General features: G+C 37.5%; 2 protein-coding genes and 1 non-coding gene across 5 annotated transcripts; 1 reads left to right on the forward strand and 2 right to left on the reverse strand.

Moving 5' to 3' along the window:
* Window positions 1-31,375: 31,375 nt before the first annotated feature.
* Window positions 31,376-36,550, reverse strand: LOC140184187 (uncharacterized). The gene is made up of 2 exons (XM_072234490.1): window positions 34,198-36,550; window positions 31,376-33,903 (listed from the first exon to the last, which is right to left on the reverse strand). The coding sequence occupies exons 1-2, from the start codon at window positions 36,548-36,550 to the stop codon at window positions 31,376-31,378; spliced, it is 4,881 nt and encodes a 1,626-aa protein (XP_072090591.1).
* Window positions 36,551-39,491: 2,941 nt separating this feature from the next.
* Window positions 39,492-44,006, forward strand: LOC112797056 (uncharacterized). Of its 3 annotated transcripts, none has more exons than XM_072235758.1 (6): window positions 39,492-39,958; window positions 41,177-42,182; window positions 42,347-42,443; window positions 43,394-43,455; window positions 43,536-43,597; window positions 43,674-44,006. In XM_072235758.1, exons 3-6 carry the CDS (start codon window positions 42,367-42,369, stop codon window positions 43,689-43,691), a joined length of 219 nt encoding a protein of 72 aa, XP_072091859.1. In that variant the 5' UTR covers window positions 39,492-39,958; window positions 41,177-42,182; window positions 42,347-42,366; the 3' UTR covers window positions 43,692-44,006. The 3 variants fall into 3 exon arrangements, with proteins under 3 accessions (XP_072091859.1, XP_072091860.1, XP_025695594.1); XM_072235759.1 differs by having other exon boundaries at window positions 41,187-42,182; XM_025839809.3 differs by lacking the exon at window positions 41,177-42,182 and having other exon boundaries at window positions 39,501-39,958.
* A 21,779-nt stretch (window positions 44,007-65,785) lies between these two features.
* LOC112798555 (small nucleolar RNA R71) lies at window positions 65,786-65,893 on the reverse strand. Its single transcript, XR_003200163.1, has one exon. It is a non-coding gene; the product is annotated as a small nucleolar RNA R71 (small nucleolar RNA).
* Between the last annotated feature and the right edge of the window lie 6,196 nt (window positions 65,894-72,089).

The raw sequence follows: 72,089 nt of genomic DNA on the forward strand, positions 1-72,089 counted from the left end.
GGTGACGCCCATTATCACAGGTTGTCGAGTCCTCCCGGACCTCATGTCCTCACGATCTCGTGCCATGCGGCGCGTCTCTCTGCCACGAGAGTAGATAATGGTATCATTTCGTCTTCTCGGGATTGGGGACTCTTCACGGGTGCTCTCCGCTTCCGTTCGGGATGCGGAGGTGCGTCGCTGGCGGCTTTGGTGGGAGTCTCTCTCCTGGCTCTCAGGGGACGGGGTGTAGCTGGGGTCGGTGCTTCGTCCATCGCGCTCTTGGTCGGCTAACTGTCGCTCCAAATTTTGGACCCTGTGACGTAACTCCTGCATTATTATGGCGCTGTCGCCGCCCGTTCCCCCGAAGGGTCGCGTCCTCGTGCGTTGCTCAGTGTGTTGTCGGGGAGACCTTCGCCGACCCCTCAACGAGGCGACATAGGCTGCCCCTTCCGCTCCGGCTCCTCGGCCTGGTCCCCAGGACCCTGCACAACGTCCATTAAGGGTGTCCCCACAGACGGCGCCAATGTTCGGTGGTCGGTTTCCGAACAGGTCGGGTGATGATTGATGGGAGCGAGGATTCCTCAATTGCTGTTGTGTCGGGTTCCGGTTTGCCGTGAAGTCGAGCACTTGTCGTGAGAGAAAAAGGGGGGGTGCCACCTGCAAAGACACTCCGACGATCTAGTCAGTCAGTGTGCAGGCGGAGAAATGTTAGGTGAAAAGGTGACGTACCTCGAGGGGAGGGCAGGTCCTTCCCTATTTATATCGTGTCAGAGGTGGGTCCTACGAGGACAGGTCCACCTTCCTCGAAGCTTCCTCACAGCTGTAGTGGGAAGCTGTCAGGGACGCGTGTCCGGGTCGCACAGTAAACCGCTTGCATCCGACCGTTCGGGTCGGGTCATCACCGGGTCGGGTTGACCCGCGAGTCACTTGGGCTGGCCATAACAGATTCGATTTAGGAACATCCTATGTGTATTATGACGGAGGAAGAAAAAAGTATATCTATGTTGAAGAGATTAAATTAAACTTATATAGTTTTATATAAGAGATAAGAATGAAAAGAAAAATAAACCGATGGCTTAGCGTCTTATATGCGCCACCAATGGATGGAATGTATGTTTATCTCTGTAGTACTATTTAGTTTAACTACTAAAATTTTTAAAAATAAGATTTTATCGCTAAAGATTTTAGATTTTTATTAAAATAAAAAAATATGAAAAAAGGTTAATGTAATTTATTTTTTAAAAAAAAGAAAAGTAAAAACAATTCAAAGAAGTTTATGTAATTTCTCATTTATATGATTGTCTGGATCACTCTTATTGATTGGGAAAAATTGAGAACTTCCAGCATAATTTGAGAGATAATAAAATTGTTGGTAGTAAAAATTAGTGTTAGATTCAAAAAAAAAATCTAAAATGACTCAGTCTAATTTAAATAATAACCTATTCTATTGTCATTTGAGATATCTCTCCTCTTTAGACAATACTTATTTTTCTTAGTTCGTATTTTGTGCATTTTATTTTTGCTCTATAAACTTTCATTCATAATTTTAAAATCGAATTAGATCAGTCGATTCAACCAAATTAATTAACAATCAATCCTTCGAGCGATTCGCTTAACTTGAAAAATTGTCTAGTAAAAAATCAATAAAAAATCGATCAAATTGATAGTTAACTGACAATTCGTGTGAATTGGTCCTTTTTTTGGAGTTTGTCCACCCCCACTAGTATATGCTAAAATAAAATTATTTTATTAATGAAAAAATTAGAAATCCACAGTCTCACACTGCTCAATCTCTCAGCCATTCTCACTTCTCAGTCTCTCACACATCTCCCACACCATATAAGAGAAGAGAGACCTAAACCCTAGTAGCCACTCAACCCCACACCATGCCTTCTTCATCGTCAAGCTACTCTCCGTCAGCTGGAGGGTGTTGTCGCCATCAGCCTAGCCTCAACCGAGCCTCGTACTTCTCCTGTCAGTGTCGCTCACGTGCATAGAACCCATGGGTCCTTTGTTTTCTCCCATCTCTCATATCGCTCCAGTCATTTGTTTTCTAGTTGGCACTCTTCATTTATCCATCACAATCTTCTTCTCAGCGTAGCGGTGGCTCTCTGTGTGTGTGTGTGTCTAAGCCTCCACTACTTCTTAGTTAATGTTAATTTTGTTCTGACTTCTAATTTAATTATTGTTGGATTTTTATTAATTTTTCTGAGTTTAGCGTGTTTTTTGAGTTTATAGGAATTTAAATCCTTCTTTGAAATTGTTCTCAGGGATGGCTTAGAATTATGCGCATCATAATTCATGGGAAGTGATGATTCACTAAGTCTTTGTTTATATTACATATATTTTCGAAATTTAAAATTTGACAATGGATTTAAGTTTATGCGAAGTTATAGGAACAGAATTTTCAAACACAATGAAAATCAGGATGACTTTTCAATGTTTACTTTCCAAACACAAAAGGATTATATGTGTTCATACCTTGGCCTAAAAACATAAAGTCATGCCCAAAAAGAAGAAAGTCCACCCAAAAGGGTGGCCTTCTCTACCCTTACCCGACTTCATAGAGGTCGGGCACAACAAAGATAACTCAGCCTTCTTCTGAATAAATAACTAACTCCTAAGATATCTCACACCTTTCTAGAAAGGAGATATCATCGGATTTCCTAGAAAAGAGAAACAGTTATCCACCAATAAAGGTGAACTACTTCAAAGGGTGTGTTCCGAGGGATATCTGAAACGGTGATTTGGGTCTGAACGTGAGATCCAGACTTCTTCTGAGGCAGCGTCTGACTTGTGCTGGTGTCGAGGTGCCGCCGTCCGAGTTCCTCGTGAGAAGGTGGGGGGTGGTACCTGCAAGAGACTCTGATGCTTAAGTTAGCAAGGATTTTAAGCAGGTTTTTAGTAGTTTTGGTTCTGAATATACATGAGGTTCTGTCAGTGTATTTATAGTAAAATGATAACCACTTTTAAAGTAGTTCCACCTTTGATGGTGGATGACCGTTCCCTTTATCTTAGAAATTTATTGAGATCTTCTTTCTAGATAAAGTAGAGAGATAATAAGAGATATTTCAGGAGGTAGTTACTTACTCAGATAAGTAGGGTTGAACCACCTTTGTCGTGCCCGATCTCTTAGGTTATGTTTAAGTCGAGAGAATGAGAGGAACTATGAGATTGTTGTTGCTGACCTTGAGGAGAGGATCTGCTTCCCCCGACTTGATAGGTTGGAACGGCATTTCATATATGTCGATGACTGTTTTTTTACGAAGTTAGGGGTTACCTTTTCTTTTTCTGAGTTTGAGTCCAAAGTCCTTAAATTCTACAATATTTTCCTTACTCAATTGTATCCCAATTCTTGGGGCATCATAAAATATACTAAGTTTTTTGTCAGAAACAAGATGTCCGACCTTCTCTTAAAGTCTTCTTTTACCTCTTCGTGCTCACTAAACACTTTAGTTCTAAAAAACAAGGTTGGCTCTCTTTCCATGCTATTCAGGGTAGAAAGATTTTCCTTATTTTTGATGAGTCCTTCTACGACTTAAAAAAAATTTTTTTTAAGGTCCGAGTTGTAAAAGGTGTCCGACCTTCTTTCTTGAATGATGGGATGAGGCTATTTTCCCTTTGTATTGGAAAGAAAATCATGTGATAGTCAAGTTTGGATGACTTAAACGAGGTAGAAGAGAGTGTGGTCAAGGTATTTCAAGAATTTTGGGGCTGCGCTCCTTATCTGGATATAAAAAGGTATTTAGGGATCCCGAGCCAGCTTCAGTCTAAACTAGGCAGTTTTCTCTTCCTTTTATAGATTTTGCTTGTAAAATTGTGTTGATGACTAAAGTACCCTCATCTGGGTATTGCAGAAAGGATGGCTCCCAAATCAGCTGCCATGAAAACTCTCCGAGCTACTAGAAAGAACGTTGTTGTACGGAGTATATAGTTGAAGGAAGGTGGTTAAACTGTCGACCTATCCTCACCCTCGAAGTCAGACTAGGGTGCGTCATCTACTTTAAAAATTATCCTGGATCCAACCTCCCAATCAACTCTTCCTCTCGGCTCGGCCAAACAAACAGCTCGTCCTCCACCCCTTTACAACCGAACTGAATCCTAAAAGGCGCAAGACCTCGAAGTCGGGAAGTATATACGAGCAGGGCTTTAACGGCTTTACTTGGAGTGAAAACTACATCCTTCCATATAGTTATATCAGCTTTGCCGATATGGTTTGAGGTCATGTGTCACAAGGAGTCATCCGCAGTTGTTCATTTTGAAACAATGCCTGCGTATCAGGGGGATGACTTGGTTCCTAATATTCGTGTACTACACCGAGTCTTCTGGAGTTATTACCCTTATATTAGAGCATTCAGACATTGCAAGCCAATAGTGCAGGTAGACGGAACTCATTTGTATGGAAAATATAAGGGTTTTGTTGGTTGCAGTTTCACAGGATGGCAATAACAACATCGTGCCTATTGCATTTGCGATAGTTGAGGGAGAGACATCTGATGCTTGGCACTTTTTTCTTAGTAACTTGTGACAACATGTTGTGACACCTGATGGTGTGGGCCTTATCTCCGATCGGCATGATTCCATCAGGTCATCTATTGCTCGTAGTAACGGAGTTTGCTCTCCTCCCAGAACATTTCACATGTTTTGTATTACACACATAGAGTCCAACTTTTTGAGGAAGTTCAAGGCTCCATATCTGCAGAAGCTTATCATCAATATCGGTATGATAGTTAGGATTACAGTTATTCTTAAACCCAGTTATTATGATGAACGCTGTTTATAGTGGGTCTTTTTTATTGACAGGATACTCGCGAACAGTTCGCGAGTACGAGTCGCGTTATCAGCGTCTACACGAGCGGGGTAAGGCTTATACCAACTGATTGGATCAGATTTCACGTGAGCAGAATGCTTTAGCATTTGATGGGGGATATCGATGGGGTCATATAACCACCAATCTAGTGGAATGCATCAACTCGGTACTGAAAGGGGCTCGCAATCTTCTAGTCACTGCACCTGTTAAGGCAACGTTTTACAAGCTTAATGAATTGTTCACCCAAAAAAGAGCCGAGGTTGAGGCTCGAATTAATACAGGACATGTGTTCTCTGAGCTTGTAACCTCCAAATTGCATGCGAATCAGCGGGTAACATCCAAGTTAGTTGCTTTGACCGAAGAATGAGGTATTTGAAGTGTGTGAGTGTCCCAGTGGTGTGGAGTATGCAATGGACCTCCGTCGACAACAGTGTGACTGTGGTGAATTTCAGGTAGAACTTTGTCGTGTACTTCACCTAGATCCCACTCTTGATGAGGAACGTCCTGAATAAAGCCAAATTGCCTCCTCAGTCTATCAGATACATGCTACTCAATGCATTCAAAAGATATAAGCGGAACTGTGGCACTCCAAATAGCCGAATGTTGACGAATGTCAGGAGAAAGCATGTCTGGATCGATCCGACCAATTGCATAAGTCTCCCAAACAAACTGCACACATTATGCAAGTAAAAGAGGATTACACACTGAATAATAATATGGCTAAATGAAACAAACTACTTATTTATTACAACAAACATGTCCTTCTTGCAGATCATCCGACGCTTTCTTAAAGTGAGCAAGGCTACGAAATCTGTAAGGTCGATTCTCACGATCCCAATTACGCCACCTGACATCAGACAATTCGTTAATTAATATTTATCAATCAAATTTAAAATACACTTTTTCAAAGAATTTAGTAATTAAATTTACCTATTTGCAAATGAAAAGAGTCGAGAATTGGCAGGAATCGGTGCAATAAGTGGTAGACGGATCCAAGCCCAGGTAAGTAAAAGTGTTAGCGGACCATCAATCTCCTTACAGTCGACACGAGTTGCCCTACACAACGCTCTATACAGGTGTGCCAGGCATGCCAATCCTCAACTGAACTGTATGATCCCGGCAAAGTTACGGAGTAACAGTAAAAACTTCTAGTGCACCCCTATCCCAGATTTATCTCTAAACACAACGGTCCCAAACAATAACATTATGTGGCACCTCACGTACCTCTGAATCTAGATATCATCAACTAACATTAAACGATCTTTCAATCCTCGAAACCACGTCAACTTGATTAAATTTTTCCTATAGTCTGCCTTCCTAGGTGCAACACCAAACTGATCCAAGCATTCACCCTCTAATGCCTCATAAATACTGAGTGTCGGTCCTGTAACTGGCAGACCATTCTTCAGAAAATCAAGAATTAACGCCACGTCCTCCAGCATCACGGCACACTCACCAACCGGAAAATGGAATGTGTGTGCCTCAGGGCGCCATCTCTCAATCAGAGTATTAACCAATGCCGACTGACATTGGACAACTCCGATCTGTGAAACATGATAAAAGCCGGTGTCCCGTAAATGCCCCTCCATTATTGAATTGTATCGATCCGGTAGCATGTAGTGGTCATATTGCAATATCCATAAACCCTACAAAACGTAGCCATAGACCACATTAAACAAATGTAACCTTCTTTACTTAAAAATTAAATTTGTATAATAATAATAATAATAATAATAATAATAATACATTAATTATGTCATTTTCAACAATTATTATATTAAAAACAATTTTAATATTTATAACATTATCACTGTTATCTTAATTAAATCAAAATATTTAAATATTAGTAAATCTCTAACATTGTCACTATATTTTATTGCATATGGATGCATGAGTAGTGTTGGACTCTCATATGGGGGAGAGAGGTGCTTCACAATTTTGTGGTGTCAGTGAAACCACAATTCGGACACGGACCGTCCGAGTTGCATTTCACTAAACGCACAGTCCGATTTGATGCAGTCTGGACACGCATGGTGCAATAGCTTCTCCCCAAACTGTGCCCTGAAACCAAACAAAAACCTATGCAACCCACTCTCATTATCCAATTACAATCACTTTCAGATTTCACTTTCAACTTCACTCCACCTTCTACTTCTTCCTTTCTCCGTTTAATTTTTTTTATTTTTTTTATATTTTGGAATTATAATTATTATTGTTAAGTGGCTAATTATTATTATTATTGTGGTTAGAAATTGAATTTAGGAATTATTATCATTTTTAACAGATATAGGTTTTTTTGAATTTTTTAATAATTTATAATTAAAATTATTATTGTTAAGAAGTGTTACGGTGGGTAACCGGAGATTAATAGAATAGATGGCGCTAGTTGGCCCAATCGTCCGCGGATGGTAGTCTCCGAGCTAGTTTGCACGCTGGAGCCTCCTTCCGACTTGTATTCGTGAGTGAATGGGGGGGTACCTGCAAAGACACTCCGATGCCTAAGTTAGCAAGGGTGTTAGCAGGTCTAGAGAGTATTGGGCTTAGAGATACCTGAGGAGTGTCAGGATATTTATAGTGGTGATCCAATAACCACCGTTGGAGTAGTGCCACCTTTTTAGGTGGATAACCGTCCCTTTATCTAGGGATTGTTGAGATATGCCTTCTAGAAGTGGGTTGAGAGATTTCAGGGGCAGTTACTTATTTGAATAAGTGTTACCTGCCAGCTATCTCTTGAGCCCGACTTCTTTGGAAAGAAGTCTGTGTTGAGTCCGACCTCTTTTGAAGAGGTCGGTGAGTAACGAAGGCCAATCTTTGGATTGGGCCTTTTGGCGTATTTGGACCTGGACCATAGCGTTGGGTCAGGGTAGGAACAGTGCCCCTACTCGAGTCCAATCTCTTTTGCTTATGAGTTGGATTCGAGTATCGAACTTGGGTCTGTAGCCGACGTGATTTTAAATTTCTTAATCGCCAAGTCTAATCAAACGTCGCGTCCGTTGGGGTTTTCGCATTTACACGTGGGAGCAGTTACATTGGTAACAGGGCATTTCTTTAATAATCGCGTCAATTTACCCTTATGCCCCTAGCGTGCTATAAATACTTTTCCCTCTTTAAACGACTTGTTTTTGGCCAGGTCTTTTTTCTAAGACTGATTGGTACAACTCGTTCTTTCCGAGTTATTTAAGGCTTGTAGGCTTTGTATGACTGGTTTTAGCACATCGTGCTTAACCAAAGAATATCTCTTGTCCTGGTTTCGTACAACTCGTTCAATTCGAGTTGTTTTGAGGATACATGACTTGTTTTAATACAAATCACCTTTCTGAAACTTATTCTGATTTCTTACGACTTGTTTTGATACAAATCATTTATTTCAAAACTCGTAATTATTTTTTAGTATAACCTCATCTAGCTCGTTCGATGCGAGTAGTTTTAAGGTCTTACGATTTGTTTCATTTCAAATCGTTTAATTAAAACGTGGCTATTTCTTGATCTAATTTCATACAACTCATTTAAATTCGAGCTGTTTTTTTTTTTACTTCACAACTTGTTTTAAGTACAAATTATTTATTTTGAGTCCTTTTAAACTATCAGATCATCTTTATAACCATCGGACTTCGTTGCTTTATCCATTATGCACCTGCTCGTGGTCGAGCTTTATGAAGTCGGACTCGAGCAATCAAGCAGAAAGGATTTTCGAATGAAGCCTTTTTTTGTTGAACTCATTCATTCTGAGTTTTCTAGATGACTTGTTTTTTATACAAGTCACTTTTTTGAAGCACAACTCGTTATATATCAAGTTGTTTTGCGCAATTTATTTTAATACAAATTACTTAGATCATATGGTTATTTTTTACTCGATTTTGTTCAACTCATGGGTTTGAGTTGTTTTAAATCATCAAGCCGTATTATAACCATTGGACACCAATTTATACCTCGTCGCTTTATCCGAGCGACCATTGAAAAGGCCAGCTCGTGATTTTTGCGCTTTGTCGAGCATAAATTGGCGCCTTAGGTGAAGGGATTATATGCTTATTCCCTCCCCTTTCTAGTTTTTACAAGGTTGTCGTCCTTGTGTATGATACAACTTGTTTTATCCAAGTTGTTTTGGAGGATAGTTTTTACGTTCACTTTTGTTCAAAAACGTTTACAATCCTTCCTTTTTAACTCGTTTCTATACGAGTCGTTTGGTTGGAGTGATTCATTTTGATACAACTCACTTTTAAAGCTTTGCTTTTAGATAGACACGACTTGTGCTTAACACAATTTCGTTGAAAATATGGTTGACTGGCATAACTCGTTTAATCCAAGTTATCCTTATGTTGTTGTGAATGCTAGAACAAGTTTTCTTGGAACAACTTGTTTTTGTGAAAGTGTTCCATTTTATACGACTAGGTCGTTTATTTTTAGAACTTGTAGAGATGAGATTGTGGGCTTGAGATTTTGTACGATCCATTTGTTATCCGTGTGGATCGAGTTGTTAGATCGTATTTATGCCTCAAGGGGCATATTTAGTTAAGTTACTTTTGCGACTTGTTCTAAACACAACTTTTTCAACCCGTTTGGCCCGAGCTGTTTCGAGGTGTTTTCTTTCCAATTCGCATATGTAACTTCTTTCCACCAATTGGTTCCTCGTCGCTTCATCCAGGCGATTTCTATATGATTGGCCCGTGATTTTCGCGGTTTATCGAGCTTCAATTGGTGTGTGTTAATTGTAGAAAGTCAATTTTCATAAGGAATTGTTTTATCTCCTTATGTTGGAGGTGTGTTGCGACCTGGGTAGTTTTTCACCCTCGAAGTTAGACACTTTGTAGTAGCCCTTTTTTAAGATTTCAGCAATCTTAGAAAAAACCTTTTTGATCTTTGTTTTGAAAAACCTTTTTCTTGGCTGACTGTCCCTTTCTTTAAGTTAAGTTTTCCTTAACAACTCGGGACAGCCTTTTGCCTTAGTGCTTTCAATAGGTTTCCTGATCTCTTTTTGGTATTCCTTATACTCAATTTTTGATTTATTGAGCTCTTATGATTTAGGTTATTTTTGCGATGCGTTTCCTTTTTTCTCGGTTTTTCCGACTTGTAAGTCAGATAATTTCCGAGTTTATTACGATCGACTTTTATAACCTCTTTACACCGACTTGTACCTCGTCGTTTTATCCTGACGACCATCTAGGTCGGTTCATGGGATTTTCACGCTTTGTCGAGCTTAAGTCGGCGCGTTTCGTAGAAAGAAAGAAAAATGAAAAGGAATTTATAAGAGATAAAAGATATTTATTTATTTGCGAAGGTACTTTTACTGCTACTAAGGGTTTTTCACTATCTATGGTCCCTTAGTCTTTACTATGATGCCTCGTTAAAAACCCTTCTTCAGAAAAAATCCTTTAATTTTTGGGAAAAAATCATGAAGTTGGAAAAAGAGTATATCAGGGAGTAGAGTTTGCTTTTAGCTATAGTACCTTTTCATGTTACAAGCATGCCACGACCTTGGTAGCTCGGTGCTTTTTAAGTCGGTCACCTTGTAATAACCTTTTCCTAAGATCTCAGTAATCTTGTAGGGTCCTATCCTTTTTGTTGTCAGCTTTCATTCGCCCAAACTCAGTAGCCTGATATTTTTTCTTATCAAGATGAGGTCTTTTGCGGCGAATCTCGTAGCCATCCCTTGTCTCAAGAGCTCTTTCCTTATCTGAGTTTGCTCTCAAGTTTCTGGAAGGGGGTCACGTTCTTCTTTCGTGCTCTAGCATCATTGTAGAATGTTGTCTTTAGTTTTTAATAATTTTGGACTTAGCTTTATAAAGTCGGACTCGAGTATTCAATCATGCCATTCTTGAATCTTACTATTTGTTGCTATGTGACTTTTACAAGTTATTTTGGACTCTCTTTTTGGGAGGTCGGATAACTTGTTTTATACTTGTTGTGTCAACTTAGTAAGGTCGGATACTTATCTCTTGGCTTGAGGAGGCATTCTTATAAATCGCCATCCTTTCTTAATTTGTTTTAAACAAATTGTTGTGACGTCGGGTTTACATCCTCTTCGTGTTGATGTTTGATTATGATCACGTTGTCCTTAAGTTATTTGTGCAATTCGTTTTAGGCTTTGCCCCTTGTCAGTTTGATTTAGTACAAGTGGCTTAATGAGGTCGGACCACGATTTGCATTTATAACTTCTTACGCCACTTTGGATCTCATCACTTCAAGTCAGAAAAAGTGTGCATTAAGGAGTAAGGTGCGCTTTCTAGCTGTAGTATCCCTTCTGTTGTAAACATGGCACAATCTAGGTAGATTGTTTTCGAGTAAGTTGAGTATGTTATAGTAGTTCTTTTTCAAGTCTTTTTGTTGGATCTTTTCATTTTGGTGTTGGCCTTTCTTCGTCCGCTTTTGGTCTGATGTCATTTTGGATCAAGACGAGGTTGTCAGTTGAGAAATTTCTTCGTATGACCTTCTCATGGCCATTTATGCTTGGGATCTGGTTCTCGAAGTTGTACCTCAAGAAAGAAGTCGGACTTTTCTTTGAAAGCTCTTAAAGGAAGTTGGATTTTTATTTGTAGACTTGAATCCTCAGAGGAGGTCAAATTATCTTCATAAGCTTGGATCTTTAGAAGAGGTCGGATTTTTCTTTCTAAGCTTGGAAAGAGGTCGGACTTTCTTTCTAAGCTTGGAGGTTTTCGACCTCATTGTAGACTCTGATCTTTAGAAGAAGTCGGAATCTCTTTCTGATATTCTTTGAGGTTTTTGACCTCATTGTAGAGTTGATCGTGAAAGAGGTCAGATTTTTACAGACTCCAAAACGAGGACGGATTTTTTCCTTGTCGGATCTAAAGAGGTCGGATTCTTCTGAGCAATGAGGTTTTAGACCTCATTGTAGAGTCTAACCTTTAAAAGAGGTCGGACTTTCTTCATGAGCTCTCTAAAAGAGGTCGGATTTTCTTTGTGAGCTCCCAACTCATCCGACCTTATTGTAAAGTCTGACCTTTAAAAGAGGTCGGACTTTTATTCGTGAGCTCTCTAAAAGAGGTCGGATTTTCTTTGGTGAGCTCCCAACTCATCCGACCTTATTGTAAAGTCTGACCTTTAAAAGAGGTCGGACTTTTATTCGTGAGCTCTCTAAAAGAGGTCGGATTTTCTTTGGTGAGCTCCCAGCTCATCCGACCTTATTGTAAAGTCTGACCTTTAAAAGAGGTCGGACTTTTATTCGTGAGCTCTCTAAAAGAGGTCGGATTTTCTTTGGTGAGCTCCCAACTCATCCGACCTTATTGTAAAGTCTGATCTTTAAAAGAGGTCGGACTTTTATTCGTGAGCTCTCTAAAAGAGGTCGGATTTTCTTTGGTGAGCTCCCGGCTCATCCGACCTTTGAAGAAGAGTCTGACCATCATTCCCTCCAATGAAGATTGGGCCTTTGTTACCCCGACTTTCTTTTTTTCTTTGGATCGGATTCCAGTTTTCTTCCTGGAAGACATCCATCTTTATTGGTGTGCAAACAACATTAAATTCTACCACAGGAATATTTCTTTCCATATTCATTGGCAGTGATGTAATTTGTGAGCAACCAACGAAAGATGTACCATGAGAATTCTTTGTGTTATTCACTGTTGTAATTGACAGGTGAATCCACTGAAGAAAAAACTGGATTCATCACTCCGTTGTCGGATTAAGTTGCATTCAAATTGGCTGATGTTGTGTATTTGGAACATGCAACTGTTCTATTTCATGAGTGGGTATCATGGATTTTTCCGAGATTGTAAGTTGGCACAGATTTCATTGTCCATCTTATTTCACGAAGAGGTTGGGATTAGTCACGTTACCTTTTCCTCTCTTTTTTTTTGCACGTAACTTCTTTTTCCAATTGAATTTTCTGAATTGAAAATTCTTTTATTCAATTGGCTTTCGAGTTCGTCTTTTTTTTTTACGTAACTTCTTTTGCCAATTGAATTTTCTGAATTGAAAATTCTTTTATTCAATTGGCTTTCGAGTTCGTCTTTTTTTTTTTCACGTAACTTCTTTTGCCAATTGAATTTTCTGAATTAAAAATTCTTTTATTCAATTGGCTTTCGAGTTCGTCTTGGTTTGCTTCTTACAATGGCCTTGGGACGGTGCTTTCTTCTCTTTTGATCCAATTTAACTGTAGAAGTAGAATCATCATCCCTATTTGATATCCTCTGCCCATTGGGAGAAGTTTTTACGGGATTTCTGGTATCCATAGAAACTGTATTCTAGCTTCTTTTTAACATGCTTGCATCTTATTCATGTCGAGTGGTTGTCTGACTATGTTATTGATCATCCGCCATTATCAATGTTACGGTGGGTAACCGGAGATTAATAGAATAGATGGCGCTAGTTGGCCCAATCGTCCGCGGATGGTAGTCTCCGAGCTGGTTTGCACGCTGGAGCCTCCTTCCGACTTGTATTCGTGAGTGAATGGGGGTGGTACCTGCAAAGACACTCCGATGCCTAAGTTAGCAAGGGTGTTAGCAGGTCTAGAGAGTATTGGGCTTAGAGATACCTGAGGAGTGTCAGGATATTTATAGTGGTGATCCAATAACCACCGTTGGAGTAGTGCCACCTTTTTAGGTGGATAACCGTCCCTTTATCTAGGGATTGTTGAGATATGCCTTCTAAAAGTGGGTTGAGAGATTTCAGGGGCAGTTACTTATTTGAATAAGTGTTACCTGCCAGCTATCTCTTGAGCCCGACTTCTTTGGAAAGAAGTCTGTGTTGAGTCCGACCTCTTTTGAAGAGGTCGGTGAGTAACGAAGGCCAATCTTTGGATTGGGCCTTTTGGCGTATTTGGACCTGGACCATAGCGTTGGGTCAGGGTAGGAACAGTGCCCCTACTCGAGTCCAATCTCTTTTGCTTATGAGTTGGATTCGAGTATCGAACTTGGGTCTGTAGCCGACGTGATTTTAAATTTCTTAATCGCCAAGTCTAATCAAACGTCGCGTCCGTTGGGGTTTTCGCATTTACACGTGGGAGCAGTTACATTGGTAACAGCGCGTTTCTTTAATAATTGCGTCAATTTACCCTTATGCCCCTAGCGTGCTATAAATACTTTTCCCTCTTTAAACGACTTGTTTTTGGCCAGGTCTTTTTTCTAAGACTGATTGGTACAACTCGTTCTTTCCGAGTTATTTAAGGCTTGTAGGCTTTGTATGACTGGTTTTAGCACATCGTGCTTAACCAAAGAATATCTCTTGTCCTGGTTTCGTACAACTCGTTCAATTCGAGTTGTTTTGAGGATACATGACTTGTTTTAATACAAATCACCTTTCTGAAACTTATTCTGATTTCTTACGACTTGTTTTGATACAAATCATTTATTTCAAAACTCGTAATTATTTTTTAGTATAACCTCATCTAGCTCGTTCGATGCGAGTAGTTTTAAGGTCTTACGATTTGTTTCATTTCAAATCGTTTAATTAAAACGTGGCTATTTCTTGATCTAATTTCATACAACTCATTTAAATTCGAGCTGTTTTTTTTTTTGACTTCACAACTTGTTTTAAGTACAAATTGTTTATTTTGAGTCCTTTTAAACTATCAGATTATCTTTATAACCATCGAACTTCGTTGCTTTATCCATTATGCACCTGCTCGTGGTCGAGCTTTATGAAGTCGGACTCGAGCAATCAAGCAGAAAGGATTTTCGAATGAAGCCTTTTTTTGTTGAACTCATTCATTCTGAGTTTTCTAGATGACTTGTTTTTTATACAAGTCACTTTTTTGAAGTACAACTCGTTATATATCAAGTTGTTTTGCGCAATTTATTTTAATACAAATTACTTAGATCATATGGTTATTTTTTACTCGATTTTGTTCAACTCATGGGTTTGAGTTGTTTTAAATCATCAAGTCGTATTATAACCATTGGACACCAATTTATACCTCGTCGCTTTATCCGAGCGACCATTGAAAAGGCCAGCTCGTGATTTTTGCGCTTTGTCGAGCATAAATTGGCGCCTTAGGTGAAGGGATTATATGCTTATTCCCTCCCCTTTCTAGTTTTTACAAGGTTGTCGTCCTTGTGTATGATACAACTTGTTTTATCCAAGTTGTTTTGGAGGATAGTTTTTACGTTCGATTTTGTTCAAAAACGTTTACAATCCTTCCTTTTTAACTCGTTTCTATACGAGTCGTTTGGTTGGAGTGATTCATTTTGATACAACTCACTTTTAAAGCTTTGCTTTTAGATAGACACGACTTGTGCTTAACACAATTTCATCGAAAATATGGTTGACTGGCATAACTCGTTTAATCCAAGTTATCCTTATGTTGTTGTGAATGCTAGAACAAGTTTTCTTGGAACAACTTGTTTTTGTGAAAGTGTTCCATTTTATACGACTAGGTCGTTTATTTTTAGAACTTGTAGAGATGAGATTGTGGGCTTGAGATTTTGTATGATCCATTTGTTATCCGTGTAGATCGAGTTGTTAGATCGTATTTATGCCTCAAGGGGCATATTTAGTTAAGTTACTTTTGCGACTTGTTCTAAACACAACTTTTTCAACCCGTTTGGCCCGAGCTGTTTCGAGGTGTTTTCTTTCCAATTCGCATATGTAACTTCTTTCCACCAATTGGTTCCTCGTCGCTTCATCCAGGCGATTTCTATATGATTGGCCCGTGATTTTCGCGGTTTATCGAGCTTCAATTGGTGTGTGTTAATTGTAGAAAATCAATTTTCATAAGGAATTGTTTTATCTCCTTATGTTGGAGGTGTGTTGCGACCTGGGTAGTTTTTCACCCTCGAAGTTAGACACTTTGTAGTAGCCCTTTTCTAAGATTTCAGTAATCTTAGAAAAAACTTTTTTGATCTTTGTTTTGAAAAACCTTTTTCTTGGCTGACTGTCCCTTTCTTTAAGTTAAGTTTTCCTTAACAACTCGGGACAGCCTTTTGCCTTAGTGCTTTCAATAGGTTTCCTGATCTCTTTTTGGTATTCCTTATACTCAATTTTTGATTTATTGAGCTCTTATGATTTAGGTTATTTTTACGATGCGTTTCCTTTTTTCTCGGTTTTTCCGACTTGTAAGTCAGATAATTTCCGAGTTTATTACGATCGACTTTTATAACCTCTTTACACCGACTTGTACCTCGTCGTTTTATCCTGACGACCATCTAGGTCGGTTCATGGGATTTTCACGCTTTGTCGAGCTTAAGTCGGCGCGTTTCGTAGAAAGAAAGAAAAACGAAAAGGAATTTATAAGAGATAAAAGATCTTTATTTATTTGCGAAGGTACTTTTACTGCTACTAAGGGTTTTTCACTATCTATGATCCCTTAGTCTTTACTATGATGCCTCGTTAAAAACCCTTCTTCAGAAAAAAATCCTTTAATTTTTGGGAAAAAATCATGAAGTTGGAAAAAGAGTATATCAGGGAGTAGAGTTTGCTTTTAGCTATAGTACCTTTTCATGTTACAAGCATGCCACGACCTTGGTAGCTCGGTGCTTTTTAAGTCGGTCACCTTGTAATAACCTTTTCCTAAGATCTCAGTAATCTTGTAGGGTCATATCCTTTTTGTTGTCAGCTTTCATTCGCCCGAACTCAGTAGCCTGATATTTTTTTATATCAAGATGAGGTCTTTTGCGGCGAATCTCGTAGCCATCCCTTGTCTCAAGAGCTCTTTCCTTATCTGAGTTTGCTCTCAAGTTTCTGGAAGGGGGTCACGTTCTTCTTTCGTGCTCTAGCATCATTGTAGAATGTTGTCTTTAGTTTTTAATAATTTTGGACTTAGCTTTCATGATAAGCCAGTGCCCCTACTCGAGGTCGAGCTTTATAAAGTCGGACTCGAGTATTCAATCATGCCATTCTTGAATCTTACTATTTGTTGCTATGTGACTTTTACAAGTTATTTTGGACTCTCTTTTTGGGAGGTCGGATAACTTGTTTTATACTTGTTGTGTCAACTTAGTAAGGTCGGATACTTATCTCTTGGCTTGAGGAGGCATTCTTATAAATCGCCATCCTTTCTCAATTTGTTTTAAACAGATTGTTGTGACGTCGGGTTTACATCCTCTTTGTGTTGATGTTTGATTATGATCACGTTGTCCTTAAGTTATTTGTGCAATTCGTTTTAGGCTTTGCCCCTTGCCAGTTTGATTTAGTACAAGTGGCTTAATGAGGTCGGACCACAATTTGCATTTATAACTTCTTACGCCACTTTGGATCTCATCACTTCAAGTCAGAAAAAGTGTGCATTAAGGAGTAAGGTGCGCTTCATAGCTGTAGTATCCCTTCTGTTGTAAACATGGCACAATCTAGGTAGATTGTTTTCGAGTAAGTTGAGTATGTTATAGTAGTTCTTTTTCAAGTCTTTTTGTTGGATCTTTTCATTTTGGTGTTGGCCTTTCTTCGTCCGCTTTTGGTCTGATGTCATTTTGGATCAAGACGAGGTTGTCAGTTGAGAAATTTCTTCGTATGACCTTCTCATGGCCATTTATGCTTGGGATCTGGTTCTCGAAGTTGTACCTCAAGAAAGAAGTCGGACTTTTCTTTGTAAGCTCTTAAAGGAAGTCGGATTTTTATTTGTAGACTTGAATCCTCAGAGGAGGTCAAATTATCTTCATAAGCTTGGATCTTTAAAAGAGGTCGGATTTTTCTTTCTAAGCTTGGAAAGAGGTCGAACTTTCTTTCTAAGCTTGGAGGTTTTCGACCTCATTGTAGACTCTGATCTTTAGAAGAAGTCGGAATCTCTTTCTGATATTCTTTGAGGTTTTTGACCTCATTGTAGAGTTGATCGTGAAAGAGGTCGGATTTTTACAGACTCCAAAACGAGGTCGGATTTTTTCCTGGTCGGATCTAAAAAGGACGAATTCTTCTGCGCAATGAGGTTTTAGACCTCATTGTTGAGTCTAACCTTTAAAAGAGGTCGGACTTTCTTCATGAGCTCTCTAAAAGAGGTCGGATTTTCTTTGTGAGCTCCCAACTCATCCGACCTTATTGTAAAGTCTGACCTTTAAAAGAGGTCGGACTTTTATTCGTGAGCTCTCTAAAAGAGGTCAGATTTTCTTTGGTGAGCTCCCAACTCATCCGACCTTATTGTAAAGTCTGACCTTTAAAAGAGGTCGGACTTTTATTCGTGAGCTAGGTCGGATTTTCTTTGGTGAGCTCCCAACTCATCCGACCTTATTGTAAAGTCTGACCTTTAAAAGAGGTCGGACTTTTATTCGTGAGCTCTCTAAAAGAGGTCGGATTTTCTTTGGTGAGCTCCCGGCTCATCCGACCTTTGAAGAAGAGTCTGACCATCATTCCCTCCACTGAAGATTGGGCCTTTGTTACCCCGACTTTCTTTTTTTCTTTGGATCGGATTCCAGTTTTCTTCCTGGAAGATATCCATCTTTATTGGTGTGCAAACAACATTAAATTCTACCACAGGAATATTTCTTTCCATATTCATTGGCAGTGATGTAATTTGTGAGCAACCAACGAAAGATGTACCATGAGAATTCTTTGTGTTATTCACTGTTCTAATTGACAGGTGAATCCACTGAAGAAAAAACTGGATTCATCACTCCGTTGTCGGATTGGGTTGCATTCAAATTGGCTGATGCTGTGTATTTGGAACATGCAACTGTTCCATTTCATGAGTGGGTATCATGGATTTTTCCGAGATTGTAAGTTGGCATAGATGTCATTGTCCATCTTATTTCACGAAGAGGTTGGGATTAGTCACGTTACCTTTTCCTCTCTTTTTTTTTCACGTAACTTCTTTTGCCAATTGAATTTTCTGAATTGAAAACTTCTTTATTCAATTGGTAGTCTCCGAGCTGGTTTGCACGCTGGAGCCTCCTTCCGACTTGTATTCGTGAGTGAATGGGGGTGGTACCTGCAAAGACACTCCGATGCCTAAGTTAGCAAGGGTGTTAGCAGGTCTAGAGAGTATTGGGCTTAGAGATACCTGAGGAGTGTCAGGATATTTATAGTGGTGATCCAATAACCACCGTTGGAGTAGTGCCACCTTTTTAGGTGGATAACCGTCCCTTTATCTAGGGATTGTTGAGATATACCTTCTAGAAGTGGGTTGAGAGATTTCAGGGGCAGTTACTTATTTGAATAAGTGTTACCTGCCAGCTATCTCTTGAGCCCGACTTCTTTGGAAAGAAGTCTGTGTTGAGTCCGACCTCTTTTGAAGAGGTCGGTGAGTAACGAAGGCCAATCTTTGGATTGGGCCTTTTGGCGTATTTGGACCTGGACCATAGCGTTGGGTCAGGGTAGGAACAGTGCCCCTACTCGAGTCCAATCTCTTTTGCTTATGAGTTGGATTCGAGTATCGAACTTGGGTCTGTAGCCGACGTGATTTTAAATTTCTTAATCACCAAGTATAATCAAACGTCGCGTCCGTTGGGGTTTTCGCATTTACACGTGGGAGCAGTTACATTGGTAACAGCGCGTTTCTTTAATAATCGCGTCAATTTACCCTTATGCCCCTAGCGTGCTATAAATACTTTTCCCCCTTTAAACGACTTGTTTTTGGCTAGGTTTTTTTTCTAAGACTGATTGGTACAACTCGTTCTTTCCGAGTTATTTAAGGCTTGTAGGCTTTGTATGACTGGTTTTAGCACATCGTGCTTAACCAAAGAATATTTCTTGTCCTGGTTTCGTACAACTCGTTCAATTCGAGTTGTTTTGAGGATACATGACTTGTTTTAATACAAATCACCTTTCTGAAACTTATTCTGATTTCTTACGACTTGTTTTGATACAAATCATTTATTTCAAAACTCGTAATTATTTTTTAGTATAACCTCATCTAGCTCGTTCGATGCGAGTAGTTTTAAGGTCTTACGATTTGTTTCATTTCAAATCGTTTAATTAAAACGTGGCTATTTCTTGATCTAATTTCATACAACTCATTTAAATTCGAGCTGTTTTTTTTTTTTGACTTCACAACTTGTTTTAAGTACAAATTATTTATTTTGAGTCCTTTTAAACTATCAGATCATCTTTATAACCATCGGACTTCGTTGCTTTATCCATTATGCACCTGCTCGTGGTCGAGCTTTATGAAGTCGGACCCGAGCAATCAAGCAGAAAGGATTTTCGAATGAAGCCTTTTTTTGTTGAACTCATTCATTCTGAGTTTTCTAGATGACTTGTTTTTTATACAAGTCACTTTTTTGAAGCACAACACGTTATATATCAAGTTGTTTTGCGCAATTTATTTTAATACAAATTACTTAGATCATATGGTTATTTTTTACTCGATTTTGTTCAACTCATGGGTTTGAGTTGTTTTAAATCATCAAGCCGTATTATAACCATTGGACACCAATTTATACCTCGTCGCTTTATCCGAGCGACCATTGAAAAGGCCAGCTCGTGATTTTTGCGCTTTGTCGAGCATAAATTGGCGCCTTAGGTGAAGGGATTATATGCTTATTCCCTCCCCTTTCTAGTTTTTACAAGGTTGTCGTCCTTGTGTATGATACAACTTGTTTTATCCAAGTTGTTTTGGAGGATAGTTTTTACGTTCGATTTTGTTCAAAAACGTTTACAATCCTTCCTTTTTAACTCGTTTCTATACGAGTCGTTTGGTTGGAGTGATTCATTTTGATACAAATCACTTTTAAAGCTTTGCTTTTAGATAGACACGACTAGTGCTTAACACAATTTCGTTGAAAATATGGTTGACTGGCATAACTCGTTTAATCCAAGTTATCCTTATGTTGTTGTGAATGCTAGAACAAGTTTTCTTGGAACAACTTGTTTTTGTGAAAGTGTTCCATTTTATACGACTAGGTCGTTTATTTTTAGAACTTGTAGAGATGAGATTGTGGGCTTGAGATTTTGCACGATCCATTTGTTATCCGTGTGGATCGAGTTGTTAGATCGTATTTATGCCTCAAGGGGCATATTTAGTTAAGTTACTTTTGCGACTTGTTCTAAACACAACTTTTTCAACCCGTTTGGCCCGAGCTGTTTCGAGGTGTTTTCTTTCCAATTCGCATATGTAACTTCTTTCCACCAATTGGTTCCTCGTCGCTTCATCCAGGCGATTTCTATATGATTGGCCCGTGATTTTCGCGGTTTATCGAGCTTCAATTGGTGTGTGTTAATTGTAGAAAATCAATTTTCATAAGGAATTGTTTTATCTCCTTATGTTGGAGGTGTGTTGCGACCTGGGTAGTTTTTCACCCTCAAAGTTAGACACTTTGTAGTAGCCCTTTTCTAAGATTTCAGTAATCTTAGAAAAAACCTTTTTGATCTTTGTTTTGAAAAACCTTTTTCTTGGCTGACTGTCCCTTTCTTTAAGTTAAGTTTTCCTTAACAACTCGGGACAGCCTTTTGCCTTAGTGCTTTCAATAGGTTTCCTGATCTCTTTTTGGTATTCCTTATACTCAATTTTTGATTTATTGAGCTCTTATGATTTAGGTTATTTTTGCGATGCGTTTCCTTTTTTCTCGGTTTTTCCGACTTGTAAGTCAGATAATTTCCGAGTTTATTACGATCGACTTTTATAACCTCTTTACACCGACTTGTACCTCGTCGTTTTATCCTGATGACCATCTAGGTCGGTTCACGGGATTTTCACGCTTTGTCGATCTTAAGTCGGCGCGTTTCGTAGAAAGAAAGAAAAATGAAAAGGAATTTATAAGAGATAAAAGATCTTTATTTATTTGCGAAGGTACTTTTACTGCTACTAAGGGTTTTTCACTATCTATGGTCCCTTAGTCTTTACTATGATGCCTCGTGAAAAACCTTTCTTCAGAAAAAATCCTTTAATTTTTGGGAAAAAATCATGAAGTTGGAAAAAGAGTATATCAGGGAGTAGAGTTTGCTTTTAGCTATAGTACCTTTTCATGTTACAAGCATGCCACGACCTTGGTAGCTCGGTGCTTTTTAAGTCGGTCACCTTGTAATAACCTTTTCCTAAGATCTCAGTAATCTTGTAGGGTCATATCCTTTTTGTTGTCAGCTTTCATTCGCCCGAACTCAGTAGCCTGATATTTTTTCTTATCAAGATGAGGTCTTTTGCGGCGAATCTCGTAGCCATCCCTTGTCTCAAGAGCTCTTTCCTTATCTGAGTTTGCTCTCAAGTTTCTGGAAGGGGGTCACGTTCTTCTTTCGTGCTCTAGCATCATTGTAGAATGTTGTCTTTAGTTTTTAATAATTTTGGACTTAGCTTTCATGATAAGCCAGTGCCCCTACTCGAGGTCGAGCTTTATAAAGTCGGACTCGAGTATTCAATCATGCCATTCTTGAATCTTACTATTTGTTGCTATGTGACTTTTACAAGTTATTTTGGACTCTCTTTTTGGGAGGTCGGATAACTTGTTTTATACTTGTTGTGTCAACTTAGTAAGGTTGGATACTTATCTCTTGGCTTGAGGAGGCATTCTTATAAATCGCCATCCTTTATCAATTTGTTTTAAACAAATTGTTGTGACGTCGGGTTTACATCCTCTTCGTGTTGATATTTGATTATGATCACGTTGTCCTTAAGTTATTTGTGCAATTCGTTTTAGGCTTTGCCCCTTGCCAGTTTGATTTAGTACAAGTGGCTTAATGAGGTCGGACCACGATTTGCATTTATAACTTCTTACGCCACTTTGGATCTCATCACTTCAAGTCAGAAAAAGTGTGCATTAAGGAGTAAGGTGCGCTTTCTAGCTGTAGTATCCCTTCTGTTGTAAACATGGCACAATCTAGGTAGATTGTTTTCGAGTAAGTTGAGTATGTTATAGTAGTTCTTTTTCAAGTCTTTTTGTTGGATCTTTTCATTTTGGTGTTGGCCTTTCTTCGTCCGCTTTTGGTCTGATGTCATTTTGGATCAAGACGAGGTTGTCAGTTGAGAAATTTCTTCGTATGACCTTCTCATGGCCATTTATGCTTGGGATCTGGTTCTCGAAGTTGTACCTCAAGAAAGAAGTCGGACTTTTCTTTGTAAGCTCTTAAAGGAAGTCGGATTTTTATTTGTAGACTTGAATCCTCAGAGGAGGTCAAATTATCTTCATAAGCTTGGATCTTTAGAAGAGGTCGGATTTTTCTTTCTAAGCTTGGAAAGAGGTCGGACTTTCTTTCTAAGCTTGGAGGTTTTCGACCTCATTGTAGACTCTGATCTTTAGAAGAAGTCGGAATCTCTTTCTGATATTCTTTGAGGTTTTTGACCTCATTGTAGAGTTGATCGTGAAAGAGGTCGGATTTTTACAGACTCCAAAACGAGGTCGGATTTTTTCCTTGTCGGATCTAAAGAGGTCGGATTCTTCTGAGCAATGAGGTTTTAGACCTCATTGTAGAGTCTTACCTTTAAAAGAGGTCGGACTTTCTTCATGAGCTCTCTAAAAGAGGTCGGATTTTCTTTGTGAGCTCCCAACTCATCCGACCTTATTGTAAAGTCTGACCTTTAAAAGAGGTCGGACTTTTATTCGTGAGCTCTCTAAAAGAGGTCGGATTTTCTTTGGTGAGCTCCCAACTCATCCGACCTTATTGTAAAGTCTGACCTTTAAAAGAGGTCGGACTTTTATTCGTGAGCTCTCTAAAAGAGGTCAGATTTTCTTTGGTGAGCTCCCAACTCATCCGACCTTATTGTAAAGTCTGACCTTTAAAAGAGGTCGGACTTTTATTCGTGAGCTCTCTAAAAGAGGTCGGATTTTCTTTGGTGAGCTCCCGGCTCATCCGACCTTTGAAGAAGAGTCTGACCATCATTCCCTCCAATGAAGATTGGGCCTTTGTTACCCCGACTTTCTTTTTTTCTTTGGATCGGATTCCAGTTTTCTTCCTGGAAGACATCCATCTTTATTGGTGTGCAAACAACATTAAATTCTACCACAGGAATATTTCTTTCCATATTCATTGGCAGTGATGTAATTTGTGAGCAACCAACGAAAGATGTACCATGAGAATTCTTTGTGTTATTCACTGTTGTAATTGACAGGTGAATCCACTAAAGAAAAAACTGGATTCATCACTCCGTTGTCGGATTGGGTTGCATTCAAATTGGCTGATGCTGTGTATTTGGAACATGCAACTGTTCCATTTCATGAGTGGGTATCATGGATTTTTCCGAGATTGTAAGTTGGCACAGATGTCATTGTCCATCTTATTTCACGAAGAGGTTGGGATTAGTCACGTTACCTTTTCCTCTCTTTTTTTTTCAGGTAACTTCTTTTGCCAATTGAATTTTCTGAATTGAAAACTTCTTTATTCAATTGGTAGTCTCTGAGCTGGTTTGCACGATGGAGCCTCCTTCCGACTTGTATTCGTGAGTGAATGGGGGTGGTACCTGCAAAGACACTCCGATGCCTAAGTTAGCAAGGGTGTTAGCAGGTCTAGAGAGTATTGGGCTTAGAGATACCTGAGGAGTGTCAGGATATTTATAGTGGTGATCCAATAACTACCGTTGAAGTAGTGCCACCTTTTTAGGTGGATAACCGTCCCTTTATCTAGGGATTGTTGAGATATACCTTCTAGAAGTGGGTTGAGAGATTTCAGGGGCAGTTACTTATTTGAATAAGTGTTACCTGCCAGCTATCTCTTGAGCCCGACTTCTTTGGAAAGAAGTCTGTGTTGAGTCCGACCTCTTTTGAAGAGGTCGGTGAGTAACGAAGGCCAATCTTTGGATTGGGCCTTTTGGCGTATTTGGACCTGGACCATAGCGTTGGGTCAGGGTAGGAACAAGAAGTTTATTATTGTTGTTGTTATTGTTAGAAGATGAATAGAAATGTGTATTATTTTTGTACTCTATTATTCAAAATAATACATTTTCAAAAGTACTATATCATTTATTTTTCTTACTCTACTAAATAATAACAGAAACCATACTAATAAATTTTTGGGTTACATACCATGAAGGAAAAAAATACAAATGCAGAGAACCAGAGAAAGAAGACGAGCAAGCTTGAAGAAGAACACGGAATCTAATATTTTTCAATAAACCTAAATCGGACATACCGTTTACCATTGGCAGATTCAAATTAATATTTAAAAAAGGGAACTCGGACCCTACGATTTCATTTTTAGCTTGATAAAAAATATATATATACAAAACGCATGGTCTGTTTTGCATTGTTAAAATTCAAATTCCAGCCATCAACAAGTCGTACCCTCCGACTTGTTTGTTTATTTTTGCTTAACAAAGAACTCGGACCCTCCGAGTTCTTTCACCTAAAAATGACATAAAGCTGTCCCACTTTCTCGTCTATCTCTCCCTATTTCCATATCCGGAAAAAGCACACTAATGGTTCCATAACTAAAAATTGAGCCTATTTTATCACCGTTAATTTCTAATATTACTACTATTATTTTAATTAAATCAAATTATTTTTAAAAAATTACATAATTAGAATGATCAAGATAATTGGTAACGTGGAGTTCCGGACGATTGACATCTTTTATTTTTTTTCTTGGCATTGTTGAAGGTTGGTGGTCTAAAATTTATTTTTTTCAAACCTTAAATTTTATTATCAATGGAGGTTGAAGATGGTGGGGTTGGAGAATGTTAAAATGAAAGTGAGAGGGGTGAAAAGAAAGAGAGATTTCGGTATATACAAGTAGAGGAGATGGGGTGATTGCATGGCTGACGCGTGGCTTGAGGGTGCACAAATCAAACGGTCCGATTTATATACCTGCCAAACTTTAAATCGGACCGTCCGATTACCGTTTTCAAATCGAATCGTCCAGTTACTTGATCACAGCTGTCACATGCCGGTGAAGTCCCATGCACTTCTATAAACTTGTTATACACTATACTTCTCCCAATATTCTAATATTAAAATTAAAAAAGTGATAAATTTTTTTTCACCTGCTAAAATGTGTTGGCGTAACTGGGAGAGGACACATGTTCTATATGCTCTAGATTTTCAGACAGCTTCTATGGCTTTCTCAGTAGTGGCAGAAAGGATAGTGGGAAGTAGGATGGTAACAGTAGTTTACGCAGTGATTGATATGATCATTAATCAATTAGACTCTTTTTGGTGTTTCAGAGATATTTTTTAGTAAAGCATAATTGGACCGGATTTTTTGGTTTGCCTTTAAAATTTTGTGGACTATCATAATAATGAATTTGAGCTCAAGAACGACAAAAATAGCCAATCCAAAATATGATCATCAACAACAACAACGTTCATTGATAAATGGCATATGTCCACATTGTGTGAATATAAACAATTATTTTTCCAAAAGTGTGAAAAAGCCCGACTCTGACTAACTCATCCATTAATAATAATAATAATAATAAATTTAGATTTTTTATCAATAAATATTAGGGTTTTTATTTTTTAAATTTTTAAAAAATATTTATAATACCAAATTTTAATATGACTGAAAAGATTCTTTCATCTTATTTGTTATTAAAACGAAATTATAAATTATATATGAATATAATATTAAATTTATTGTTAATATATAAAATATAATATAATATAATATAATACATGAAAAATATCCTACATTGTTTTTTTATTCCCTAAAAGACATAATATTAAATGTGAAAAAATATATTTAATATATTTTTAACATAAAAAAGATTTAATTTCAAACAAGAACAAAAAAAAAGAGTAAAGTATCGTTTTTGTCTTTAATGTTTGGGATAAGTCTCAAAGTTGTCCCTAACGTTTCAATCATCCTATTTAAGTCCCTAATATTTCAAAACTGACTCAATGTTGTCCTGCCGTTAACAGAATTGACGGCGGGACAAAATTGAGGCGATTTTGAAACATTAGGAACTTAAATAGGACAAAAACGTTGGGGACAAAAATGATACATAGAAATAAATTTTAATTTTATCCTTTAATAATATTAATTTTTTACTATACATAGTATTCAATTATTTTTTAATCTCATCTAAATAAATTACACTTAATCATATTACTTTCATTTCAAATAAATTAATTTTTTTATAATTTTACTCTTAAAGATATTTAGTTATCATGAAATGTTTGTAGAATGACTAGTATATAAACTTGTAGAAAAGAAAAATAATATATATACAATAAAATATAAATTATACATTTTGTCTCTAATATATCAAAATTTTTTAAAATTATAAAAAAATAAATTTATTTAAAATAAAAGTAATGTGATTAAGTGTAATTTATTTAGATGTAATTAAAAAATAATTGAATACTATATACAATAAAAAATTAATATTATTGAAAAATAAAATAAAATTAAAATTTATTTTTATGTATCATTTTTGTCCCTAACGTTTTCGTCCTATTTAAGTCCCTAACGTTTTAAAATCATCTCAATTTTATCCTACCATCAATTCTGTTAACGGATTCCTAACGGCAAGATAACATTGAATCAATTTTAAAATGGTAGGGACTTAAATAGTACAATTAAAACTTAGGGACAACTTTAAAACTTATCACAAACGTTAGGAATAAAAACAATACTTTGCTCAAAAAAAAAATTTCTTATTATTAGCATGAAACAATACAATATTAAGGCCTAAGGGGCTAGGGTAAGAAAGGGGCCTCGGTTAGTCTTTGTTGTTGGCGAAGGAACGTGACGAGGTAACCGTGTTAAATTATCCATTTCTCTGTGTAATCTTTTATAAACTTAATTTTTCTTTAGTCTAGAACCTTAACAGCATTCATTTATTTTTTTCTTCTTTTCTTTTTTATTCCTGAATTTATTTTTCCTTTCTAAAGCCATCCGACCAAAATTTGTCCATCCACAAAAATTATAACATCCAAAGCACACCAATTCAAAAATGCTATAACACCTTAAGCTCACCAAAAATGTTTCTCTGCAAATACCAAAAAGCCCAATAACTTTCTGATCTTCATTAAACTTTAATCAAAATCCCTAATTTTATTAAATAACAATAAATTCTTAAATAAAAATTTGATTTATAACAAATTAATTTTTAATATATGACGTTAGAGAATACGATGAAAAACAAAACAAAAAACTGAACCGACAATTAGCATGCAACCTCACTTACTGTGACAGATGTTATGTGACGCGTGACTATCACAGCGCCCCACGCGTCGTGCATTCCATTGCTACCCACAAGAAAGATTGCCCTTTCATCACGTTAGCATTGGCCAACTTTTTTAATTGTAAATTTTAGACAATTTTTTGGATGAAATTGTAAAATTTTAAATTTTATATTAATCTATAAATTATTAAATTTAAATATTTAAAATTATATATTATATTTTTAATAAATTTATTTTATATTTCATTAAATTGTAACTATGATACAATTCTAATTGGATAATTGAATCATTAAATTTATCACTTGATGGGTGTTCGGTGGTCGGATTCCGGTCAAGTCGGGTATACAAGTGAAAGGTTGGATGGGTGAGGACGCCTTAACTTGGGTCGCACTGGTGGCGATCTAGTCGAGCTGACGAACACTTGAGCTGGTGAATGGACGAGGGGGGGTGCCACCTGCAAAGACACTCCGACGCCTAAGTCAGAAATAGTACAAGCAGGGGGAGTGATGTGGGAAGTGACATACCTCGGGGGAAGAGCCAATCTTCCCCTTATATACATGTCAGTAGTGGGCCCCTTATGGGACAGACCCATATTTCCAAGGACGCTGTCCTGCGGCCGTGTGTAAGCCGTACAGGACGCGTGTCCGGGTCGGTTGGAGGGCGCGTGTCCGGGTCGGGTACCGCTTGGGTCGGGTCGGCCCAAAACTGATTCTGGGCCGGGCCGTAACAGTGCCCCCACGCGCCAATGGTAGTCGTGGGAGCTACCAATGGCGTGTCGTCTCGCACCTCGTCTGGCCGGCTGCTCGTGGGGAGGATGTGCCCCCAACGCGCGTCTCTTGGCTGCCCAAACAACCGTTTCATCGCTTCGTTTCCTGCGCCGAGCATTGAATGCTCATAATGGGGTAAAAAACCCCGTTTGATAAGACCATTTTGTCCCCAGGCGTTTCGCGCTCTGGAGGCAGTTTTTAAACGAGCGGTTTTGATGTTTTTTTACTTTATTTGCCTTTTTCGCACTCCCTACTTTCCCTTCTTCCTCCTTGCTACAAGGCTTTGCTGTGGTGCCTCCGTTCGTGCTTCCTGCATTTTCCCAATTCAGCTTCATCTTCCTTTCATCAATCCAGGTAACTTTCGGATCATCCCCTTTTTATGCATTATTTCTGTATGCTTGTTGTTTGGTTCTTTGAAGTTATCGTGTAGCCTCTTAGTTGCGAGTAGGCGTGTTAGGGGGAAAAGTACCATTTCAGGGTAGGTTTTCTCTCGCTCTTTTAGCCGTTTAGTCTTGTTTGGCCTTAGTCGGGAAGTCGTGAGGGTGGTGTGTGTGTTCGGCTTGAGCAACCGATCTCTTAGACTAACTGGATGGTACCCCCATGTAGGTATGGCTCGCACGGTCTCCCGGGCATCCGTTAACCCCGCGGCGTACGACCAATATGCTTGGGTCGTCTCTGATATAAGGGATTCACCCAACCAGATGGGCGAAGAGGAGCTCACCGAGTTCCGACAAGCCGGGTATTTGTGCGGCGGGACCGACGAGGAGGCCAATTACGACCTTTTCGTCCCGGCTCCTCACGAGCGTTTGTATGAAATCAACTTCCGACCCAGCCAGGTCGCCGACTGGATTTGGTTCTACAAGGCCATGTTCACCCAAGTCGGAGTTCGCATTCCGTTTTCAGCCTTTCAAATGTCGCTCTTAAACCGAATTTCTGTGTCACCGTCGCAGTTGCATCCGAACAGCTGGGCTTCGATCCGCTGTTTCGAGATGGTTTGTGAATATCTCGACCTGCCGGTGTCTGTAGATGTCTTCCTCTTTTTCTTCACCCTCACAAACCCTTCCAAGGAGGGGAAACATAGGAAAGGGTTTATGTCCTTCCGGGCTGCTCAGGGTCGGAAGATTTTCGGCTTGTTCGAAGATTCTTACCATGGGTTTAAGGACAAGTATTTTAAGGTCCGCCCGGCCAAAGATCGTCATCCTTTTTGGTTGTCTCTGGAGGGGGTGCGGCTCATCCCGACTTATTGGAGCTTCGGGGCAGGAGCCAATAGTTTTATTAAGGTAGTTTATAAGAACATGTCGGCAGTAGATCAGCAGATTGCCGAGGTGCTAAACGCGGTTTTTGGGAAGAACCCGGTAAATCCCCATCTCCTTATGGGTGATCGAGAGGCCGGCCGTAACTATATTTGTGAGAAGCTTTTCACTTTTCCCTTTGTCTTTTTCCTCCTTGTTGATATTATGTGACGACTAACCGACCTTCCTTGTTTTCCTGCAGTGGATATGTCTGCTTCGGTGACGGGTCTTTCCGACTTGTTCCAAACTTTTCTTGGTGGTGGCGACGATGAGGAGACTGACGAGCAACCGGCCCCCGAGGGACCCGATGCTCCGGAGGCTAAAGACGTTCCCGAGCAGAAGGCTGCAACCGATGGGATTGGTACCTCGACTCAAGGTGCCGCGGTCGAGAGCGGTAAGGTCGTCCATGCCTCCCCTATCCACGAGGTGGTAGGAACTGATGGTTCTGTTCTTGGCCCGGATGTTGAGGTGGAAGAGGTCCCCAACCCAAGAAAAAGAAAGAAAACTTCCACGGCGTCGTCTAGCCCTGAGGGAGCCCTTACTGTTATGGAGAGGAACTTTGATGCAGGCGACTTCATAGATTCCCAGCTGATCCCCGGTACCGAGGAGTACTTCCATGAGTCTTCCCTTGCCGCGCAGGCGAGGTGGATGTACCGTACCCTTTTGCGTAGTGCCGTGATAGCCCGGAAGGCCGAGTTTGAGCTAACCGGGATGGAGTCCCTCCGCCGAAGGTTGGAAACTGCTGGGAAAGCAAATAATGAACTAAAAAGTGAAGTTGAAACTCTCCGGGAGCAATTGACTCAATCTTCAGAAAAACTGGATGCTGCCGAGAAGAAAGCCACCGCTGCCGAGCAGAAAGCTACCGCCGCCGAACAGAAGGCAACAGCTGCTGAGAAGAAACAGAAAGAGTCGATCGCGACGGTTGAACGTTTGGCGGAGCGTGAAATGGCTTTGGAGAAGCAGGTCGGTGCGGCGCAAAAGCGTGTGGCCGAGATTGAGAAAGAGAAGCAGGCCGTGGAGGCCGAGCTGGCGACGTGGAAGGGCAAGTATAAAGATGTCGTTAAGCAGGGCAAGGCTGCGATCTTGGGCACTGAGGAAGCCCTCAAAGCTCAAATTAAAATTGTCGCTCCTGAGTTCGACACGTCGGCGATCGGGGTCCGCAAGGTTATTCTTGATGGCAAGGTCGTTGACGTCCCCAAGAAGTGAATTTGTGTTTACAGCTTTTTGTGCAGCCGCTTTGTTATGACTTGTAAACTATTTTAGTTTTAGCCGTTTTTGGCTTGCGAACAATTTAACGTTTTTGGTGTTTAGCCGTTTTATGTTGGCTTTTTATCAACGACCGTTTTATCGTTTGCTCGTGTTGCCGTTTCTTTTAACCGTTTTCTGGTTTATCGTCTTCGCTTATATCAATGGCTCATGGCCTTTTGTGTTGTCATTGTGATTGCGATTGACGGGTTCCCGGGGTGATCAGTCCCAGGGACGTACGCCGTCGTTGGACGTGGTGGTTTATCTGGAAAATTAAGTGACAAAATAGGAGAGAAAATTTGCACAAGTATATATTATTCGGTAACTGTGTAAAGGACAGATAAGTCGCTATGAGAAGTTCAAAAGATAAATTTGCGAGATGACCACTTAGCTAGCATGGTCGGTTAGTCGGGCCTTCTCCTAGGAGTAGAATCTTCTTAGGTTGTCCACATTCCATGTTCTCGGGACCTCCTTGCCATCGAGCCTTTCTAACTTAAAGGCTCCTTTTCCCATCACCTTTTTTACTCTGTAAGGGCCTTCCCAGTTTGCCGCTAGCTTGCCTTCTCCGGGGGTCGGCAGGCCGATATCGTTCCGTCTCAGGACGAGGTCGTCAGGCTTAAAATCCCTCTTGAGCACTTTGGTGTTGTAGCGCAGAGCTATTCTTTGTTTTAGCGCTGTTTCCGTCAAATGGGCCATTTCCCGAGCTTCATCTATCAGGTCCTTTTCTACAGTTTCCTCTACTCCTTTCAAAAGCAATCGCGGGCTCGGTTCACCGATCTCCACGGGTATTACTGCGTCTACCCCGTATGTTAGTCGGAAAGGGGTTTCCTTGGTGGAGGATTGCTCGGTTGTTCGATAAGACCAGAGGACCGATGCCAGCTCGTCGGCCCAAGCACCCTTTTTGTTGTCCAACCTTTTCTTTAGCCCTGAAAGGATAACTTTGTTGGCGGACTCCACTTGTCCGTTCGTCCGAGGGTGTTCTACCGAAGAGAACCTTTGCCTTATACCTAGGCCGTTGAGGAATTCTGTGAACTTTTTGTCAGCAAATTGTGTGCCGTTTTCCGAGATGACGGCTTCTGGTATCCCGAACCGCGTTATCACCTGCCTCCACATGAACTTTCTGCAATTGGCTGAGGATATGCTAGCCAATGGTTCGGCTTCTATCCATTTGGTATAGTAATCAATTGCCACTATGAGATATTTGACCTGCCCAGGGCCGACAGGGAAGGGCCCTAAGAGGTCGATTCCCCACTGAGCGAACGGCCGGGAAGTCGTCAGCAAGCTCAACTCGTTTGCCGGTGCCTTGGCAAAGTTGGCGTTCTGTTGGCACTTTATGCACTTTTTGACAAACTCTTTGGAATCTGCCATCATCGACGGCCAGTAGTACCCAGCTCGGATCAACTTCCTTGCTAGGGCTTTTCCTCCGATGTGGTGCCCACAGCAGCCCTCGTGGACTTCCTTGAGGACGTAGTCCGTTTGGTCGGGGTGTAGGCACTTTAGTAGGGGTTGGCTGAGCCCTTTTCTGAACAGCTGTCCTTGGATGACAGCGTATTTGGCCGCTTCTCTCCTTAATTTCGACGCATCCTTTTCGTCACCAGGGACTTGGCCGTGTTCTAGGTAGTTGGTGATGGGGTCTAGCCATGAAGAACTTAGGGTTGTTATGTGTAGTGTAATTGCAGGTTCCCTTGCCATGCCCTGGATGAGAGACCGGTTTCCTTCCCCTGGCTTCGTGCTGGCTAATTTTGATAGAAGGTCTGCTCGTGTGTTCCTTTCCCTGGGTACATGCTGGACCGTGACTTCGTCGAACTTTTGGTTCAAGCTTTTGACCTTTTCCAAGTACTTCTGCAACAAGGGGTCCTTGGCTTGGTAGCTGCCGTTTACTTGGGAAGTGACGACTTGGGAATCGCTGCATACTTCTAGTCTTTTTGCGCCGACCTCTGCTGCTAGGGTCAAGCCTCCAATGAGGGCTTCATATTCTGCTTGATTGTTCGAGATGGGAAACTCGAATCTGATCGACTGTTCGTATACGACCCCGTTTGGACTTTCTAGGATGATCCCGGCTCCTCCGTAGGTCTGGTTGGAGGCTCCGTCCACATGGAGCTTCCACCGTGTACCCATGTCTTCGTCTGGATCTCCTGTTACTTCAACCAAAAAATCCGCCATGGCCTGCGCCTTGATGGCTTGTCGGGGCTCGTATCGTATGTCATATTGAGAGAGTTCGATGGACCAAGTCATCATTCTTCCCGCCAGGTCGGGTTTTTGGAGAACTTGCCGTATTCCTTGGTCTGTCCTGACGACCACTTGGTGACTCTGGAAGTACTGCTTCAATCTTCTCGAAGAAGTCAGGAGCGCTAAGGCTAGCTTTTCCAATTTGCTATATCTTAATTCTGCTCCTTGCAGAGCCCTGCTTATGAAGTAGACTGGCTGTTGGGTTTTCCCGTCCTCCCGTACTAGCACTGCGGCCAGGGCTTCGCTTGTTATGGCGAGATACAGGTATAGTGGTTCCCCGTCCCTTGGCTTCCCGAGAACGGGGGGTGCCGCCAAGATTTCCTTGAAGTGTCGAAAGGCTTCTTCGCATGCTGGTGTCCATTCGAACGCCATCCCTTTCTTCATGAGGTTAAAAAACGGCAGGTTCTTTGCCGCTGAGGCTCCGAGAAACCGAGAAAGTGATGTCAATCTTCCCGCCAACCTCTGGACGTCCTTGATACATCCCGGGCTCCTCATCTGAAGTATTGCCTGGCACTTCTCCGGGTTGGCTTCTACCCCTCTTTGAGTTATCATGAATCCCAGGAACTTGCCGGCTTCCATGGCGAAGGCGCACTTAAGGGGGTTCAGCCTCATGCCATGTTGACGGAGGGACGCAAATACGCTTGCCAGGTCGTTTAGGAGGTCGTCAGGTCGTGTTGTCTTTGCCAGGATGTCGTCCACGTAAACTTCGACCGTTTTCCCTATGAGGTTGTGGAATATCCTGTTCATCAGCCTTTGATACGTTGCCCCTGCATTTTTCAAGCCAAATGGCATTACCTTATAGCAAAATGTTCCTCCTGGCGTTATGAACGCCGTTTTGTCCTCGTCTGGTCGGTGCATCGGTATCTGATTGTAACCAGAGTAGGCATCCATGAAACTCAGATACCGGTACCCCGCCGCAGCGTCGACGAGTGCATCTATGTTGGGGAGGGGGAAGCAATCTTTGGGGCATGCTTTGTTAAGGTCAGAGTAGTCCACGCACATTCTCCACCTGCCATTGTGTTTTTTCACCAATACCACATTTGAGAGCCACGTCGAGTAGTCCACTTCCCGTATGAAGCCTGCTTCTAGGAGGCCGGCCGTTTGCTTGGCTACCTCCTCTGCTCTTTCTGCCGACATCTTTCTCCTTCGTTGAGCCACTGGGCGTGCTTCCGACTTGACGGCTAGGTGATGTGAGATGATTTGTGGATCTATGCCCGGCATGTCAGCTGGCGTCCACGCGAACAGGTCTCTGTTTGCCCTTATCATTTCAATTAAAGGCTCCTTCAGCTCATGTGGGAGGTTCTTGTTAACGAATGTGAACTTTTCCCCTTCGTCCCCGATGCTAAATTTCTCCAGGTCCCCTTCTGGTTCCGGCCTCGGCTTGTCCTCTACTCTGGCATCAAGGTCGGCTAGAAATACGCCAGATGCTTCCTTGGACTTCTTTCTGAGGGAAAGGCTGGCGTTGTCACAAGCGACCGCCGTCTCGAGGTCTCCCCTTATGGTCCCTATGGATCCATCATCGGTGACAAACTTCATAACTAACAACCTGGTGTTGATTATGGCTTCAAAATCGTTGATTGTTTTTCTTCCCATGATGATGTTGTAGGCTGTGGAGTCTCGAAGGATTACGAATTCGGCCATCGCCGATCTTCGGCCTTGCATTTGTCCTACCGAGATCGGTAGGGAAATAACTCCGTCTGGTTTGATGAAGTGGTCGCCTAACCCGATGACCCCGTGCTGGTGGGTCGTCAAGTCGGCATCCTTTAGCCCCAGTGCGTCGAACACGTTGCGAAACATGATGTTTGAATCGGCTCCTGTGTCGACAAGGATCCGTTTGACGAGGCCGGTTCCCACTCTGGCCGTTATGACCATGGGAGGGTTTTCCGGGGCGTCGCTGAACCATTGGTCTTCTGGGCCGAAAGAAATGGATGGGGGTTTTTTGGTGCTCTGCACTGGTGTGGATGAGATCGCCAGAACCTTGGCGTCTTTCTTGTGTGCCGACCGGGACTTTGGTGCAGTGTTTTTTGCCGTTACCACGTTTATCACAGTGAGGCCGTGGTCTCTGTCTTCGGGCTCCTGTCGCCGTTTGGTCGAGCGTGTCTTGCCCTCCTCATCCTGATCGCGATAACGCCTTCTCGGCTCCCTGATGAGATGGGAGAACGCTGCTAGCTTTCCTTCCCTTATCGCCTGTTCCAATGCATCCTTTAGGTCGAAACAGTCCTGTGTTTGATGGCCATATCCCTTATGGTAGTCACAATAAAGGTTCTTGTTTCCGCCTGTGCGGTCCTTGAGTGGTCGGGGCTTCGGAAGAATTCCCTTCTCAGCTATTTGTTGATAGACTTCCACAATGGGGAGGGTGAGTGGGGTGTAGTTAGTGAACTTCCCGACTCGAGGGAACGGCCTAGGAGCTTTGTTCGATGCCTCCTCCCTAACCTTTTCTTTTGCTCTCTCCCCGTCGCCACCGGACTGCCGAGTATGGCCGTAACCGGACTGCCGCTTATTGGCTGCCACGACTCGGCTGACTTCCTCGTCGTTTATGTATTCTTTGGCCACCGTTTGGATTTCATGCATCGTCCAAACCGGCTTCGTGGTAAGGTGTTTCCGGAAGTTCTCGTTGAGGAGGCCGTTCGTCAGGCACAGACTGGCCACCGAGTCGGTCAAGCCGTCGATTTCCAAGCATTCGTCGTTGAACCGATCTAAGTACCTCCTGGTCGGCTCTCCCTGTCTCTGGGTTACCCCGAGGAGGTTGATAGGATGCTTGGCCTTTGCTATTCGCGTTGTAAATTGAGCCAGAAACGCGCGGCTGATGTCTGAGAAGGTATGGATGGAACCTTGAGGGAGGCCATTAAACCATCTGATCGCTGGTCCTGCTAAGGTTACCGGGAAGGCGCGGCACCTTACCTCGTCGCCTACTCCCTCTAGGTTCATCCTAGCTTCAAAGGCCGTGAGATGTTCTAGAGGATCTTGGGTTCCGTCATACCTCATGTCCGTTGGTTTGTCGAAGTGTTTCGGCAACCGGACTTCAAGGATAGATCGGTGGAACGGCGTGACACCCATTATCACAGGTTGTCGTGTTTTCTCGGATTTACCTTCTCCGTCCTCACGACCTCTTGTCGTTCGGCGAGATTGTCTGCCACGAGAGTAGATGACTGTATCATTTCGTCTTCTCGGAATGGGTGATTCCTCTTGTGTGCTCTCTGCTTCCGTCCGGGATGCAGATATACGCCGTGAGCGGCTTCGGTGAGAGCTCTCTTCTTCCTCGCCCCCGGGGGACGGGGTGTAGCTCGGATCGGTAGACCATCCATCCCTCTCCCGGTCGGCTAGCTGTCGTTCTAGGTTCTGGACTCTGTGGCGTAGCTCCTGCATTATTATGGCGCTATCGCCGCCCGTTCCTCCGAATGGTCGGGTTGTCGTATGTCGTTGGGGGGATCTCCGGCCTCCCCTTTGCGAGGCGACGGAGGCTGCCCCTTCCGCTCCGGCGGCTCGAGCTCGGTCGCCGGGACCTGGCGCGACTTCCATTCAGGCAGAGAGGTCCCCACAGACGGCGCCAATGTTCGGTGGTCGGATTCCGGTCAAGTCGGGTATACAAGTGAAAGGTTGGATGGGTGAGGACGCCTTAGCTTGGGTCGCACTGGTGGCGATCTAGTCGAGCTGACGAACACTTGAGCTGGTGAATGGACGAGGGGGGGTGCCACCTGCAAAGACACTCCGACGCCTAAGTCAGAAATAGTACAAGCAGGGGGAGTGATGTGGGAAGTGACATACCTCGGGGGAAGAGCCAATCTTCCCCTTATATACATGTCAGTAGTGGGCCCCTTATGGGACAGGCCCATATTTCCAAGGACGCTGTCCTGCGACCGTGTGTGAGCCGTACAGGACGCGTGTCCGGGTCGGTTGGAGGGCGCGTGTCCGGGTCGGGTACCGCTTGGGTCGGGTCGGCCCAAAACTGATTCTGGGCCGGGCCGTAACAATGGGTTTATTAATCAGGTATTCAATTACTTGTTCGAACTCAAATTGAATTAATTAAATTGGTTATGAAACTAACGGATAATCGAGTTTAATCTGAACTAAATCAATAGCCTTCGTTAGTAATTAGTTCGGGTATTAGTTCTGGAGGTGTAGAACAGGAACTAACTCGTAAATCCGATAATATATAATTAAATAAAAAAATTAGTGTTTAATTAAAAATGTGTATTTCTATTAGACAAATATTATTTACTATTAATATGTTTAGATTTTAATGAGTTTAGCTTTTAATGTATTTGGTGTTTAACATGTTTGGATTATTTCTATTGATGTTATTGTTGAATTTTTAAGATAAAAATTTGGTTTTTTTATAAACTAGTGTATATTCTCGTACACTGTACGGAATAATTAATAAAAATATATAATTTTTTTATTAAAAGAAATTAAATAAAAGATATATATAATAATTATTACTATAAATATTTTACAAAGTTATAATTAAAATCAAAATTTAATTATTTTTAATATTAAAAATATTAAAAATAATTAGTATTTGTCTTAAGTGATTTAGATTGATTGAGTGGTCATTTCACTCGTCTATCTAAGTAAGTATTAGAGTTTCAAATTCCGACATGTGTATGTAACAACTCATTGGCTAACGGCAGACCCTTAATAAATGGAGTTTCAATCCGTGAAAGATTAGTTATCGACCTACCGAATTGAAAAATACAGTGAAAAAAATAGTATTTGTCTTGAAAGTAGAACATTAATTTGGAAATGTTAATAAACAAATAAACTAAATTAACTACCTCAATTATACTTGAACTATTCAACAATTCAACAAAATCTTTTCAATTTGGAATTAACTACTAACCATAGAAAATAGATAATTTAGAGTAATTTAGTATTATGAACATTAATTCTGTATAGTAAAATTACCTAAAATCATAATATAATTTTTTTTAAAAAACTTAATCAAGCATTATTTTTAATTATAAAATAACCTAAAATTATAATGCATTTTTATTTTAAAGAAACAATTAACCATTAACATCAATAAATAAAAACTATCGTCAAAATATTTTGATTAAAAATATGAAGGGTTAATTACTATTTATTGTTAATAATATATCGATTATATCAAAAAATAAAAATATAATTATCTGCATTTACATCATTAGAAGAATTAGCATCACAAGTAGAATTTTATCATAAAAAAAAAGTAAAATTACATATATATATATATATATATATATTGAATTTAAAAAATAAAGATCGATAAGTAATTAAGATTTTTTTAAAATAAATAGTAAAAAAGAAATAAATGTTATAAACTATATTTTTTCATAAGTAATCCTTTTAAGTTGTAGGTTATGTTTGGTATGATTTATTTGTATATCATTTACTAGCATTGTTTTCATAACGATCATTTATTCTTAATAATTGTTAGAGTTTTTGATACCTTACAACAATTATCTATAAAGAAGAAACATATATATTCTGAAAAAGTTATTAAATAAATTTATTTTTTTTGCCCTATTTTTATATTAAAAATTTTTTATTCTATCCCTTTTTAACTATTATCATGTTATTATAATTGTTAAATAATATTAAAAAAATTCTTTAAAAATAGAAATAACGATAAAACTTTGAATAATTAATTCAATAGAATTAAATTTAAATGAATGAGATGATTTAATTAATTATATAGATAATAGTATATTTATAAATATTAATAATAAAAATAGTCTCATTAATGTAAATGACCAATACAATAATTATATAAAAAAATAAATAATTACATAATTACATAATTTTTAAGATTCTGTATGATTGAATTTAATGAACAAATTTAAAAATATCTATATGATAATGTCCTAATATTTTAGCATACTGTAAATCATACTATAATTTTATATATCATATTATAACTTTAAGTCAGCTCCTTAAGCACATAAAGTATACATGATAAAAGAGAATATTAAAAAACAAAATTATAATAAGATTATTTAAAAATACTGCAAAGAAGACCCATATCTTTTGTTAATCAAAAGTTAGAAGAAAAAAATATGTGCCTAATAATGAACAACTAAAATAGACAAAAATATTTAAAAAATATAAGAAAAATGAAATGTATAAATAGCAATGTTCTGAAAATGGGACTGGATTGGCTGGTCGAACCGATTCAATCGAGAACTGGTAAAAACTGGTCCAATTCAGTGTATAAAACCGTAAAATAAAAAACCGCTCAAGAACCACTGAACCGGTCGGTTATCGGCAGGTCGGACCAAATCGGACTCCAGCCGGTTTACAGAAAACGACCTCGTTTCCTACCTTGAAAGGGAAAAAGTTTCACGCGTTATCCCCATTTCCCCTTCTCCAATTCCTTCCTTCAGCAAACCTTCCACCAAAGAAAGCAAATCCTAGCCTCCACCCATAGTTGTCGCCGTCTGTCGGAGTGAGAGACTGCTGCCGCCGTCCATCGCACTCAAGAACTTCCGTCTTCGTGCTCTCGGGCCTCTCGCCGGATCCTCCACGTCAGGTGCTCGCATCTCGCCGTTCTCCTCTGTGCTCGGCTGCTCGCGCCTCCCTTCGCCAGTGATTGCTCGAGCTGTGCGTGTTGGTTGCTGCTCGTCGTCCGTGGTTGTCTCTGCTCGATTCTGCCTCCCAGTCTGACTCGAGTCTCGTCTCAGTCACTGGCATCTCGTGGTTCGTCTGTCTCGTCGCCGGCGGCAGAAGCAACTCGTTGGGTTGTCTCTTGCTTCGTCGCCTTCCGTGGGGTGGTCGCCGACTCGCCGTCGACCGTTGGTGAGTCCCTGCACCATCGCTTCCCTGTTCTCTCTTTTTAGATTTCCCTTCTCCCTGTATTTTTGCATGTTGCTGAATTGCTAATCAAATTTGCCTCGTTGCTAATTTAAATGTTGGTGTAAATCGGAACTTTACTTGGATTTGTTAAATTTGTTGCTGTAACTTGAATTTGTTGCTGAATTTGTTGCTTCCCAGTCACAGAATCAGAACAGAATACTCATTCAGTGCTTGGTTGATTGGTTTTTGCTCACTGATTGTATTTGATGATAAATTTTAAATTGATAACTTTTAAATTTTAAATTTGCACTGCGTGTTACTGATTCACTGTTCCTTCAGTACTTTTTGTTGTTGTTAATCATTGTGATGAGCTTTATTAAAATTGGGTTGAAAACTGTTGAATCTTTTTTCATTTTTCATTGTTCTTAACTTCTGTTCTTATTAAAAAATTTGCAATTGGTGATCTTTTGATTTATTATATGCTTCATGTTTTTAATTTCACTCTGATTCTAGGCTTTGAAATCAGTTTATAATAACTGTGATGCAATTATTTAGTTGGATAACTGATGTAATTATTGAGTTCAAGAGATTGAGTTTTTGATTTGCAAGGTGATTTTTGGTTATTTTTTATTTAATTTGGTAATGGTGTTTATGATTGGGGTTATCTGGCTTTCATTCTTTTTGAATTTGGTAATAATGTGATTACTTGTTACTGTTTGTAATGTTTGTTGCTGAATGATGATTGTTCTTTCTTGCCTCTGTTTGGTAATGTTTATTGAAATTTTGTACTTTTTCAATGCATATTTGTATATGTGTTATTATTCCTCCTACTTCAAACTGCTTATGCTGCTTCTCACTATTTCTGGTGTGTAACTTGTATACTTCTGCTTTGATTCCACACAAAGTTGATGAAAAGAACTGATTTTGTTATCTGGAGTAATCTTATTCTGTTTCTGTCTATGTTTTCTTGCTAATGGAACATTCTAGTCTAGTTGTTTAGTGATCAGAATGTTATTCCTTCTTAGCTTCATCGAATGAAAGAGAAACTACATTGCATCCTCAGAGGAATCAAAAACCATTAATTGATTTATATATTATTCATTTTAGTTTTTTGATTCTATCAATTTGGTTGTGTACTTATTCTTCTTATTCAGCATAGGAATTTAAGCATTTTATTTTTCTGATATTTCAAAACTGTGTTTTCCTAAGAGACATTTATAGTTTTATACAGACAAGTGGTTCTGATTTTGGAATCAGCTATGGACAACTAGCCAACAATCTTCCCTCTCCATCACGCGTTGCTGTTTTAAAACGGTTTTTTCAGTTGAACCATTGGTTGGACTGGTTGGACCAATAAATCAGTAAACCAGTAATTAAAGTGGTTTGATAACCGATCCGATTTTTAGAACCTTGATAAGTAGTGATAAAAGAAATAAAAATTAAATAAATTACAAAAATTATACCCTAAACACAAGAGAAAGAGAAAGAAAGAGAGAAAAGAGAAGGAATGAGTAAAAAACACATTATGATTTTGTATAAATAGATGACATAAAAAAAATTAATTAAATTAATTCATGTATTTTGTTATCATATTTATTATTTACTAAAATAATTTAATATTTACTCCAATCAAATCGAATAATTAATATAATTAATTAAATTAATTAATTGGTATAATTAATTGTGAAATTTGAATGTCTAATCAAATTAATTAATTGATATCATTAATTAGTTATAATTGATTTGTTTTACAAAATTAAATAAAATAAATTGGGAAACACTCATGTTACATCAGTTTCATCATTAAGTGTAGAAATTCGATTTTTATATAATAAAATAGAAAATAGATTTCAAAGTCATCGGGTACCTAATTATTCGAACCGAATTAATTTGTTCTTAATCAAATTTGTTTGGTTCGAGTACATACACAAAAAATACAAATTCAAATCAAATTGAACCAATTATTTAATTCTAATTTTATCTTGAATCCGAATCAAATTGATCCGTGCTTATCCTACTTTAAAGGTCACATCTCCTCAAAACCGTAATTAAATCGGCTTGTCTGTTAAATTTCTTAGTTGGTGGTTTAACGGCTTGATGTTCGGTTCGGTTTTCAAAACCTTACTATATAAAACTCGGTTTAATTAGGCGCCAGTTGCATAATCTATTTCTAGACTCTTCTTTTCTCCTTTCTCCGTCTCCCGCACCAATCCATCTTCGCATCAAGGTTTGTGCCTTCTAAACCCTAGTTTTCTCCTTTCAGATACCGATTTCCCTTCTCAAACCCTAGCAAAGTTAGGGATAATCGATAACATGTAGTTTAATTTATGATGCTTAAAAATGGTTTTGCTTTATATTTGGGGGTTATTGTTTTGTTTCGATCGATTGCAGTTTGAAGCTGACCGACAAAAATGGCCGGTGGGAATTTTATGCACAGAGTTATTTCATACGTTGTGAATGAGGTTGTTGTCAATGGTCTTGCCAACAGGTAAAAGAAGTACAGCCACTTTTTTCTAAAAAATGATTTTTAGTATTCCTTTTTTTGTTGAAGGAATTTGTTTTTGATTTATGAGGTTGTAAGTTGTAAGCTTCTTTCTCTGGCCGGTGGGACAAATCTGGTTCCTAATTGGCTCGTTCCATTGAAGCAAGATTGAACCTCAAATTCCTGAGTTTTTGTTGTCTCTGTGGGAGCATGTTTATTCCACTGGAAAATTTTAAGGAGTTTGAGATATTTTAATACATATGATATTAGATTATGTTTATGGTTATGGTGGCAGCTATCCTTGTGTTATAATTATCACCCTGTCGGAAAACTGCAGTGCTAATTGCTACCATTGAATTCAAATTAAAGCCATTTAACCATCTATATACCGGTGACAATAGGTTTATAGGTGATAGGTGATACGGGTTGTTTTGCCTATGCTTCTTATTGTTGTGTATGAATCATATTAATGTGATTTGAGCAGAGAAGGAAAGCCATATTTGTTCTAGGATTGTTTTATCTTTTAAAACTCTTCTGCTTTGGATGAATTGAATTGGAAAAGAATACGGAAAAATAAAAAGGAATCCAAATTTTGTAGACAACCAACTGTTTTATGTGCCTGAACTGGAAATGTCCCTTGACCCTTGGGATCATCCAGCTATGTATCGCTGGTGCATACCCTCTCAGATTTGCTTACTTTTTTCAGGTCCCAAAAAAATATGGTTAAGACTTTAGACTGATTAGTGAAGTTAAAAACATTCTCTGGAGATACTTATCAGTAGACAGCTAAAGTAAATATATCAATATTGATGCCGAAGATGATTTGTGTACACTTGAAATGATTGTGCTGGAGTGATGTTTCCAGCAATTATATTTGTGGTTTTGAAGTATATAGTTCTTGTTAGCCTCTTTTCTATATGTTCTCATGTGAATCTTTGATCGTGGTTCGTTTTCAGCCCTGCATTTCAGAGGTTTGCGGTAAGGACATCAAAGCAAATTGAAAATATTTCGAAACAAGGTAACAGCAAAGTTATTATAAAATAATAATTATTCGCCCTCGCCAACAAATTAGCTTAATTTGCACTATTTTTTCTGCAGCTGTTCAGAAAAGGCAAGAGTTAGCGGAGCAGATCAAGGACATCTCGAAAAATATGGAAGATGTATGCAATCCATCACATTATATTATGCACTAGCACCAGTTTGCTAATGATCTAACTTTCTCTTTTTCTTTTGCAGTCATTCAAGAGCCGCTGATTTTGTTATTCTTCCTAAATTGCTGAAGAAAATAAAGGTGATGATTTCTCTTTGCCAAGGATTTTTGATGAAGACTAAGATAGAGTGTATGTAAATTTCTTTCGTAATTGACCTTTGCCTGGTTGGTTTTTTCCCTTTTTTTCCTCATGATCTGAAGCCTTGTGTAATTGCCTGCTTCTAGTTTACATGGTGAACCAGAAAAACAGCAGGATTAGGATATTATGTAGTTTATGATATTTTGGAGCAGCATACTGGGCAGCTATTTCTTTCAAAGTGTAGAAGATTGATTACAAATAATATTGGAACTTGTGTATAGTTGTTCGGGGTTCCTTCTTTACACTTGCCCCAATGGGGAATACTGGAATAGAATGCTTGAACATTACAGTTATAAATCACCACTATCATTATAAGGAACATTACATTGTGTCTAGTTGCCCGAATAAGGAATTTTTCTCGTTACTTGACTGAAGAGGGGGCCAAATAAATGAGGTTACAATTAGTCCAAATAAAACAGGAGATAAGAAAACAATTGGTTAATCAACTAAAAGAACACATTGATTACCCCTAGGCCCTAACACTTTTCTTCTTGGCAACGTCCCTGATCACAGCAATAGCAACACTGTGGAAAAGCAACACCACAACCATTATTTATCGCTACCATGAAACCATATGATGAACAAGAATTACTTTCAATCCTTCGAATGAAATGGTTTTAAGAATATTTAAAAAGATTGAATTTTTACATTTAAAAATTATATTTTCATCGTCATAATTTATAACAGACTCGTTAAATATATTAAGCCAATAATACTTACAACATTTATGTTTAAATTTTTTTCTTAAAATGTAAATATAAAAAAATTACGAAACAAACACACAAGATAAAACATAAATCTGAACTCAAAAAAAAAAAAATTACACATGAAATAATAAAAGTGAAAAGAAGGTGAAAGTAAGTTGAAGAAATGCTTGTATCTGTCTCAAATGAAGGAGAGATATTTATAGCAAAAAAAAGATAACATTATACTTTGTATTCTTTTAATAATTTGTTCTCCATTGTAATACAGTATTATAAAATGGGGTTAATTACCGATTCAATACTTGAAAGATTTAGCCGAAATCATCTTTCAATGATTTGAAAATTCGATAAAAAGAATTAATAAATATTATTTTTTTAAGTAATAAAAGAATTTTTATATTTAGTAAACGATTTATCCATTAGATCTAAATTTTTGTATTAATATTTGAATAAATATTTAGAATGTGCCACAAAAATTTAGAACAAAATTTCATTTCAAGATTTTTCTTTTTATTTTTTAAATAAATGTGATAATTCACAATAAAAAATTTTTTAATAAAATTTATTTGATAAAAAATGATCAAATTTTAAAGATGAAATTTTTTTATTTTTTTTAATAATGATTGCCAACATTTACATTAAAATTGAAAGAATCAAGATAGAGATAAATTGAAAAATTGAAATTGAATTGTAAATGCTTATTGTAATTGTTTTGTGTAAACCACAATGGACATATGACTGCTATATATATAAAAGTTGTTACAACTGATACAAGTTAATTTATCTTGCTGTCAAAAAGCAAGTAGCTTGGTTTCTTGGTTTTCTTACTATATTCTCTTATTAGCCCCTGCAAACTCATGGGTGTTCGAGGAATAACCTTGAGTTTGAGTCGAAACCGATCAAAACCAGCCAGGGACAAAGGTTTGGTGAACAGATCCGCAATCTGATCCAAAGTAGAAATGTGCACTATGTGAAGTCTGTTGCTATTGACCCGGTCTCTGACATAGTGGAGGTTTAATTCAAAATGTTTAGTTTTGTGATGTAGTATAGGATTGGAAGCAAGTAAAACAGCACTAATGTTATCACAAAAAAGTGTTGGAAGAATGGTTATTGGAATGTGCAACTCAATGAGTAAGTTTTCGAGCCAAATGAGTTCTGAATCAACTGCTGCTAAGCCTCGATATTCTGCCTCAGCACTGGATCGACTAACAACTCCTTGCTTCCTACTAGACCAAGATACAAGGTTGTCTTCAAAATATACACAATAGCCACAAGTGCTGCTGCGTTTATCATCAAGATCAAAGCCCCAATACGAATCTGTGAAAGCGTAGAGTCGAAGATTAGTGCTAGGATGAAATATCAAACCATGATGAGTTGTTCCAACAAGATACCTGAGAATTCATTTGACACACTGCCAATGTATAATAGATGAATTATGCATGTATTAACTAACCTTATTTACAGAAAATGCAATGTCTGGTATAGTAAATGTAGCATATTGAAGAGAACCAACAATTGATCTATAAAGAGATGGATTATCAAATAGTTTACCAGCAGATGCAGTAAATTTTAGAGTTGTGATCGTTGGAGTAGGGACTGATTTACATCCCTTCATATTATCTTTGTCAAGAAGATCATTAATATACTTACATTGAGAGAGATGATAAGAACCAGATGACAATTTATGGGCTTCAATACCAAGAAAGTAAGAGAATTCACCAAGGTCTTTTAACGAAAAAACAGTATGAAGTTGGAAAATCAAATGGGAAATAGCAGTGGGACCATTACCCGTAATCAAGATATAATCAACATAAACTAAGAGATAAATGACAAGCTTACCAAAGTAGTGAATGAAGAGAGAAGGGTCAGACCTGGTGTTGGTGAAGCCAAATGTGGATAGGGTAGCTGCTAATTACAAAACCAGGCCCAAGGGGCCTGTCTCAAGCCATATAGAGCTTGATTTAATTTGCAGACTTGACCAGAGTTGGAAGATTCAAAACTCGGAGGTTGTTGCATATAAACCAACTCTGATAAATCGCCATTTAAGAATGCATTGTTAAAATCAAACTGTTGAATTATCTATTTGTGAGTTAGTGCCAAAGTCAGAATTACTCTTATAGTCGCAGGCTTAATGACAAGTGTAAACCCTGATTAAAATCGATTCCTTTGATTTGATGGTTGCCTTTAGCAATAATCCTTGCTTTATATTTCAAGTTCCGACCATCTGGATGTCATTTAATGGCATACACCCATCTACAACCAATGATTTTACTGGTTGGGGGTGGAACAACTAAAGTCCATGTTTGATTTTTGGAAAGAGCATGCAATTCTTCTTTCATGGCATTCGTCCAATGTTCAAATTTTAAGGCAATAGTAACAATTTTAGAACATTTTCATAATAATCAATAAATGATGAAGTATTAACAATAGTAGAATTTAATTTAGGCTTAGAGATACCACTCTTTGACCGAGTTTGCATAGGATGAGAATTTGGTTTTGGGGGATGAGGAAGCTGAACCGGAGTACCAGAAATTGGTATAGGTGTAGAATGTTGAGATATAGGTTGTGCATTAAGAGAAGAAGGCTCTAAAGAGTGGGTCCCATGTATATGTAAGGAAGAAGTGGATGGCAATGGAAGAGATGGGGTTGGTGAAGCAGAACTTGAAAGGGAAGAATTAGAAGAATCAGTGGAAGTGGCATGGTGAGGAGTATCAGTAACAAAAGAGGGGGAATTGGCAAAATAGTATGAGGATATTGAATTTTGGTAGGTGAGACAATATTGTGGCCAAATATAGAAGAATAAGGAAATATAAACTCATCAAACAAAACTTGTCTACTAATAAAGATCTTACCAATAGCCTCCATACACTTATAGCTCTTATGATTTGGAGCATAACCTAAGAACACACATTGTTGAGATTTAAATTCTAATTTATTATGTGTAAGGTTTAAAAGAAGAATAGCAAGCACAACCGAAAACTTTTAAGAAAGAATAATCAAGCAATTTGTGATGCAACAATTCAGAAGGGAACTTATTAGAGATATTGGAAGATGGTAATCGATTAATGATATAAGTGACAGATAGAAAAGCATCATCCCAATACTTTAAAGGTAGTGATGCTGAAGCAAGCATTGCCAAACTAGTTTCTGTGATATGGCAATGTTTGCGCTCAGCCCGACCATTTTGTTGTGGTGTATATGGGCAAGAAAATCTATGAGCAACGCCATTAGATGATAGGTAATCAGTGAATGCAGAAGAAAGATATTTCCTTTCTTTATCACTATGAAATGCTTTAATTTTTAAACCTGTAAAATTCTCCATTAGACATTTAAATTGAACAAATGCAGCAAAAACCTATGACTTAGAATGCAGCATAAGATACATGTATAGCGAGTGTAGGCATCAATAAACACAACATGATAGCTAAAACCATGAAAAGAAAGAATAGGGGCTGGTCCCCAAACATCACTATAAATCATGTCCAAAGGAGCATGAAACTGATAGGAATCAAGAGTAAAAGACAAATGATGCATTTTTGCTAAGCAACAATCTTTACAAAGAGAGTTAGAAGATGGAAGAGTAAATAGAACATTGCAAGTTCTTAGTACAGTAACAACAGTTTTAGGTGCTGTGTGTCCTAGTTTAGAGTGCCAGAGCGAGTAATTATCAATATTAGCATGAAAAGCTTTTGGTGCAGTACTAGTGGTTGATCTTGAATTATGAAGAGCTACATTTTCAAATTCATAAATTCCAGCTTTAGGAGCACCTCGAAGAAGAATCTGTTTGGTTGCCTGATATTTGACATAGCAAAAATCAACATCAAACTCAAAAAAGCATGCATTGTCAGTAGTGAATTTCTGCACACTTACAAGATTATGAGCTATATCTGGTGCAACAAGTAAATTATTCAAAACAAATTGTTTATGATTATCAAGAGTTAAAGATTTGCATTGCCAATATGAGTAATACACGTACCTGACCCATTACCTAACATAATTTGTCAAGAAAGCTGGATGGATCATGTATGACGTGATGAGAGGCACTAGTATCTAAAAACCATGAAGCCTCAGAGAGAGTATATGGTGTAGCAAGATAAGCCCGAGGGTTATGATAAGATGGAGGTGGTGGAGCTGGCATAGATGATGATGCAGAATTGGGGGCATTAGAAACCAGAGGTAACTGTTGATAACTTGGATCATATCTGTGGAAACAAGAAATGGCAATGTGGCTAAATTTGCCACACACTTGGCATTGAGGACGATTTTGTTGAAAAGAACCTTGGCCCCCGCGAGAGAATCGTCCGCCCCTTACTCTGCCACAATTAAAACCTCTTGCAGTGCCTCGTGAAAATTGAGAAGTGGCTTGGGGAAGGGATAATTGAGTTTTTCAGAATCGTGCAAGCATGGTTTCATGCCTAAGAAGCAAGGTTTCTACCTCAATCAGAGACAAAGACTCAAGCGTAGGTGCGATTAAGAAAATGTACATTGCATAATCCTCATCAAGACCTTCAGTAATGGTTTCGACATGATCTTTAAGAGAGAGTGGATGATCCAATGCAGCCAAAGAATCAACAATTGATCAGATGCGTTTGAGATAGTCAGAGACGGTTATTCCTTACTTTTTGAAATTTTTGAGTTCTGCTTTAAGTTGTTTGATTGTGGCTTTTGTTGATTTAGAGAAATAATCTTGAATTCGATCCCATAGTTGATATGCAAATTTGCAGTCCAACATCTTGTTTCTGAATGAGATATCCATTGTTTGAAGGAGCCATGATATAAGAAAGCGGTATTTTGTAGTCGAAAATGGAAAAGTATAATAATCAGCCAAGAATGGAATAACTTAATTAATTATAATTAGTTTTATTAATTTATAATTTAATTTGTTTGTTAAATTATTGTTGACCACGTTCAAAACACGAGGGAAGATACGCTAGTGTTAGGAGAGAATTACGGAACAGATGCTTTGATCATTCATTAGTTGGTTTTATATAATTAATTATGTTTTATTAATGCGTAACACATGAAACATAGAAATCATATCCAAAACCATCCAATTTACAAGAAAAAGAAACATCCGTGTTAAAGTTACCGGTGCCTCTGGTTTACTGGCTGATTCTTGGCTTATATAGAGTTGGTTCCCTAACATTATTGGTCGAAAATTTGTATGTTGCTGATTCTGTTTCTGCTAATTTTGTAGTATCTGAATCGAATCTTGCTGGAACCTGGTCCTTGAGAAGGTGATCACTGAGTTAATTGCCACTAATGATGTGAAGAGCAAGATGTTGCTAAATTTTGAATGATTTTTCATCTAATTTGTCAAGAAGAGGCATGGTAGGAGTAGAAGAATGTGTAGTAGTATTAATTGGAACAATAGATCCTATGAGATCCGAACCTCAACTCTTCATCTACTTAATATACTAAAATTGGGTTTTCTCCCAACTACTAAAGGTGACGTGTCGATCTCTCATGCCTGTATCTTCCCTCCAAAACGAATAAATTTTTTTTTCTATTCTAAATTATTTTATTGTAATTATATTGTAATTAATACTAAATGAATAATATATAATTATACTAATTTAGCAACATATCTTCATTATAATTATATCAAATCAATATTTAATACACTATTAAACTACTTATCAATTATCAATTAAAAATACTTTTAATAATTTTAATGATAATAATAATATCAATAATAGTAATAATAATAATAATAATAAATCTTTGTTACCCGATTCACGTATATCAAATAATTTTTTTAAATTATTTTATAAAAAAATATCTTTAATATAATTATATTGTAATTAATATTTAATGAATAATATATAATTATATTAATTTAGAAACATATTTTCATTATAATGGTATCAAATCAAAATTTAATGCATTATTAAAAAATTACCTTAATAATAGATAATTTACATATTTATTTTTGTTTTACTAAAGTCTATATATAGTGTTTTCCTGTGGTACATGAATCTAAATTTGAGAGTCAATTCATAATTTTATATTTAGTGTTTTTTTTTACTACTTCATAGAATAAGAATGTATTCTTCGTTTTTTATTGAAGTTGATCATTTTAAGTACAATTTATAATTTTTTATAATATCATATACTCATTCTATTATATTATTCTTTTGATAATTTTTTATTTGTTGTTACTCTAAGTTATTCTTATCGTCTAATGTTCCAGTTCGATTTTTTTTGCCACAATCATTTACAATGCATCACATCCATGAAATACCTCATCGAGTTGTCTTCACTGATTCGAGTTCCAACTACATGGATGTAAGTGTTCAAAGAAGAGGCAATAGTCTCTACTTTACCGAAGGATGGTTGGATCTACTCACCTATTATGACCAACCCAATGGAATGTGGTTAAAGTTAGATTTCTTAGGAGGAGCTCGATTTTTGATTGAGGAATTGCATCCGCGGAACTTTATAGGGTAAGTTCAAGTTCCATCCCCTCCATGCTTTTTACGTCTGCCCGAAAATCTTCGAAGTGGAGCACATAATGAAATTGAATTCCCTCATTTTCAGTCCAGTTTTGCTAAATTCGTGACAAATGCAGATATGCAATTTCAATGATTGGTAGTATATTTAAATTTTCTTAGTTTAAACTGTTAATTATTAGAATAACTTTTTAACATATTTTAATTTTTTCAGAAATTACTAGCTTTCTTTTGTATGCATGCAATGCCATTGAGGGGAATAAGAGTTAGTTTGGTTTCTCGGTGTGATAATTCTATATCTTGCCACATTGCATGGATAGCGGATGATGAAGCTTATCTAACAAGAAGATGGTCTGATTTTGCACGAATTCTAAATATTGAAACTTACGATGTTATTTCAGTTGGTTGTCGTTATAAGAATGATTCTATACTATACGTGACTAAGGACTAGAATAGGTTCAATATTGTTTAGGTAATTTGGTTTTACTATTAGTATTTGATTAAATTATAATTATAGAATTTTAAATTATTGCCTCAATTTATATATTACGATTATTTTTTGTGAATTTTACTATTTTTAAATAATTTAATAAAATGAAGTAGTGTCAGATATTATTAAGTTTATTTTTATTCTTTATTTCTTTATTTGTATTTTCATTATATTTGACAAAAAATTAACTTATACATATATTAAATCGTTGACCTAAAGATAATTTATTTGCCAATAAAAATAGATTTTATTTATAATTGGAATAAAATTTATTTGCCAACAATCGATGGATAAAATTGAAACTACACCCGTGTCATATAATTATAATTAATTAATTGGTATAAAATGAAATTATACATGTGCCATCAGTAATAATCTAAATAATTATATCTTAACAAAATATAATTTGAAATAATTTATAAACAATTATCTTAACAAAAATAATTATTTAATAATTGATTTAAAAATCAATGCAAAAAATAATTATTAATAATAGTATTATTAACTGGGTAAATAATATAATTTCAAATTATTACTTGAAATATAAATAATATATGAAAATTTATTGAGTAAATCAATGATTTTGCACCTTAATAATTTAACAATTATTACTCAATTAACCAGTTAATTGAATTAGTAATAACAATTTCCAATTTCAAATTTTGTATATTAAGTAGTTATTAAAAACTGGGTAATAACGATTTACACGGAAAAATCATTGATAAATTCAATTAACCATATAGAAGATAATATACTAACAGTTTTAATGTATTATTTATGGCAAGCGAAATTATTTCCTCAGATTTTCTATTAAAATTGAAATTAGTAATAGTTTAAAAAAATGTTTATTAATAAAATTACTAATAGTCACATTTTTATGCACAAGATATATATTTTCTATATATTATTTAAAAAATATAATGAAACATGAATAATAAATGAGTATGTTATTTCTTCGACTAGCTAATTAATGCAAAATCGAGTATCCTTTTTTATTCGATTGAGGTCATATTCTGTTTGGTGAAAGTTTCAATCACCTTAATTAAATCATGTGTTTGTGCCTTAACTTATACAGGTAGTAATATGTTACATATTATTTGGTATATCTAAGTAGTTATTTCCCATAGCGGAGATGTAAAAAATCTTATTAAAGTTTATTGCCAAATAATTAGTGGATGAATAATAGTAGATTATATTATTTTGGGAAAGTATTTTCATTATAATTATATCAAATCAATATTTAATTATGATAAAATATGTTAATTATAATTATATTATAGAATTATAATAATTACGATATTTATGTTATATATTTTAATCATTTATGTACGTAAATAATTAGAAATCAAAATATAACTTATAATTACCCGTGCCATGCAAGATTAAATAAGATATATAATAACATAGATAATTTGTTACTTATGCTGATTAAATACAATAAATATATATTAATTTAGTTAAAACAAATCACTGTCTTCTCTGTTTTTCTATTTATTTTTTTTAATTCATTGAATCCAATCAATTATAATAAATTAATTATATCAACTAATTAATTCAATTAATTATTTTTTAATTTATTTTTTGAATTCAATAAATCAAATAAAATTAATTATACTAATTATTTGTATTGACTAATTGATTTGATTAAAAATATTTTTATTTAATTTATTTAATTTATTTAAATATAACTAATTAATTATTTAATTTTATTAGGATAAATATTAAATTCTATTTCTAATATAAAAATACAAAATTTTATTCATTCCATTTTTATTTTACCACTATAAAAGACCATATATACTAGAAGAAAATATCATTCATTTACCAATTACTCTTTCATTGGATAGCTTTTACAACAATTATTTTTCTTCCTATGAGGCGCCGTCACAAGAAGGCAACTATCATGAACACAAATCAGCACACACTCTTCAACTCCCGTGCTCATCATTTAGAGCAATATATGATATGTTATCCATTAAGCATTTATAGACCATGGTGTTATCATATTTGCATAAATAAATAAAAAATTCATAATTAAGCTTAAGTCATTTATCTATTTGTGTGGTATATTGTAGTGTGAAATTACTTTTTATTTGTGTTGTGCAATGATATTATGGTTTAATTTAAGCTTTTATTTTAGAATTGTGTTATGATTTTATCTCATCCTTTTTTCTTAGATATTAAGTTGATGTATTTTTATTTATTATTATTAAAGCAGATGTGATATAAAATTTGTAAAAAAAAAACTTACATTCAATTTATTTTATTGTAGTCTTCTATTCTTCTATTTTTTATTCTTTTATTCATTTTATTTTCTTTTTAAATATCATATAATTTATTATAATTTATACCAATTAATTAATTATAATTCATTATATCAGTTAGTTTAATTCATTAATTTATAATATACATGATCAAATAGATCATTTGTTACTTATACGTTTATTTTTCTAAAATCTAAATCTGAATAATTATATTTTCAGTTTTTTTATGAACAAAATATTATTAATAATGAATAATAATTAACCATTCATACTTTTAATTAAAGTGTTTGGATGAATTTTATATTTATTAATATTAATTATTGATTATTTTTTCATAAATAAATTATATTATAATTTTATGTTAGTTCATAATTGATTAATGATTAATGTTTATAAAGTTATGTTACTCTAAATTTTATATTTTATAAATATTTTATTTAAATATATTTTTTTAACATAAAAATGTATTATTTTTAATAATATCATAATTTTATATTTTTTTAATTATTCTAAATGAATATTTTATCAAATACTAATTAAAGCTATTCTTCCATTTGCTTTTACTAATATATTTTCTAACTATTATATAAAATTAAAATCGTATTAATAAATTTAATATTAAAGTTAATTTGGTTTTTTATTATTTAGAGTGTTTTTCAATCAATAATTTTATACTCTTTACTTTTTTTTAGTTTCATTTTGAATTTTAATTTAGTACTCAAAGGTAGTGAAATTCTATTGATACTGAAATAAAGTTACAAAAGGGTCCATAGGGTAGAATAAGTAAAATAATGTGATACCACATTGCAACATTCAGATAAAACAACTTAGGATCTAAAATGTTTATCTTTCTCTTTCTCACCGTCTATTATATTATCTATCCTATCATATAAAAATCGAATTTTTACCTTTAATGATAGAATCAACGTAGCATGCTTCTGTATTATTTTGTTTAACTCATTAAAGTCAATTCATTATGATGAATTAATTATATGAACTAATTGATTTGAATGGATATTTAAGTATCACACAATTTAAAATTATGTATATTAATTATTTGATTTAATTTTTATGATATATAAATTTAAGGAATAAATTAAAATAAGATAATTTATTACTTATTTAAATTGAATACAACAAATATAAATTAATTAGTTAAAAATTTACTATTTTCTAATCTTCTATACATAAAAATGACAAAACAAAATTATAAAAATAATCTTTTTATCACTTTTGCTATTTTAATTTTATTTTCTTTGTTTTTTATGTATAATTTTATTTTATATTAACTTTTTTTATTTAATAATAAAATATACTCATATTAGTTCTATCATATAATAATATATTTTTCTCCTATATTAATAAAAAAATTTCAATAGTTATTAACTACATCTAATAGAATGACTGAAAAGTGAGAACTACGAGAAGTTAAACCCAGGTTCAAAATGCTAAAACAAAGAAAAGAAAACAGTGAATATATGATTAGAGAAAAATGTATAATAATGACAAAATATACTAAAACTGGATTTTTTCTCCAACTAATAAAAATGAGGTGTTAATTCCTCATAAATTTATTTTTTCTCTAAAATAAAATCACTATTTTCTTTTCTAAATTTATTTTAAAAAAATATATTTATTATAATTATATTACAATTAACATTTAATGAATAATGTATGATTATACTAATTTAGAGAAATATTTTTATTATAATTATATAAAATCAATATTTAATACATTATCAACTAATAAAAGTGAGTTGTCAATTCCTCATGAATTCATTTTCCCTCCAAATTGAAAGTACTATTCCCTCTTCTAAATTTATTTTAGAAAAATGTCTTTATTATAATTATATTACAATATTACAATTAGCATTTAGTGAATAATGCATAATTATAATAATTTAAAAAATAAAATAAAGTCCAGTAATTTATCTTCCGACTGCACACGTGTATAGAATAACTTTTAAGAAGGAGTCATGTATAGTAAATACGGTCGATGATTGTAAAACTGTATACTAACATTGATATAATATTATTTTAGGTATATATTTTGCAGGCATCAAAGAAAAATGTTGAGTTATTTTTTAATAGATTTAAATTATTCATTGTTTATTAGAGAATTTTGTGCATTAGAATTTTCTAATAATTTATTATTTATTTTGAGCTAATTTTGATATGTTCTTATTTGACAGTAAAACAACATATAAAAATTTGTTGGTGGGTCTAAGTATTATTAAGTTATTTATGGTCACATTGAGTATATATGTTTGATTTATTGAAGAAAGTAGATTACTAAAACTAATTAATAACTATTTAGAGTTAATATATTTAACACTAGCTTAATAAAAAACAAATAATACATAACATGTTATATTTTTATTAATCAAATTATTATAATTTAAATTAATCTTAACAAAATAATTTAAAATTATAATTTTAATCTTATTACGTGCATGGCACGGGTTAATACACTTGGAAATTACTGCACGATGAATGTGGTATATAAAGAAGTTTTTGAGAGCCTATAATAAAAAGGTAATAACAAAATGTCTTACTAAATCTATTTATTTATTAAAATTTATTACTATCACTTAAAATAATTTAGAAATTCTAGGAACTAATAGATGAATTCTTATTGTACATTAATAGTTTGAGAATATTAAAATTATCATAAAAATTCGTATAATTTTATTCTCTTGACAAACAATTTTATAATTACGTTAATCATATAATTTTATATACAAACATTGATACAATGTTATTTCATGTATATATTTTGCAGGTATCAAAGGATAGCATTGAATTGTTATTCAGTAGGTTTAAATTATTTATTGTTTATTACAAAACTTTCTACATTAGGATTCTCTATCAATTTGTTCTTCATTTTAAGCTGATTTTAATATTTTTTTTACTTCACAGTATACCAATATATAAAACTTTATTGGTAGATTTAAGTACTACTAGATTATTTATGGTCATATTGAGTATATATACCTGATTTATTGAAAAAAGTAGATTAAATAACTATTTTATAGTTAATACAATTAACACTATATTAAGAAAAGAAAAACAACGCATATAAGTTATTTTTTATTAATTAAATTATTATAATTAAAATAAAATTTAATATAACAACTTAAAATTATAATTTCAATCTTATCACGTGCATGGTACGGGTGATTAAACTTGTATCATGAAAAAATCAAGATAGAGATTAATTGAGAAATTAAAATTGAATTATAAATGCTTATTGTAATTGTTTTGTGTAAACCACAATGGACATATGACTCATATATATATATATATATATAGTAGTTGTTATAATTTATAACTGATAAAGTTAATTTATATTACCGTCAAAAAGCAAGTAGTTTGGTTTCTTGGTTTTCTTGTTCTATTTCCTTATAAAAAAATTTATCCCTGAAATTATTTTTTTAAATATATATTTAATATTTAAAATAGCTTTTGTCATGTTTTTAAATCTTTCAAAGATTTATGTATAGTTAACATCTTTGAAGATTTATTTTTATGAGCAATATAAACCTTCGGTGCCATTTTGATAAGGGTTAATAGTCAAATTAGTTTGAAAAAGATAAGGCATTTTTCAAATTCGTCACTAAAAGATTTTTTCAATCAAATTAGTCTTTAAAAAATTACGAATTAATCATATCTGTCATTCAGTTACTCCACTCATAACTTTCGTTAAAAATTGATTATGTAAAATATTAATTGATAGTATATATGACACATAACATATTCAATTGGACGTTAACTAAATATGTTTAAAAAAATATATAAATTTAGTTACTGTTCCTACTCTGACCCAACAGTATGACTCAGGTGCAAGATAAGCCATAAAAACCCAATCCAAAGATTTGGCCTTCACCCACCCGACCTCATTTAAACAGGTCGGGCTCGGCATAGACTCCACTCCAAAGAAGTCGGACTAATCATGATTTGGTAGATAACACTTATTTTAAATAAGTAACTGCCCCTAAAATCTCTCAGCCCACTTTCAGAAGTGACATCCCAACCACCCAAAGATAAAGGGACGGTTATCCACCTTCAGAAGTGGAACTACTCCAACGGTCGTTATTGAATCACCACTATAAATACACTGACACCCCTCAGGAATCTTTAAGTTCCAATATATTCTAAACCTACTTAACCCCTTACTGACTTAGGCATCGGAGTATCTTTGCAGGTACCACCCCCCCATTCTTTCACATATACAACTCGGACGGGAGCTCCCAAACGTGAACCAAGTCGGAGACCACCTTCCACTGACGTTTAGGCTTATCCTCCAAGCCCAATCTACCGATCTCAGGTTACCCACGTAATATTGGCGCCGTTGCCGGGGACCTGCGAGATCATCCGATAATGGCAGACGACCAGAATGAAGATGGACACACTGCATTAGAGTCCAAGCAAGAGCAGCAAGATGCTGTCAACAATGATTGAGCTATAATATCCCTGCAAGGAGCAGGGGGTCAACACCCCGAAGGTCCCTTTGGTGCAAAAGACCCCAGGGGAATCCCCTCTGAGATGCACAAACCAGGAAACAAGAGACAACCTCACGCTGCCGATCTCATGGGATTGTTCCATGGCCACCAAGGACGACTTATGTAGTTGGAACAAGAACTGGAGCGACAGGGAGAGGCGGAGAGAAACCTAAGGAGAGAGGCTGAACGACGAAAAGAATTTGAGCAAAAGCTCTTAAGGTTAGAAGCTAACCTCTGAGGCATGAGTTCTTGCAGCGACAGAGAAGATTCCCCTTTGGGGGGAGAAAATCCGTTCGTTGAAGACATCATGAGGGCAAAATTTCCAAGGAACTTCAAAAGCCCTGACATGGATCTCTATGACGGGACTACCAACCCAAAGCACCATCTGAGCAATTTTAAAAGTCGGATGTACTTAGCCGACGCTTCTGATGCTACTCACTACAAAGCCTTTTCCGAAAACTCTGACAAAGGCAGCGATGAAGTGGTTTGATAACCTCCCCCCAAGGTCGGTTACCAGTTTCGACGACCTCTTCCGTAAGTTTCTCACGCGATTCTCAATCTAAAAGGATAAAGTCAAGCACGCACTAAGTCTCCTAGGAGTAAAGCAGGAGGTCGGAGAACCTTTGAGGGACTACATGGAAAGGTTCAATAAGGCGTGCATAGAAATTCAAGACCTGCCTACAGAAGCAGTGATCATGGGCCTAGTAAATGGACTTCGAGAAGGCCCTTTCTCCCAGTCCATCTCCAAAAGGCATCCGACTTCTTTGAGGGATGTACGGGAAAGAGCTGAAAAGTACATCAACATGGAGGAAAACGCCAGGCTATGAGAGCCAAGCTGGTGACCTGGGCACTCTCACTCATCAAAGGAGATTGAGAGAGAGCCCAAGAAAAAAGAAGAAGTCGGTCCTGAAAGGTCCAGAAGATATCACTCTTATACTTCTCTACGAGTTTCCCTAGTCGACATCTACAGGAAAATTTTCCATACTGAAAAGCTACCTCCCCCTAGGCCCATCAAGAATAAGAAAAGGGGGAGTCATAGCGAATACTGAGAATATGATAAACCCCATTTGTAGGGTTTATCTTGTGTTAAATTTAAGGGATTTTATGACATTTTACCCACATTTATTCAATAAAATAGCATGGTTTTATGATTGTCTCCCAATTTGTGCTTAAGTGTGAAAACATGCTTTCTAGACCTTAAATTAGTTAATTTTAATTCACCTTTGATTTCACTAGATGCCTTGATTTATTTGTTAAGTGATTCCAGGTTGAAAAGGGCTAGGGAAGGATCAAAGGAGTGAGAGGAAAGCATACAAAGTGGAGAAGATCATGAAAAGCCAAAGAATTGAACTCGCCTATGGACGCGCGCGCGCACCCGGCACTTACGTGCACCTTGCGAATTACCCCATGGACGTGTACGCGTGCTGTGCGCGTACGCGTCGGTGCTGGAATATGATTTTTTAAGTGAATTCGCACCCAACAAATTCTCAAGAGTTGTGGGGCCCAATCCCAACTAGCTTTGGCGCCAAAATGCATTTAAAGGACCAAGGATTGAGGGGATTCTAGACTTTAGCATCATTCACACTCATTAGGATTAGTTTTAGAAGTAGTTTTTAGAGAGAGAAGCTCTCACTTCTCTCTAGGATTAGGATTAAGATTAGGTTTAGTTCTTAGATCTAGGTTTTAATTCATGCTCTCTTCTACTTTTCTTTTCAATTCCTTATTGTTACATTCATTCTTCTTCTATTCTTTTGTTGTAATCTCCTTTATGTTGCTTCTATATTTTGTTGTAGATCTACTCTTGTCTCTTCTATTTTCTTTCCATTCAATTCAAGGTAATTCATAATAATTGTGTTCATTTGATTTGTTGTTGTTAATTCTTTGCAATTAGTTGTTGTTAGATTTTGTACTTGTTATTGATTTACTATGCTTTCCTTTTATGCATTCCAAGTGTTTGATGAAATGCTTGGTTGGATTTTAGAGTAGAATTTTATACTCTTCGCTTGGAAAGGTAACTTAGGACTTCTTGAGTTACTAATGTCCAAGTAATTGATGATTGGGATCCATTGACACTAGTTCTCACTAATGGAATTAGTGGAGAGTTAGGACTTATGGACTAGGATTGATATAGTTCATTTGACTTTCCTTTACTAGTTAGAGGATGACTTAATGGGATTAATCCTTGCCAATTAACATAATTGTGGTTAGTGATTAGGATAGAGATCCTTGACCACCAACCCTTGCCAAGACCTTTTTAGCTATTAGTTTACTTTCTTGTCATTTATCTTTCATGCCTCTTATCAAAACCCCAAAAATAACTCATAACCAATAACAAGACACTTTATTGTAATTCCTAGGGAGAACGACCCGAGGTTTCAATACTTCGGTTTATAAATTTTAGGGGTTTGTACTAGTGACAAATAATCTTTTGTATAAAAGGATTATTCGTTGATTTAGAAACTATACTTCGACGAGATTTCATTAGTGAAATTCTAAACCATCAAAAATCCAATCATCAGAATACCACAAGATATATTGGCACTCAACAAACGATTATTACGTCCTCAAAAATGTGATAAAAAGCTAACCCGAGAAGGCCGGCTTGATAGATATCTCATGGAGAGGTCAAACAATCATGGGAAAAGAAAGAAAGATGAAGAAGATCGAAGAGACCCACCACGGACCCCAGAGAGACATATACATATGATCTCGGGAGGGTTCGCTGGAGGAGGTCTCACAAAGTCATCTCGTAAGAGGCACCTGAAAGAAGTTTACCAGGTCGGGGGCGAGCTACCTAACCTTCCAACAATATGTTTCACCAAAGAAGACGGGCAGGGGATTGCCCCTGGACATGATGATCCGGTGGTAATTACCATGATTCTCGCCAATGCCCATATACATAGAACATTGGTGGATCAGGGGAGCTCGGCCTACATCCTGTTCAAACCAACATTCGACAAGTTGGGATTGGACGAAAAAGAGTTAAGGGCATACCCTGATACCCTATACGGGCTGGGGGACACACCCATAAAACCACTAGGATTTATACCCATACATACAACTTTTGGAAAGGAAATGAAATCCAAAACTCTCAGCATCGACTTCATAGTCGTTGATATGGGTTTAACCTATAATGCTTTAATAGGCAGAACAACCTTTAATTGGCTGGGAGCAGTGGTATTCACCCCCCATCTGTGCATGAAATTTCCAACACCCAAGGAAATTGCAACCATCAGAGGAGATCAGAAACTAGCGAAAAAATACAACAATGAAAGCCTAACCCTGAGAGGTAAAGGCAAGGAGGTTTATACCATAGAGCTCGGAGGAATTTGAGCTGAAGAAGAATTGCGACCATAGCCCTGGGAAAAGACTGAGGAGGTACAGATCGGGCACGGGGACGGAAAGAATACCAATATAGGAGCCAACTTGAGAGAAGACTTGAGGCAGAAGCTAATAAGGCTCATACAAGAAAATTTTGACCACTTTGCCTGGAAAGCTTTCGACATGCCTGGAATAGAACCCGAGCTCATGGCGCACAAGCTGTCAGTATACCCCGGATCACGACCTGTTCAGCAAAAAAGGTGGAAGCTCAGACCCGAACGAGCTCAAGTGGTCGAAGGGCAGATACAAGCCCTCCTAGAAGTCGGCTTCATCAGAGAGGTCAAATATCCAACTTGGCTGGCAAATGTGGCGCTAGTCAAGAAACAGAATGGCAAGTGGAGGATGTGCGTTGACTACACGGACCTGAACAAGGCGTGTCCAAAAGACCCATATCCACTCCCAAATATTGATACCCTAGTAGACTCCATCTCGGGATATCAATACTTATCATTCATGGATGCGTACTGATGAGCGGATAATTTGTACGTTTTTTGGCATTGTTTTTAGTATGATCTAGTTAGTTTTTAGTGTATTTTTATTAGTTTTTAGTTAAAATTTACTTTTCTGGACTTTACTATGAGTTTGTGTGTTTTTCTGTGATTTCAGGTATTTTCTGGCTGAAATTAAGGGACCTGAGCAAAAATCTGATTCAGAGACTAAAAAGGACTGCAGATGCTGTTGGATTCTGACCTCCCTGCACTCGAAGTGGATTTTCTGGAGCTACAGAACCCAATTGGCGCGCTCTCAACGGCGTTGGAAAGTAGACATCCTGGGCTTTCCAGCAATATATGATAGTCCATGTTTTGCCCAAGATTTGATGGCCCAAACCGGCGTTCAAAGTCACCCTCAGAATTTCCAGCGTTAAACGCCGGAACTGGCACCAAAATGGGAGTTAAACGCCCAAACTGGCACAAAAGCTGGCGTTTAACTCCAAGAAGAGTCTCTACACGAAAATGCTTCAATGCTCAGCCCAAGCACACACCAAGTGGGCCCGGAAGTGGATTTTTATGTCATTTACTCATCTCTGTACACCCTAGGCTACTAGTTTTCTATAAGTAGGACCTTTTACTATTGTACTTAGGAGATCTTTCAATCTTTGGATCTTTTGATCATGTTTTGATGATTGAACCCTCATTGGGAGGCTGGCCATTCGGCCATGCCTAGACCTTGTTCTTATGTATTTTCAACGGTGGAGTTTCTACACACCATAGATTAAGGTGTGGAGCTCTGCTGTACCTCGAGTATTAATGCAATTACTATTGTTCTTCTATTCAATTCCGCTTGTTCTTGTTCTAAGATATCACTTGTTCTTCAACTTGATGAATGTGATGATCCGTGACACTCATCATCATTCTCACCTATGAACATGTGACTGACAACCACCTCCGTTCTACCTTCGATTGGGTGAATATCTCTTGGATTCCTAATACACGATGCATGGTTGATCGCCTGACAACCGAGTGCTCGCCTGACAAACGAGCCAGCCATTCCGTGAGATCAGAGTCTTCGTGGTATAGGCTAGAACTGATGGCGGCATTCAAGAGAATCCGGAAGGTCTAACCTTGTCTGTGGTATTCTGAGTAGGATTCAATGATTGAATGACTGTGACGTGCTTCAAACTCCTGAAGGCGGGGCGTTAGTGACAGACGCAAAAGAATCACTGGATTCTATTCCGGCCTGATCGAGAACTGACAGATGGATAGCCGTGCCGTGACAGGGTGCGTTGAACATTTCCACTGAGAGGATGGGAGGTAGCCACTGACAACGGTGAAACCCTTGCTTAAGCTTGCCATGGAAAGGAGTAAGAAGGATTGGATGAAGACAGTAGGAAAGCAGAGAGACGGAAGGGACAGCATCTTCATACGCTTATCTGAAATTCCTGCCAATGAATTACATAAGTATCTCTATCTTTATCTTTATAGTTTTATTCATATATCACCATACCCATTTGAGTTTGCCTGACTGAGATTTACAAGGTGACCATAGCTTGCTTCATACCAACAATCTCTGTGGGATCGACCCTTACTCGCGTAAGGTTTATTACTTGGACGACCCAGTACACTTGGTGGTTAGTTGTGCGAAGTTGTGTTTATGCCATGGTATTGAACACCAAGTTTTTGGTTTCATCACCGGGGATTATTTGAGTTGTGAAAAGTATTGATCACAATTTCGTGCACCAAGTTTTTAGCGCCGTTGCCAGGGATTGTTGAGTTTGGACAACTGACGGTTCATCTTGTTGCTTAGATTAGGTATTTTTTTCTTCAGAGTTCTTAAGAATGAATTCTAGTGTTTCAAGGGTGATGTTCTTATCATCACCAAAGCTGATTGATCTTCATCAATTTAGCTCTTGAATGCAATGTTCTGCTGAAGCTTGGCTGACCATGTCTAATTCCTTTAGACTGAAGCTTTAGACTAACAATGCATGATTCCTGGAATTCTCATTAAGAATTTTGATACCTTTTTCCACTTTATTTTCGAAAAAGCACAAAAAATCCAAAAATATTTCTTGTTTGAGTCTAGTGTTTCATTTTAAGTTTGGTGTCAATTGCATGCATTCATTCATGTGTCTTCATTAATCTTCAAATAATTCTTGATGATCTCTTACTTTGATCTTTGAATTCTCTTGACTTGAGTGTTTATGTGTCTCATATGCATTAGTGTCAGCAGTATACAAACTGCTAAGTTTGGTGTCTTGCATGCATTGTTATTTGATTTTAGTTGCATTTTGATTATTCCTTATTATTAAAAATCCAAAAATATTTTTTTATTTGTGTCTTTTCAAGTCAATAATACAGAGAATTGAAGATTCAGAACATACTGCAGAGGAATTATACAGAAAAAGCTGGGCGTTCAAAACGCCCAGTGAAGAAGGACAGACTGGCGTTTAAACGCCAGCCAGGGTACCTGGCTGGGCGTTTAACGCCCAAAAGGGTAGATTTTTGGGCGTTAAACGCCAGAATGTGCACCATTCTGGGCGTTTAACGCCAGGATGGCACCAGAGGGAAGATTCTGTTTTCAATGCAATTTTTTTTCAGATTTTCAAAGTTTTTCAAAATCAAATCTTTTTTTTTCAATCAAATCTTTTTCAAATTCAATTTCTTTCCTTTTTCAAAGATACTTGCTATCAATTAATGATTTGATTCAACATTTCAAGTATGTTGCATTTTCTGTTGAGAAAGGTTTAATGTTTGAATCGTATCTTTTCTTGATAGCCAAGTCATTAATTTTCAAAATCAAATATTCTTAAAATATTTTTCAAATCATATCTTCTCAATCACATCTTCTTAAAACCAATCATATCTTCTTAACCACATCTTTTTCAAAATAACTTTCAATCAAATCTTTTTGATTTCTAATTTCAAAATCTTTTTTCAAAAATCACTTTACTTCTCTCTCAATCATGGTTTTCGAAAATCAATTAGTGTTTTTCAAAATGTTTTCAAAATCCTTCACTTAATTTTCGAAAATTGCTTCCCTTCTTTTCACATCCTTCTATTTATGGACTAACATTATTCCTTAATGCAAAATTCGAACACCATCTTCTTTGATAAGTTCGAATTTTCTACTTCTGTCTTCTATTTTTTTTCTTTTCTCTGACACCTCAAGGAATCTCTATACTGTGACATAGAGGATTCCATATTTTCTTGTTCTCTTCTCTTTCATATGAGCAGGAGCAAAGACAAAAGCATTCTTGTTGAGGCTGATCCTGAACCTGAAAGGACCTTGAAGCGAAAGCTAAGAGAAGCTAAGGCACAACTCTCTGTAGAGGACCTAACAGAAATCTTCAAAGAAGAAGAACAAATGGCAGCCGAAAACAACAACAATGTCAACAATGCAAGGAAGGTGCTGGGTGACTTTACTGCACCTACTCCCGACTTCTATGGGAGAAGCATCTCTATCCCTGCCATTGGAGCAAACAACTTTGAGCTTAAACCTCAATTAGTTTCTCTAATGTAATAGAATTGCAAGTTCCATGGACTTCCATTGGAAGATCCTCATCAGCTTTTAGCTGAGTTCTTGCAAATCTGTGACACTGTTAAGACTAATGGGGTTGACCCTGAGGTCTACAGACTTATGCTATTCCCTTTTGCTGTAAGAGACAGAGCTAGAACATGGTTGGACTCTCAACCTAAAGAAAGCCTGGACTCTTGGGAAAAGCTAGTCAATGCCTTCTTGACAAAGTTCTTTCCACCTCAAAAATTGAGTAAGCTTAGAGTGGAAGTCCAAACCTTCAGACAGAAGGAAGGAGAATCCCTCTATGAAGCTTGGGAAAGATACAAACAATTAATCAGAAAGTGTCCATCTGATATGCTTTCTGAATGGAGCATCATAGGTATTTTCTATGATGGTCTGTCTGAACTATCCAAAATGTCTTTGGATAGCTCTGCTGGAGGATCTCTTCATCTGAAGAAGACGCCTACAGAAGCTCAAGAGCTGATTGAAATGGTTGCAAATAACCAATTCATGTACACTTCTGAAAGGAATCCTGTGAACAATGGGACTAGTCAGAAGAAAGGAGTTCTTGAGATTGACACTCTGAATGCCATATTGGCTCAGAACAAAATATTGACTCAACAAGTCAATATGATTTTTCAAAGTCTGTCTGGAATGCAAAATGCACCAAGCAGTACTAAGGAAGCTTCATCTGAGGAAGAAGTTTATGATCCTGAGAACCCTTCAATGGAAGAGGTGAATTACATGGGAGAACCCTATGGAAACACCTATAATCCTTCATGGAGAAATCATCCAAATTTTTCATGGGAGGATCAACAGAGACCTCAACAAGGTTTCAACAATAATAATGGTGGAAGAAACATGTTTAGCAATAGCAAGCCTTTTCCATCATCTTCTCAGCAACAGACAGAGAGTTCTAAGCAGAATAACTCTGACTTAGCAACCATGGTCTCTGATCTAATCAAAACCACTCAAATTTTCATGACTGAAACAAGGTCTTCCATTAGAAACTTGGAGGCACAAGTGGGTCAGCTGAGCAAGAAAATTATTGAACTCCCTCCTAGTACTCTCCCTAGCAATACAGAAGAAAATCCAAAAGGAGAGTGCAAAGCCATTAACATGGCCGAATTTAGAGAGGAAAGAGAGGCAGTGAACGCCACTGAGGAAGACCTCAATGGACGTCCACTGGCCTCCAATGAGTTCCCCAATGAGGAACCATGGGAATCTGAGGCTCAAAATGAGACCATAGAGATTCCATTGGACTTACTTCTGCCATTCATGAGCTCTGATAAGTATTCTTCCTCTGAAGAGGATGAGTATGTCACTGAAGAGCAAGTTGCTAAATACCTTGGAGCAATCATGAAGCTAAATGACAAGTTATTTGGAAATGAGACTTGGAAAGATGAACCCCCTTTGCTCACCAAAGAATTGGATGACTTGTCTAGGCAGAAACTACCTCAAAAGAGACAGGATCCTGGCATTGTTTTTAGTATGTTTTTAGTATGATCTAGTTAGTTTTTAGTGTATTTTTATTAGTTTTTAGTTAAAATTCACTTTTCTGGACTTTACTATGAGTTTGTGTGTTTTTCTGTGATTTCAGGTATTTTCTGGCTGAAATTGAGGGACCTGAGCAAAAATCTGATTCAGAGACTAAAAAGGACTGCAGATGCTGTTGGATTCTGACCTCCCTGCACTCGAAGTGGATTTTCTGGAGCTACAGAGCCCAATTGGCGCGCTCTCAATGGCGTTGGAAAGTAGACATTCTGGGCTTTCCAGCAATATATGATAGTCCATACTTTGCCCAAGATTTGATGGCCCAAACCGGCGTTCAAAGTCACCCTCAGAATTTCCAGCGTTAAACGCCGGAACTGGCACCAAAATGGGAGTTAAACGCCCAAACTGGCACAAAAGCTGGCGTTTAACTCCAAGAAGAGTCTCTACACGAAAATGCTTCAATGCTCAGCCCAAGCACACACCAGGTGGGCCCGGAAGTGGATTTTTATGTCATTTACTCATCTCTGTACACCCTAGGCTACTAGTTTTCTATAAGCAGGACCTTTTACTATTGTACTTAGGAGATCTTTCAATCTTTGGATCTTTTGATCATGTTTTGATGATTGAACCCTCATTGGAAGGCTGGCCATTCGGCCATGCCTAGACCTTGTTTTTATATATTTTCAACGGTGGAGTTTCTACACACCATAAATTAAGGTGTGGAGCTCTGCTGTACCTCGAGTATTAATGCAATTACTATTGTTCTTCTATTCAATTCTGCTTGTTCTTGTTCTAAGATATCACTTGTTCTTCAACTTGATGAATGTGATGATCCGTGACACTCATCATCATTCTCACCTATGAACGTGTGACTGACAACCACCTCCGTTCTACCTTCGATTGGGTGAATATCTCTTGGATTCCTGATACACGATGCATGGTTGATCGCCTGACAACCGAGTGCTCGCCTGACAAACGAGCCAGCCATTCCGTGAGATCAGAGTCTTCGTGGTATAGGCTAGAACTGATGGTGGCATTCAAGAGAATCCGGAAGGTCTAACCTTGTCTGTGGTATTCTGAGTAGGATTCAATGATTGAATGACTGTGACGTGCTTCAAACTCCTGAAGGCGGGGCGTTAGTGACAGACGCAAAAGAATCACTGGATTCTATTCCGGCCTGATCGAGAACTGACAGATGGATAGCCGTGCCGTGACAGGGTGCGTTGAACATTTCCACTGAGAGGATGGGAGGTAGCCACTGACAACGGTGAAACCCTTGCTTAAGCTTGCCATGGAAAGGAGTAAGAAGGATTGGATGAAGACAGTAGGAAAGCAGAGAGACGGAAGGGACAGCATCTTCATACGCTTATCTGAAATTCCTGCCAATGAATTACATAAGTATCTCTATCTTTATCTTTATAGTTTTATTCGTATATCACCATACCCATTTGAGTTTGCCTGACTGAGATTTACAAGGTGACCATAGCTTGCTTCATACCAACAATCTCTGTGGGATCGACCCTTACTCGCGTAAGGTTTATTACTTGGACGACCCAGTACACTTGGTGGTTAGTTGTGCGAAGTTGTGTTTATGCCATGGTATTGAACACCAAGTTTTTGGTTTCATCACCGGGGATTATTTGAGTTGTGAAAAGTATTGATCACAATTTCGTGCACCACGTACTCAAGATACAATCAAATTTCGATGTACAAGCCGGATCAAGAAAAAACATCTTTCATCACGCCTAGAGCAAATTATTGCTATCTGGTCAGGCCTTTTGGGTTAAAGAATGCAGGAGCCACGTATCAAAGGTTGATGAATAAGGTGCTTGCACCTCACCTTGGGAGTTTAATCGAAGTATATGTAGACGACATGCTGATAAAAACCAAGGATGAGATGAACCTCTTGACTGACCTCTCGCAAGTCTTCAACACCATAAGAACACACGAGATGAGATTGAATCCTGCAAAGTGCACCTTCGCTGTGGAGATTGGTAGATTTCTAGGATTTATGTTAACACAAAGGGGAATTGAAGCCAACCCCGATAAGTGAAGAGTAGTCCTAGAAATGAAAAGGCCAACTTGTTTAAGGGAGGTCCAATAGCTGAATGGCTGGCTTGCAGCTCTCTCCAGGTTCTTGGCAGGATCAGCACTGAGATCCTTACCACTTTTCTCTCTACTACGAAAAGGATGCCAGTTCGAATGGACTTCTGAATGCGAAGAAGCCTTCCAGGAGTTCAAAAGGTTTTTAAGCCAACCTCCAATTCTGACCCGACCTAAGGTCGGGGAAGAACTCGTCCTGTATTTGTCTGTAGCCGATAAAGTTTTGGCATCAGCGCTAATACGGGAAGATGAGGTCGGGTAGCATCCAGTGTACTTTACCAGCAAAGTTCTACAAGCCCCCGAGTTAAGGTACCAAAAACTCGAGAAGTTTGCGTATGCCTTAATAGTGGCGTCTCGGAGGCTACGACCTTATTTTCAAGCCCATATAGTAAGGGTTCGAACGAACCAGCCCATGAAACAAATTCTTCAAAAAATAGACATTGCGGGCATAATGGTTCAATGGGCCATAGAGCTATTCGAGTTTGACTTAAAGTACAAGGCTTGGACGGCGATTAGAGCCCAATGTCTGACCGACTTCGTTGCCGAATATGCAGGAGATCAAGAGGAGGCCTCCACAAATTAGGAACTGTATGTGGATGGCTCTTCCAATAAAATCAGAAGTAGTGCAGGCATAATACTAGTCAACCAAGAAGGAACTCAAATAGAAGTCTCCCTGAAATTTGAATTCCCAGCCTCCAACAATCAAGCAGAATATGAGGCCTTGATTGCTGGATTGAAACTAGCAGAAGAAGTTGGTGCAACTAAAGTATTGGTCTTCAATGACTCTCAAGTGGTGACTTCTCAAATCAATGGGGAGTATCAGGCTAAAGACCCAAATATGAAAAGGTATTTGGACAAAACCTTGGAGTACCTTAGGCAGTTCTCGGAGACCGAGGTCAAACACATAACTCATAATCTCAACAGCAGAGCGGACACCCTCTCCAAGTTAGCAAGTACCAAGCCAAGAGGGAATAATAGAAGCTTTATCCAGAAAACTCTCCAAGAACCCTCTGTCACAAAAACAGAGGTTAAGCAAGATGTTCTTGAGGTATCTGGATTATACCTTGGATGGATGAACCCATTATTCGAATACATAAAATTTGACATCCTACCCAAAGAGAAAAAAGAGGCCAAGAAATCTAGAGGGAGGCATAGAACTACACCTTGGTGAAAAATATCTTCTATAAAAGAGGGACATCCACACCATTGTTAAAATGTGTCCTAACCTCGAAGACAACAGAAGTCCTAGAAGAGGTTCACAATGGTATCTGCGGGAATCATCTCAGAGCAAGGTCTCTGGTCAAGAAAGTCATCCGAGCTGGGTTCTATTGGCCGACCTTGCAGAAAGATGCCACCGAGTTCGTAAAGAAGTGTCAACCATGCCAAATGCATGCCAACTTCCATGTCGCTCCCCCCCGAGGAACTCATTAGTATAACTTCTCCATGGCCTTTCGCAAAATGGGGGTTGGACCTAGTCGGACCTTTCCCCCAAGTTCCTGGACAAGTGAAATACCTAATAGTAGGAGTGGACTACTTTACGAAGTGGATCGAAGCAGAGCCATTGGCCACTATCACAGCACAGAGAATTCAGAAGTTTCTCTACAAGAATATCATTACAAGGTATGGAATTTCCCACTCCATCACAACTGATAATGGTACTTAGTTCACCGACTCTACATTCAAAAACTTGGTAGCCAGCATGAAGATCAAGCACCAATTCACCTCGGTCAAACACCCACAAGCAAATGGACAAGCTGAGGCAGCCAATAAAGTTATACTGGCCGAATTAAAAAAAAGGTTGCAAGATGTAAAGGGAGCCTGGGCGGAAGAACTTCCTCAAGTACTATGGGCATATCGGATTACACCTCAGTCTGCAACAGGAGAAACACCCTTCCAACTTGCTTATGGTATAGAAGCTATGATACCAGTTGAAATCAACGAGCAAAGTCCAAGGGTGATGTTCTAAGAGGAGGTCGACAACATTCAAGCACACAAAGAAGAACTTGAATTACTTCCTGAAGTCTGAGAACAAGCCCAGATAAGGGAAGCAGCGCTGAAGCAAAGGATGACAAACAGATACAACAAGAAAGTCATTCGAAGAAGCTTCACCTCAGACGACTTGGTCCTGATCAGAAATGACATCGGCGTTAACAAGTCGGGTGAAAGAAAACTCGCTGCTAATTGGAAAGGGGCATATAAGATAAGTGAAGTCCTAGGAAAAGGATATTACAAAGTAACCGACTTGAGTGGTTCCGAGCTCCCAAGATCGTGGCATGCTTGCAACATGAGGAGATACTATAGTTAGAAGCGAACTCCACTCCCTGATGTACTCTTTTTTCTGACTTCATGGTTTTCTTCCCAAAAAAGGATTTTCTTGAAGAGGGTTTTAATGAGGCATCAAATTAGAGGCTAAGGGTCAATAAGTCTTAAAAATCCCTTAGTAGCTAAAGTCAAAAGTTACTTCCATCAAACAATAAATATTTTTTGTCTATCTCTCTATAATTCTATTGTTATCATCATTACTGTACGATACGCATCGATTTAAGCTCGAAAAAGCGTGAAAATCCCATGACTGAAATAAATAGTCGGCACGATAAAACGACGAGGTACAAGTCGGTGTAAAGAGGTTACAAAGACGATCATGATAACTCGTGATCTCAATAACTTAAACGACTAACTAGTCGGCAAACCCGAGAAAATCAAAATGCATCGCAAGAATAACCTAAGTTACGAAAACAATTCAATAAGCAAAAATTGAATACAAGAGGAACACAAAAGAGATAAGAAAAATCCTCTAAAAAAGGCAAAGGCAGTTTCAAGTCTTCGAAAAATCTTAACTTAGACAAAAATAGCCTGCCTAGTAAAAAGAGTTTTTCACAAATCAAAAGGTTTTCGTAAAAACCTTATGAAAATCACAACAAAATCATGCACACGCAAAGTATTTCTTAAAAGCCCTTAT

This window comes from Arachis hypogaea, chromosome 4 (genome assembly GCF_003086295.3).
Source record: "Arachis hypogaea cultivar Tifrunner chromosome 4, arahy.Tifrunner.gnm2.J5K5, whole genome shotgun sequence".
Lineage (NCBI taxonomy): Eukaryota > Viridiplantae > Streptophyta > Magnoliopsida > Fabales > Fabaceae > Arachis > Arachis hypogaea.

What these genes read in the sequence shown, in the direction of transcription:
- LOC140184187 (XM_072234490.1), bottom strand. Translation starts at nt 36,550, where the DNA reads ATGCAGGAGCTACGCCACAGAGTCCAGAACCTAGAACGACAGCTAGCC. An exon ending in ATTGGTGAAAAAACACAATG is followed by an intron (nt 33,904 to 34,197) that starts GCAGGTGGAGAA and finishes ACAACCTCATAG; the next exon opens with GGAAAACGGTCGAAGTTTAC.
- LOC112797056 (XM_072235758.1), top strand. Translation starts at nt 42,367, where the DNA reads ATGGCCGGTGGGAATTTTATGCACAGAGTTATTTCATACGTTGTGAAT. An exon ending in GTCAATGGTCTTGCCAACAG is followed by an intron (nt 42,444 to 43,393) that starts GTAAAAGAAGTA and finishes GTTCGTTTTCAG; the next exon opens with CCCTGCATTTCAGAGGTTTG. An exon ending in TGAAAATATTTCGAAACAAG is followed by an intron (nt 43,456 to 43,535) that starts GTAACAGCAAAG and finishes TTTTTTCTGCAG; the next exon opens with CTGTTCAGAAAAGGCAAGAG.